This window comes from Electrophorus electricus, chromosome 2, assembly GCF_041902795.1.
Source record: "Electrophorus electricus isolate QZ-2024a chromosome 2, ASM4190279v1, whole genome shotgun sequence".
NCBI lineage: Eukaryota > Metazoa > Chordata > Actinopteri > Gymnotiformes > Gymnotidae > Electrophorus > Electrophorus electricus.
Genome location: NC_137498.1, coordinates 10,619,661 through 10,687,500, shown reverse-complemented (window position 1 = coordinate 10,687,500; position 67,840 = coordinate 10,619,661). Strand labels below are relative to the sequence as shown.

Below are 67,840 nucleotides of genomic sequence, written 5' to 3'. Positions count from 1 at the left end.
GTAAGTGAGCTCCCATTCCCGACCCATCATGATTTCTCATGGAGCGTTTTGCGGCTCGGGTGGCTGCGGTGGAAAGGAGGGTGCTCGCGTGGGAGTGCCCCGAGCGCAAGGGGCGGGTCCCTCTGTGCGGCGTGGGCCCAGTGATTGGCTCTTGAAGCTGTCGCTCTGATGAGGCGCTCTCTCTCTCTCTGTCTCTCTTTGTGTCTGTCTCTCTTCTTCACACACACACACACACACACACCTGCTGTCATTTCCATAATCCAGGGTGGATGTGTAAAATGGCCTGTTTACCTTCGTGGCCCATGGGAAGAGGTTTGGCCCTGGTTGTTTCATCCTGGTCTCACGCTTGTCTCACTGGCTCTTTCTTGTTTGTTACGTTCCTGGTGGGTCCAGCCGGAGCGCGGACCCAGACCGAGATCTTTTTGCAAGGGATTCTCGCAAGCGTGAGAGCACGCGTCCTTGTCCGTACGCGAGTACGCACACAATTCTACTGGAAACGGCATACCCGCAAAATGCACGGACAGCTGGGTCGACCAGCGCCGGCCGGTCCGAAGGCCGAGGTGTGATTGGATCACTCTAGAAAGGGGAGGTCTAATGCAGCAGCAGGCTGGGACCGAGAGCCAATGGCTGGTTGTTGTCGGAGCAGGGCACAAGGAGAGGCCCCGCCCACCCTTAGAACAGAGAAAAGGGACCTGTACACGTTTATTAGGTAATGCAAGGGGGCGGGGCCGAGGGGCAGAGCCCTGCTGTTTGTCTTTTAAATTCTGATTTTCTTTTCTTTGCTTTCTTCAGCAAAGTCCTTCAGCAAAGATCTGAGCCCAGACAATAAATTCCCAGTCGCCGTTGAAATATTTGCAGCAAATGATCTGCTAATAGAGTAACCCTCAGTCACGACGTCTGCCCTGTGCCCTTATATACACAAATAAATAAAACTAACGTCCTGTCATGTGACTGGAGCCGTGGTCTGATGGGGGAATCTGGATCTTGGCTTTAACTGGAGTGATATGTGTTCCTGTATGAATGAAACCAGAGGTCCTGACCCTCAGACACTTACAGTTTAAATAAATTGAAAGGGATTTCAAAGTGGCAGTACAGTCGATAATTGGACCTCTATTGAATTAAGCAGGATCGGAGAGGCAGAGGAGGGTGGGATTCCTTAAACACGCACGCACACGCACGCACAGCCGAGTGTGTTTAATTATCGAGTGACTCGGAGTCAATGAGAGGCCCTCTTTGGAAGCCTGTTAGATGTCTTTGTGAGGTTCACTTTCCTTCTCACCCGCAGGGATAAGGGGAAAGAGGGAGAGAGGGATGGAGGGGTGACGAACGGAGAGAGAAATGGCAGCCTCGCCGATAAGATGCATCAGAGGGCTCTAAATTACAGCCGCTAATGGCCAGTTGAGGGAGGGAGAGAGAAAGAGAGCCTAAACTAATTCTACAGTCATAGCTATGGGGCAGGTGTACCTATAGACTGGTAACTCAGTACACAGTCTAAACTCATTTTAGTGCTTCACCTCTATAAAGGTGTAATGTGTCATTTTAAGCAGGTAAAAATAGAAACCACACTCATCTGGCTTTTGCTCTTTATTTTTAAAACAGAAATAAATTCTCACAGTGAAGTAATGGCTACAGTCAATAATAAAACACTTGACATAAAATGATATGCACATTTATATAACGATGGAGGCTAGGCAGGACGCACAAACGAGCCGACAATAGTTACGTTTATTAACGCCAGACAACAGACAACATAGCACATTGTATTAGCCTATCACCGACAACATCCACTACTAAACAGGAGACTTGTATACACGCACAGTAATGACACAAAATGAGAAGCAGGTGTGAAACACGGGGAGGACGTGGCCATATGAACAAACATGCACACACACACACAGAGACGTCTGGGAGGAGGGGCCGTACCGTGAAAATTTACACATCATTTTTTATTTCATTAAAGCAAAAAGCACTACTACTAAATAAATTACATGCAGAAAAGCTAATAATTCACAGAAGTATTCAAATCACCTTTCAGCAGATTAACCCCTAATGAGGCATTTACAGTGATGAAACAAATAAAATACTTGATATTTACTGGCTACCAGCCATGTTTTTGTATGATTGTTTTTTTTTTCCATTTGCTTGATTGCATTTGTGTGTGTGTGTGTGTGTGTGTGTTTAATTTGAATTTAATTTGATGCTGGCATATTCTGTGTAATCTGCATTATCCATTGGAGTGGACGCTGGTTTGCTTTTCTGACTGTGTACTACAGTGAAGTAAGTGACATCATCCTGTGGGAATAACACATTAACAACTGTTAACACACACACAAACGCACACACACAGACGTTTACAAAACACACACGTTTCTGCAGGCTGCACATTGGATAGCACAAGGGCGAAACACAACACTAAGAGAAACACATGGGAAATGATCTCCAGTGAGAGTGAACAGTACAGAAACAGAGTTCAGCTGGGTACTGCTCACTCACCAGGAAATCTCTCTCTCCTCATATCACACCTGACTGAAGGGGATGGGGGAGTGTAAAGGTGTTATCTTAAATGGAGAGAATATAAAGACACCGCACTCACCGTTAAATCTCTATCAAGCACAGTGATACTGTCATCATTAGACTGAACCCACAACTTTTGACTGTTCCAGACCTTCTGTGTTAAGCCATGTTTAGAGCAGTACTTTAACCAGATGTTACTCAAATGCACCACCATGTTGTAATGAATGCCATTAGGGTTGCAAGCAGTCAGCACTGAGGTAGTAGATGGCAATTTTAAATTTAGATTAAAACTGCAGCTATGAACATAAGATTTATTTGAGCCGTTAACACACGTAATACATAAAACTCTCTCTGAACAAGCTTCTCTCACTTCTCCATTCTGAGAGTGTAGTGATCACTGCAGAAAATCACTCCAGATGAAGCATCTGGGTCAAAGCATTTAGGTGGTGTCATTTAGCTTTTTATCTGAAATCAAAATCAGCAAAACCTACCCAAAACTAGCAAGGCCTCCTTTTGGGTCTACATAAGTTTATAGAGGGTGCCTGTGGTGGTTCAGTCTGCACTCTGGCACGGAACGTGGAGATGGAGAACGTCACTGCTTACACAGGAGTCTCGGTCCTGCTGCCCTGCTCCTGCACTGACCCGCACGCCAGACCTGAGAGGTTACACTGTGCCAGGCACAATTCAGCCAGAAGCACGTGGAGTGTAATGCTCAGTGAGAGTGCCAGCTTGTCCTCTGGCTTCCATCCCCAATCCAACGGCCAGACCGAGAGAGTTAACCAGGACCTGGAAAGCACTCTTCACTATCTGGCCTCTTCCTGCACATCCCCTTGGTCTGAGCACCTATTTTGGGCAGAGTTCACCCACAACACCCTGTGGCACTCCTCCTTAGACATGTCACCATTCGAGTGCCAGTACGGTTATGCTCTGCCCATGTTTGCCGACCAGGAGGCTGACATGGGTGTCCGGTCTGCTGAGCAGACGGTCAGGCGCTACTGCTTGGCCTGGTAGAGGGCATGCAGGGCTCGCTTATCTGCTACAGCTGCTCAAAATCGTTATGCCGACTTATCGGCTGGGACAGCAGGTTTGGCTATCCGCCAAGGACCTGCCTTTGTGTGGTTATACCTGCAAACTCACCCCTCGCTACATCGGGCCATTCAAGGTTCTTCGCCGCGTAAACCCTGTTTCTTATCACCTTGCCCTTCCCCCACCCCACTTTCCACATATCTCACCTTAGGCCTGTATTGTGTTCGGTGGGCTCCTCCGACCCGTCGGGTCCGCGCATGGTGGACGGTGCACTGGCGTACACAGTCAAGCATCTCTTGGATGTCCGACAGGTTCATGGTGGAGTCCAGTATTTGGTGGACTGGGAGGGATACGGGCCCGAGGAGCGGTCCTGGGTCCCCTCCTGTCACATCCTGGACCGTGAACTCATTTAGGCTTTTCGGCAGGATCGTGCGGCTGGCCTTGGGACATCAGGAGCTGCCCCTTCCGGGGGGAATACTGTAAGGGTTGGGACCAGCCCGAGGCCTCCTCCGGCCACCAGAGGGAGGCCTTGAGTCAACCACACTACTAATCAGGCTTGATGCCCAACAGCTGGGCTAGACCTTATATAAGCCCAGTGACCCAGTCACTCAGTGCTGGGTCTTTGCTAAGGTTTTGAGCAAAGCTCCTAGCTGATAACTTCAGGTATTGATGACTGTGAGCCCCTGTGCTACACCTCATTTCTTCCCTGCAAGGGTGTCTGTGTTTTTACACATCCCCTCCCCTCTCCAGTTTTCCCCTCTCTAGTCTGTCTCTCTCCCAAGGTTCTTCTTAGCCATTAAAGTTCGTCCCTGTTTTCTGGTTTTGTTTGGGAAGTTTTAGTTTGGTTTTCCTCAGTGCATCGGCATTGCCATTTCTTCCCGCCATGTCCTTTGTTCTCCCTTTTTCCACGCTCGATGTGGTGTTTAGTTTTTTTTTCCTTTTGTTTTACCTGATCCAAGATCTAACTCTTCTGCACAGGGACTCACCCTTGTTAGAGTGTGGTTGCTCACCCAGTAGGCTAGTGGTGTCATCACTTAGCTGTCCTGGGTTAGATCTCATGTTACAGATACATTCTTGAACTGCTTTACAGATGATCTTTCCTAGAAAGGGCCATACTCATAGATACTTTATAAATGCTTCCCAGCATTCATACCTGATTCTACACTAGATCCTACTTTTCAAAGCCCTATTAATATGATCAGTTAATTATTCATGTTGTGTTTACAGCTTGTTTGTGTTTATTTTTGATGAGGTGTGATGTTTGGTTGTTAGATTGTAGATTGTTTTGTATTGTTTTTTCATGGTGCTTTTATTACCCAGTTTGATTTGTTAAACTACCCTTCAGGAATTTCTGCTCAAGCTTACCGTGGCCTGCACAGTGTTGTATTCCCAAAGCTTGAGGAGCTGAAGACAGACCTGGTAGCTGTGAAAGAAACACACCACCTAAAGGTGGCAGGTTATGGTGAGACTGATGAAGACATTGAAGACCCATATGAGGATGTTGCCACGGATGCCTCAACAGATGATGAATTCTAGACTCCATCCTGTCCACTGCACTTACCACATTTATTTGAAATCTGTATGCCTATATAATACATGTAATGATGTTTTTTATCCTTGTCTCTTTGTAGCTAGGTTGTTTGGTTGGGTGTTCTTTATAGGCTATAAGAAAATTTTTAAAATGTATGCTAACCTTTTTTCTTTTCGGCAGTAAGTAACCTTTGTGAAGATGCGATCAAAACATTGTGTTATAAAACACATTTTGGAATAGCCCCTGTAAAACCACATGCAGGTTATATTGGGGCTACAATTCTGCACTTTTAAAAAATCTATATTTAAAAAATAATATGCAAGAAAGTGTTTGCATAACTGCATAGCCTTAGTACTGAAACACCAGACTAAAGATAAGCTGTTTTGTTGAACATTGTATTGTGATCAATAAGCCTAATTTTCAGTTACAATTATATAATTTCTTAAGAATGTATTATTGTTGTTGTTGCTTAGGTTGCATTTTGATCCTTAATGAGTGTTCAAATGACTTTGGATTATAACGAACACAGAGCGAGTGAATTGTACCTACATGGAAGGATTACTAATTAATGAATATATAGTTTACATGTATATGTTATATTTACTTTATTTATTGAGATTTTTTAATCTGAGCCAGATAACAAAATGATAGCATAAAGAGGGGGAAATGATTTTAAAATGTGATTTCTGATATGAGACTATAATGTCATTTCAGCTGCACTTCTGTCATTGTTCTAAACAGCCACTGAACAGAATTTAGCCCTCCATTATGTCATAATGTGTGTCATTCTATTTCTGACCCCAGATCAGTTTATTGAGTGGATTTGCCGATGACGATCATTTTAGACAAAACATCAACAGAGACTACAAACAATTCTTCACGCATAAGAGGTACTGAGAAGCGAAAACAAAACGTAAGTAGAATTTAATTTTATCTACAAAGGCAGATACTAAATATTTGATAACGGAATCGTATTATAAACAAGTAGCCAATATGCGAATTTAAAATGAGAACACACATTTTAATGATAGAGAACTTTTGACTGAACGGAGAACTAATTAGTGGGCTGATAGTGAGCTCCCCGCCCCACTAGTCACGTGGTACGGCCCGCCTCCTGCAGTGGGAGTTCATGGTCTTGTGTGAAACCACGACTATGTAGTCACACACACCTGCAGCGGGTTATTCTGCTAATGTCTGTGTGTGTTTAAACCCCGGTTGGTGTGTGCATCCTTGTCGGTCTGTGTTGTCGCTAATGTTTAGGTACGTGGTGCACTTTATGTTTGTAAGCTGTGTTCAACGTTGCTCATGTTCATCTTGACTGTTTCGTGTGAGCGCCACTGTGTTCGTTATTCGTGTTCTTCTAATAAACGTCTGTCTACGTCAAGCGAGTTTGTTTAATTTAACGGACCGCATAAATATTTTATAAATGCGGAATAAGTGAATAGAGAATGAACTAAATAAATGGGACGTAGCTGAAAATATTCGCGTAACCGAACTCCATTAGATGAAATACGTTGACTGAGACAAGGGAAAGTGACTTCTGCGCTTGTTTTAGAAAAGCCTCTGTAAGACCACGAGTGTGGCCATTATGCACTGTCGGACAACAGACAACCTTTGTTTCACATTTATTAACATTTGTAGAAGAAATTGAGCTACGGGTGGCCATTTGTTCTGTTACATAATAACTGTATATAAAACAAAGTCTACAGGCGTTGATTGCTCATTTCCATATAGAGATATGAAACTGGGATACAAAAGTAATCTTGCGCACAAATGCAGCATGTAAAATAAGTTTTGTTTGTAGAAAATTGTGTTGTAATCAAAGCCTAATATTCATTTCAAATGCAATTATTTCTTAGGAATAAAGCTTTAATTCTTAAAAATTAAAGGTTTTTTTTTGTTGTTTTCCAAAAACACATGCAAACTGTTATGACTTTTTAAAAGAAAGTAAACAGCTTTATTATTGTTCAATACAATAGAGCTTTCTTCTGCCCGTTCTAGATGCCAAGGGACAAGTTCATTAATATCATTACCAGAAGACACAAGAGTCATAGAGACCCTGCTGCCATTGCTGGGTTTAAGCAGCATTACTCAGCCAATCTGGGAGAAAGTGTAAGTGTCTAGATCATTTTATACTATAATTTTAATGATTTATATAGACTGTATCCACAGTTTTATTTATTTAGCCTTCACACTTTCCTGACTTGTACAGATGGTAGTCCAAAATATGCTGTCCATTAATGGAGTTTCCACTGCCCAGGTGGGGTCAATGGATGATTCATTTCCTTTAAAATTCATCACTGATTATTTATCACTTCTCACCCAAGAAACGGGAGGACTGTAAGGAGGTTCGTACCATCCCGAGCAGAACTGCTGAACACTTTATGATCACAGAGTCAACGGGAGATATTTGCTCTTTGGACCACAGCGCCCATGTAGAAGGTGCAGATGTATTTTCTTGCAAAAATCTAGCTTTCCATTAAGAACACACAGTAGGACATGATGTTTGTTCACTTTAAATATGTGCCTGTACTTTATTATGTAATTGCATTTGTATTAATTTTTTTGGGGAAAAAAAACATCTGTAGATGTAAGAGAGGATCTGGGTGGAGTAGCAGAATCTATTACAGAGGCAGTTAAAGTGGAGAACACCCCAGCTGGTGAGTAGCATCAAAGCACCACATTAATAATCAGAGTTTACATACATCCACTCCATGGACACCAGTTTAAAAATTCTACTTTTATTTCAAATATAAAGGCTCAGAATGCAAGAAGTTGAAGAGAGTACGCATCTTCTTCAGACGAACATGGCAGGCTATAAAAAGCACTTTGTCCTGTGCCAGGCGCTCCAACAAAATTAGCCCTACTCTTTAAATGTTCCCAGCTCTTTTTACCAATTTATTTTGTATTTCTTTTTTCCCTTCATTTTCCCCAACCTGTCTTTTCATTTTCTGAAATATTTTTTGACTTTTTCATTTATTTTTGATTAATAAACTTTACTTCATGCAAAGATATAGTCTGTTTGCATTCTGGACCGTTTAATCATATTTTTCATTCTAAGACCAGCCAGGTTATAATTCTAATTCGGCCAAATACATCTTGAATGATTCAACTCACTTTAATAACATTTTTAGATTATCACATATATGTACAGTTTCATGTCACTCAGCATTAAGAGAGAATTTCACACTCACCTTTAGTGAGAGGAAGTACAGTAAAGAGAAAACACAAACTGAGCATGCTTGTCTCTATGGAAACACCATTGACCTCCCAGCACACACTGACAACTCTACACCTAGATCTCCACTACCACTGTGGACACACACTGATTCCAGAACTCTCACAGCATTACTTCAGTACTCCAGACCCTAATGTCCACCCAGCAGAGAGGAACTGGGAACAAATGAACTTGGCCAGAGCTCTTATGTTTCTTTTCAAGTTCACATCACCAGCTTTACGGAGACATACAAAACCACACACAGTGCCATCATGTCCTTTGACCTGTGAGGACTCTGGTTGTTTCTTCTTTTGTAATGTATCCCACAACCCCACACTGACCATGATGCTGCATCTGTGAAAGACACAGGAGACACACATGCTCATTATAAAGCAAAGGGGGTGGAGTCTGATGTAGAGAAGAGAAACAAACAGATATATTATCCCCTCACTCTTATTCTCAAACTCTTCCTTCTAAGTTTATAGTTTTAAAATGCAGTTTATAGAGTTAATCACCTCAAAGCTTGCGTACATACACATTTTTGCATTACTTTTTCATGGCTTGATATATTTTATGTTTGCACTACCTTATGATGTCCTGTGTACTTAATATTTTATTCATTGTATCAAATTTGTTTTATTGGTAAATATACTTTGAACTATTATGCACTGTCACTACAGAATGCTGTCTGCTTTATGTCTCCAGAGTCTATAAGCATGCAAACACACACACACACACACACACACACATTCAAGAATTTCTAGATAGTGAGAGGACCTGCTTTTTGTTTGCTTTTTCAGTTTCCACATCACAATAATTTGTTGTGGACCATTGCTTATGCAGAAAAGTTCTTTAAGATTTTTTGAGAGTAATATGAATTTCTGGATTTACTGAATGAGTCAAAAACAAACAACAAAAACCTGCATTACTCACAATAAGAACCTATTTGAACTTTGATAAACTCTGTTAATCAGCCTTTGAACATAGACATGGTTTGGTAGTACATGAGCAGTCCCTTTTCTCAGTGAAGTACTGACATCTCTCCTCACAGTACACAATATTCCCCAAATTATCAGTAACCAAACCAGTCCTACTCATACTAAACCTGTTTTGTACTAAATTAAATTCAAACTGGACCTGCCATTGAGCCTAGACCCTGGAGCCTAGTCCTAGTTTTAGTCTGTGTTTAAAACATCATCCTTTGTCCCAATTTCACATTAGAATAGACCCAGCAGTCAGAGTTGTGCTGTTTTGATTATTACACTACACTTTACAGAATAAATGTAGTATTTTGTACTATTTCTAGCTAGAAACCACTGATAAGCCTGTCATGGCTTAAGGCAAAAAATACACTAGAAGAAAGTTGAGCTTGTGAGTGTGTGACCACAGCTCAGCTGCAGAGGTGCAGAAGCAGCACGGTTGTCACTTCTGGTCTAAAATGGGCTTTAGACTCTGATCTGGTACCCACTGCCCACTGGTTGGAACTGTGAGAAATGAAACCACAGCAGACGTCAGACATCCTGAGCTCTCAGACCAGAACAGTCTCCTCCTTCTTCTGGGGCGTTCATAAGCTGTTTTGAGACCAAAATGTTTATTAACTTTAAAAACTGCACATATTCACATTAAGATGCTATACACTTGTCGTAGTGAAATGAAATGACCAAACAACACTGAGGGAGGTCATGTTGGGTCTCACCCCCTGAGCTTCTACATCGTGTGTCTATGGCAAAGGACGGAGCCGCTTAACTAAGAATGAGACCGTCCTCACTGACAATGTGAGAATATCTGATAGATCACTGACTGATAAGGAAGAAAGAGGACATACCACATGACAACTTACAAAACCGACCGCATCTCTATATTTGGTGTGTGTGTTGTGTTGAGGTTAGTTTGTCAGAGTTTCATTTGAATACACTTCCTCTCCACTATAAGTGTTCTTGTGAAGTCATTCAGTAGACTGTATTGAAGAGTGTGTATGGTGTGTATCAGCAGTCCTGCTGTAGCTGTGTGTAGTGTGTGTAACCTAAGAATGCAGGTGTGTGTTTATCTGCTCCTTGTGCTCCACGCTGCTGATGGTGAGTGTTACCTTCTCTCTACAGGTGTTGTCATCCTCACACATTCATTTACACAAAGGTATTTATATCTGGGATCAGCAGAGAGCAGCAGCTAACCACTTACCCCAGATTCTGTCTATTGACCAATAAATTTTGCCTCTAGTTTAGAACAAAAGATGTTAAATGCTAACGTTGCTAACAAACACTGGAAGTTAACAGCAACTAAAATATTGTCTTCGTAAATACATGTCCACAAACTTCTCTCAAGCCGGTCAAACAGCATCCAAGTGTTAATAAATATCTCCCAGACTAGTCGGTGTGTCGTATAACTCACTGTGAACTAGACAAGTGAAGAAACACGTCACCGGGAAGTGACCTGGATGAGGTTTGAGGACATGTAGCTCGCTATCTGACTTATTTACAAATCCTATTAGCTATCATTGCTGTTGGCTTCCAGTGTTTGTTAGCAATGTTAGCAGCTTTTGTTCTAAAGGAGCAAAATACGGACTCCAAACATGTCTTGTCCACCCGGGTTAAGAGAGAATAAAGTAAATTTGTTTCTTCGCCGACTTGTCCTGTTAAGTGGCACTGAAATCTGTGCTGTTGAATGATATGTCCAATATAGAGAATTGTGTTTAATGTATTGAAAAAATGTGTTTTAGAAATACAAAATGAGTGTAAAGGAAAGGTGCTTTTGGTTTAGTATAACAGGTCAGGAGATGGGCTACATGAGTTAGTGGTTTCAATTATTGTGTCACATGTCCCAGTTTTTGTCTTGCAAAAAACTGTAATATCACAAAGACAGTCCAGTTTCCCAGCAAGCACCTCTTCCTCCTAGCAAACTTGGAGCACTGTTTATCAGTTTAACAATACGTAACTAACACTGTCTCTCTCTTTCTTTCTCTCTCTCTCTCTCTCTCTCTTTCTCTCTCTTTCGCTCTCTCAATCACACACACACACACACACACACACACACACACACACACACACACACACACACACACACACAAAACATGCACAGCTGTTGCAGGATGGCCAGATCCACATCTGAAGGACTTGGAGAAAGACAATTTTACACACACAGTAAATGTACATTCAAAGTGATACTTGTAGCTGCAAAAACACCCCCTCCCACGGCCTGCCCTGCTCTCTCTCTCTCTCTCACACACACACACTCTCTCTCTCTCTCTCTCTCTCTCTCTCTCTTTCTCTCTCTTCTTGTTGGGTGTTTGGGCTTCAAGTTCTCCTATGTTGTTCCTCTTATCTTAGAGGCTTACAAAAATTTGCAAATAAAAAATGAACAAATAAGAAAAAACTAAAACCATAGAGACAGTACAGTTTGCCAGTATGCACCTCTTCCTTCTCACATATGTATTGCTAAACTTGGTGCACTTTAGCAATACATAACACACACACACACACACACACACACACACACACACACACACACAGACATGCATATGCGCATGCTTCCTTTTTGGGTTCGTGATCTTGAAATTCTGCTGTGCTGTTCCTCAGAGTGGTGTGTGAGCAAAATGTTTACTTCTTTCACACACCCACGAAGATTGTCAAACAGTCTCCAAATCCTCATCAGTGACAGTCATCCAGCTTTGAACTTCATGGTTTAATCAGTCAAACACTAACTGACTCTGGCAGCATAAATTCACTCCAGTGACTCCAGTTTAAAGACTTTTCTTATTTAGTCCCAAGTTATTCTGATGCCACCATAGTCATAGCTACCAGTTTACAGATGTGAGAATTCCCAGTATGCACCTCTTCCTCCTGACATATGTATTGCTAATCTGGTTGCACTGGGTGCTATGTGTGAAATGTGCTCACTTGTTTATTTCTGTTTGTGTTATTTATTCCTCATTTGTACATCAATTGGCCAGGAGGCTTAGACAGCCCATGCTGGGGGTTTTGTCTTTTTACAGTTTTAATTTTATTTTGTTGTTGTTGTTGTTGTTACAGTGCAGTGCACACTAGCCTACAGCCTCAGTTAGTTACTTTATAGATATCCACCATCATCAAACAGCTTTTGGCAGCTTTAACAACAAAAAGAACAAAGTAACTAAGAGAAAAGGTGAGAATGTTTCTACTTCCTGTGATAACTGTTGGGTTGTGATGACATTGTACTGTTTACATCCAAAGTGGTCTTTACTTTGGTGACTCCTTTAGTGGTTCTGTTTCACAACTTCTCTTAAGTAGTTTTTTCTTAATAGTATGAAAGCTACAACATAGACTGCTGCATTCCACCTGTACTTTATGAATAATATGAATATCAGACCATCCTCATGTTTACCTGATTAAATGATCAATGTTTATTTTGATCAGCATGTAGTCTAGAGCTCTTCCTGTCTGATCTGTCTAATATTTGCTAAGCTACACATTCAGTTTGGTCCTCTGATCATTAAGTGCAGGAGTGAAATGATGTGACCAAACAGTGCTGAGGGGGATCACTGTGTAGCACTACTTCTTACTGCAGGATAACTTTACTGAGGATGGGGACTGAACACTGGGAAGCTCAGGAGGAAGTTATGACACTAGAAAGACACTGTTTCACTGTTAGATTTAGTCTGTATGTGAGAGAGAAAGAAGTGGAGGAATAATTTATTTTGCACTTGAACACACTTCCTCTCTACTGTGGATATTAGTGGGTGGTGAATTTCAGTGGAGTTTTACTGAGAGAGTTGTAGAGTTCCAGGTCATAGTTGTGTGGTGATTCCCACAGACAGACTGTAGTCTGGGCTGCAGTTTTCAGAGTGTTCAGTACACTGTAGTTTTGTAGAGTGTATAAGATCTGTAGCAGCGTTACTGCTGTCGCTGTATGTAGTGTGTTGTGGAATGCAGGTGTGTTTTTATCTGCAGATGTGTTTTTACTTCCTTTTTGGTAATGATGTGCATACGAAGTCCTGTGAAGCGTTTGAGGTTCTTCCTTATTGTACTGCTGAAGGATTCGAAGCTTTGGAGCATTGAAAGCTGGTGACAAAACAGCGACTCCTGGCGGTTTTCAGAAATTATAGCAGCCATAGATTCAAAACTGCACAATACAACACTCCACCGCCTTCATATTTCATTTAAAAAAATGATCAGTAATGATGTTTAGTAATTAAATTCTGCAATAATTAGTTTAGAATCATTGTTTCCCTTTTTATGTGAAAACATAATACAAAACTATACTGGGAGACAACAGGTTGACATTATGAAACATTTACTTTTGGCTTCTATAATTTGCACATTTCCAATTTTTTAGTAAAATGATAAAGCTTCCAAGTTATAGGATAGTGCCAAACTTATGAAACAGTCTCAAGCTCATCCTGTGTATCTGTGATGTTTGAAGCTTCAAACATGATTAGTCACATGTTATTAGTAACTTTAGTGGTAATAGTAACTTTAGTGGGAGGGGAGGGGAGGAGAAGGAAGGAGGGAGGGAGTGGAGAGGTAGAGTGAGTGAGAGGGAGGGAGGGAATGAGGGAGATAGAGAGTGTTTGAGAGAGGGATGGAGGGAGCGGGAGTGAGGGAGGCAGAGAGGGAGGGGAGGGAGAGAGACAATCTATAATCAATATAATCAGACATTTAAATCATATAACTTGATGGTCATGCATCCATCATACCAGCATATATTGGGAAATCTCTTAGTGATTTCCAGTACCATCATCAGTTGGCTGGTACCATCAGTACCATCAGGTGACTGGACCTGGAGCAATTAAGTATGTCATATATAATAATTAAGTATGTCATATATAATAATAATAACGGAGTATGTCATATTAAATATTAATTAGGCCTTTATCTCGTGTGTTTCTGCAGGCTGCAGTTTGGCAGAGAATCAGAAGACAGACGTCATCACTGCATACACAGGAGACTCAGTACTGCTGCCCTGCTCCTGTACTGACCCACACGCCAAACCTGAGAGTTTCACCTGGAAGAAACACAACACAAGCAGAGACGCATGGGATGTGATCTCCAGTGCGAGTGAACAGTACAGAAACAGAGTTCAGCTGGGTACTGTTCCCTCTCCAGGAAATCTCTCTCTACTCATATCACACCTGACTGAAGAGGATGAGGGAGACTACAGCTGTTATCTTACAAACCAGCAATATAAATACATCAGACTCACCATTAAAGGTAAAACACTGTTTTTGATCCAAATCCAACTGCAAATGATAAATCCAGCTTTAAGGTTTTCTTATGTATCCACACTAGCAAAGTCTTGGTTGTCTGAGTTACTTGTAGACTTTCTGCTGTCATATTTGTTGTTGTGCTGTCATCTGTGCACATTACCAGTAACGTTTAGTTCAGTGATGGTCAAATACTCCTTTAATTGTAACAAATATCTTGGGCAGTTCAAGTAAAAATGTCTCAGGTTTTTAACACACATGCTTCTTTGTTTTGGTTTTTCTGTTCCGACCCCTCGTTTGGTTTTCCTGTCACTGTTTTCATCTTTGTCTAGTTTGCATTCGTTAATCTTTGTATAAATATCCCTTGTTTTAGCGTCTTGGTTGTGGGTCTTTGAATGTGCTTTCTCTCGTCCTCCCGTGAGTTTATTGTTGTTTGGTAACGTTATTAGCCTGCTCGTTATTCAAGTGTTTACTGTTTAACTTCCTTCTTGGTAATGATGTGCAGACGAAGTCCTGTGAAGCATTTTAGGTTCTTCCTTATTTTACTGCTGAAGGATTCGAAGCTTGGGAGCATTGAAAGCTGGTGACAAAACAGTGACACCTGGTAGTTCTCAGAAATTATAGCTGCTTTAGATTCAAAACTGCACAGCATTATAAATAATACAACACTCCACCGCCTTCATATGTCATTAAAAAAAAATGGATGATCAGTAATGATGTTTAGTAATTAAATTCTGCAATAATTTGTTTAAAATCATTGTTTCCCTTTTTATGTGAAAACTTGATACAAAACTATACTGCTTTCTCAGGGCTTTACCATTCTCTTAGCCTAGCTTTGGGTTTAACCTACTAAATGTGCGGTGCAGAGATTGGATCCTTTATGTAACCCACCTATTCTGTCTACATTGCATTCTGGCAGTGTTAAAATCACAATGCAAGAGGCAGTATTGGATCCTTTACTGTAATAAACATAAGTAGCCTAATGAAAAAATTACATATGTGATCATGAATGATCAAACATTAGAAACAGAATGCTAAAATAACAAATTGATTTTATCCAATGCTACTTATAATTATGACTGAGTATAACTTGAGCAATTTAAGGTTAAGGGCCTTGTTCAGGGGCCCAACAGTGGCAACTTGGTAGTTCAAGAATGTGATCAGTAGCATGTGTTGTATGTGGCACTTGGTTTCATATTAAGATTTCTAGTGCTTCCACACTGATGCTCTATCACAGAGTTATACATATATTGTTTGATCTTTCTGTGACTGGTAGAATGGTGTGGCATTAGAGATCAAACTACATTTTATTAGTAACAACATAAAACACCTTATTTATAGACCAGGCCAGAACACTTTCAATTGAGTGTCATGACAATCATTGTCAAAGCGTTCATTTATCACAGTCATATGGGAGTTTTCATTTCAGCCTCTCCAGCCAGTGTCAAGAACAGAAAGGTACTACGTGGTTTGAGGTGTTCACATCTGCTCAGTTTTCCTAGTAACCTCATGTCCCGCAACCGCCCTCAGTCCGTGATTGCAACTCCCGTCTTCCCCGGCACAACCTCACCAGATCCTCATCACCAGTTTACTAGTGCCACCTGTGTCTCATCTTTGCTATGCTATTTATTCTCTCTGGTTCCATTCACTCCCTGCAAAGTATTATCGCTGGTCTATCAGCATGTACTGAGCAATTCCCTGGTGTGTGTATATCTGGCCATTACCCTCGCCTGTTTCACTTTACAATTGTTGCTTATTCCGCTACAAATAAAACTCGGCTGTCCACAAGCGTCTGGCCTGTTCTAAGATGTCACCCCTCACTTGGTAAGCAACAACTAATTGTAACGCGGGAGGGGTGGAGAGTGAACACTCGTGTGAAGTGACGACGCCATAACGAACCAAACTGATTGAATAGAATGAATAATAAGTTTAATAATCAACAAAGACTAACAACACATTATAGAATGAAGAACAAACAGGCTAACAGAAGAATAATAATATGAGAACAGGATGAGGGCGAGAAATGAGCAACAAGGGAATACAACATTAAGGGAAGACTAACGGAGAACAACAATAATAAAACATAACAGTGAGCATAAAGACAGACAAACGGGAACAACACAGAACTGGGCTACATAAGATGAACAAACGGTATTGGTCATCAGACCCGATTTTTCTCTGGGGGTATTGGGGTGGCTATAGTGGCCATCCTCATTCTCAGCCGACTCTGTCTGCTGGGGGGTCCCGTTATGTTATTTTAACTGGAAACATATTTAAAACTTAGGTAAAAAAACAAAACAAAACAAACAAAAAAACAACCTATAGCCCTTGAATGAAGTGTTATGTCAACTAATCAACTGATAGTATTGTGTTATGAAGAGAAGACTGTATGACAGCTGTCTGTCAGAATCAGCCTTTATAAAAGTGTATTTAGGTTTGTGTTAGCTGTTATGAAGGACTTATGAAGACCACTCTTAACAAACATGTTAGTAAATTTGAAATGTAGATTCTGATCAAATATTAAAAAATTGTTAAATTGGTACTTAATATCAAACAAAGCTCAAATTGTTACCTAAATGGAGCAACCAATTTGCTCAGTTACACCTTATAACTATCATTGTTATAAGGATAGTGAATGTCATTAGAACAATGCTAAAAATCATATAATATTAGAGTAAATATTTATTAATTTAACAAGCAAATGTGGTGGAGTATGACAGTAGGGTGTGTTTCTACAGGTTGAGTATTAAATCAGTATTAAATTGAGCAATTAAAAAAACAACAGGGAGACAAAACACATCACTGCACACACAGGAGACTCAGTACTGCTACCCTAGTACTGCTAGTACTAAAGCAGTACACCATCTTATGCTAACAAACACATCTCCCTCTCCAGGAATCTCAACAACAGAATTTACATCAAGATTTGATGGCAAAACAAGTGCAAAGGCTCCAGCTGACGCTTCCACTACTGACAGTGCAAAGACTCTGACTGACGGTAACATGCATTTACTGCATATCAACATGGTCTCCTAATATCTTAAAAAGCAATTAAAATGCATGCTGTGTAAAAACACAAACACTAACACGCACACAAATACACATAACATTTGTATAACGTTTGCCTTCAGATGTCCAAAACCCTGCTGGTGATCTATCATATATCCTCATGACTACTGTTGTGGGAGCTGTCCTCCTCCTGCTGCTGGGTCTCGTGGGGGTCTTGTGCTGGAGATACAAAGGTACACACACACACACACACACACACACACACACACGCATGCATGCATACAAGTTGTGGGTCACACTGTCTGGTTTTCTAATGTAGTCCAGAGACATGGACAAACGAGGCTAAGAAAGGGGCAAACAGAAGAGAAGAGAGAGCAGGAGACACAGGTGAATGCTCACATACCATCCACTGTAACATAAGAAAAACAACCTCCACATCATTACTGGCACATGTCCTTCAAGGTCAAATCTTCCATGGTGTGTGTGTGTATGTGTGTATGTGTGTGTGTGTGTGTTTGTTTACAGGATTGTTTTGCTGTGCTTTGTTCACATGTTCAAGTGAGTGCTACTTTGTATCTGAGGGGGGTTCAGATGATACAATACAATTAGTACAATATAGTTAAAATAAAGGATCACATATATCACATACAGCACTTTTTTATGGTTTTAAATTTTTTTTAAAGGAAAACCATCTTTGGGAAACACAAGTTGTGAAGTTCAGGTTTTGTTGAAGCAGTAACAAATACCTGAGCAGAGGGTTTTATACAGATAGTGTGTGGCGTTCCCTAGTTGTGTGGGGTCCATGGTGAGTTTCTGATACAAAGCAGCTCCTGATACACTGATGAACGTTTTTGATTATGGCTGTTGTGATCTCTAGTTTGAAATCAGTGGAGATGGTGGTGTCTAGGAAGCTCAGACTCCACATCACTTACTGTACTGAGTTACAAAGGGAGATGAAATAATAGCAGTCCAACATGACTAATCATATCAATCACTGTTTTTGGTAGAAATTATATTACTACATGGTAAATAATTTACCAGTAGGTGTGTAATTGAATAATTAATTGAAATGGGTGTGTTCAAAATAATAACTGTGGAGTTCAATTAGTGAGGTCATTCCTTCTGTGAAAAAACAGATGTCAATCAGGTGGCCTTTATTTAAAGATGAAGCCAACACATGTACATGCATTTCTCTCTGAAAATCTGAAAAAAATGGGTCGTTCCAGACATTGTTCAGAAGAACAGCATACTTTGACTAAAACTTTGATTGGAGAGGGGAAAACATGTAAAGAAGTGAAAATGATATAAAGAAAATGATAGGCTGCTCAGCTAAAATGATCCCCAATGCTTTAAAATAGAAAACAAAACCAGAGAGATGTGGAAGAAAATGGAAGAATACCATTTGAATGGATTGAAGAATAACCAGTATGGCAAAGACTCAGCCAATGATCAGCTCCAGGGTGATCAAAGACAGTCTGAAGTTACCTGTGAGTACTGTGACAATTAGAAGACGCCTGTGTGAAGCTAATCTATCAGCAAGAAGCCCCCGCAAAGTCCCACTGTTAAAAAGAAGACATGTGCTGAAGAGGTTACAATTTGCCAAAGAACACATGGACTGGCCTAAAGAGAAATGAAGAAACGTTTTGTGGACTGATGAAAGTAAGATTGTTCTTTTTGGATCCAAGAGCCGCAGACAGTTTGTCAGATGACCCGCAAACACTGAATTCAAGCCACAGTACACTCTGAAGACAGTGAAGCATGGTGGTGCACGCATCATGATATGGGGATGTTTCTCTTATTATGGTGTCGGGCCTATTTATCGCATACCAGGGATCATGGATCAGTTTGCATATCTCAAAATACTTGAAGAGGTCATGTTGCCTTATGCTGAAGAGGAAATGCCCTTGAAATGGATGTTTCAACAAGACAACGACCCAAAACACACCAGTAAGCGAGCAGCATCTTGGTTCCAGACCAACAAAATTAAAGTTACAGAGTGGCCAGCCCAATCCCCGGACTTTAATCCGATAGAAAACTTGAGGGGGACATAAAAAATTCTGTTTCTGAGGCAAAACCAAGAAATGGAGAGGAACTGTGGAAAGTTGTCAAAGCATCCTGGGCTGGAATACCTGTTTACAGCAGCCAGAAGTTGGTCGACTCCATGCAACACAGATGTGAAGCAGTTCTCAGAAACAGTAGTTATACAACTAAATATTAGTTTAGTGATGCACAACAACGCTAAATCCTAAAGATTTTTCAGTTTATACAGTAAATATTTGAGTTTGTGAAGAAAAAATGGTAAATGATTACACATGACATCCACTTATTTATTTGAATCGAAGAAGTCAGATGTTGCAACTGACCCCGACCTTGGGGAAGGTCTCAGCCCAGATCAGGGACGGTTGCAGCATGTTACATATACATTATTTTTACGTTTGCTCTTTGTCTCATCTTAACTGATCCCTTGGCTGCAGGCTTCTCTCTTTTTTTAGGAAGTGGGAATAAGATTGGTGTGAGAGATGGTGAAGTCCAGGTCCAATGGCCCTGACTATATATGAGACTCTTCCCAGAATACTGAAGGGAACTCCTCAAAAATACTGAAGGCCTTCTCCTCACTTTTGGTGTAGCCTACTGAAAACAAAGTGAACACAATGTCTGCTTTTATATGATTTATTCACTTATTCACGTTATGCCACCCCCCGCACGCAGGTATAAGAAAATACAAATATTTTGTTTGTTGTGACAGCCCAAGTGCCACAAGGCAAGGAGCAGGAAGCACAGACGTCTCTTGACGAAGACATGCATTTATTAAATGACCATTAACGCCAACCTGAGCACAAACAAAGACCGACAACCACTCCAGTAACAGATGGGTTTAAATACGTTCATAAATGATGCATGTACAAAGGGGCAGGTGTGCTGGACTGAACTAACAGCACTTAGGGAGTCATTTTGGGTCTCTCCCACTGGGCCGCCACATCTCTGTGACAATGGACTGAGCCAATGATGACATTCTCACTTATAATGTGAGACTGTTAAGGAAGAAAGAGGAAACACCAAATGACTTTTAAAAACTTATAAAACCCTACTGCCTCCCTATATTTGTTGTGTGTGTTGGGGATAGAAGTTTGTCAAAGCTTCATTTGAATACACTTCATCTCCACTATAACTGTAGTTGTCAGAACATTCAGTAGACTGTATTGAAGAGTGTGTACAGTGTGTATCAGCAGTCCTGCTGTAGCCATGTGTAGTGTGTGTGTGGAACTCAGTAAGAATGCAGGTGTGTGTTTATCTGCTCCTTGCTGCTGATGGTAAGTGTGACTTTCCCTCTACTTCTGTAGATCATCAAATATCTACACAGTAGCTACTTTGTTAAGAAACACTGAAAACATCTAGTAGGAGTCCAGTTAGAGACGACATCTCATATATTTCTGATAACGTATAACACTCCATGTTATCTGAATATATAAGGTAGAATTTGAACACTTACGATTTGCTTTTTAGACTGCCATCAGTCGTAAATCTTGAAATCAATGTATTATTGCGGTGCAGTTAAATCTCATGCATATCAGCTGCAGCACTCAGGCTAGAGTATAATAGAGCAAAGTAAGCAATCGTTATACTGTGATGGAGTAAATCTTACTCTCAACAATCCCTCTACTAGTTAAAGGAAGTAACAGTATAGTGTAACTTACAAGTATGTAAAAGATAATTAGGCTTTCTGCATATAATAATGTGCTTAAAGCAAGTCACTGCGTGCTTGAGATAGTTAAGCCATGTCAAAAAGAAAATCAATGTTGAATTTTTAATTTGAAACACACATGTGCTGAAGACATTGATAGTGAAGGACTTCAACTGGTGTAGCTGAAGGCTGTACACTGGAACATCACAGGATCACAGAGATCACTGTATACGCAGGAGAACCAGTACTGCTGCCCTGTTCCTGCACTGATATACACACCAGACCTGAGAGCTTCACCTGGTATAAATACAACACAAACAGAAAAACATGGGAAGTGATCTCCAGTGAGAGTGAACAGTACACAGAGTTCATACTTATAACTGACCACACTTTTCTATTCTTGCAGAGGCTCCATATAAACCTGTAACTCTTACTCCAGTGGACACTGACACATCAAGTCCAACAGTTTCAACTAAACCTACTACAACAATGACATCTCCAAATGGTTATGTTATTAATTTCATCAACTGCTACTGATGGTAAGATTAATTTGTTTAATAGTATTCTCCAATCAACACCATAAAATGATTCCCCACTAAATACTACTACTATTAACAATAATAATAGTAAGTGACATCAACAATTAATTTCTTAATGCAGTTCACTTCATATAGGATACTGTAAGGGTTGGCACCAGGCCAAGGCCCCTCCGGCCACCAGAGGGAGGCCTCAAGTCAACCACACCACTAATCAGGTTTAACACCCAACAGCTGGGTTAGACCTAATAAAAGCCCCGTGACCCAGCCATTCAGTGCTGGGTGTTTGTTAAATATTTGAGCCAAGCTCCTAGCTGGTAACTTCAGGTATTGTGGTCTGTGAGCCTTCCTGCTACACCTCACTTCTTATCTGTGAGGGTGTTTGTGTTTTTATACCTCCCCTCTCCAGTTTTCCATCTCTAGTCTGTCTCTCTCCCAAGGCTTCCCTTAGCCATTCAAATTCTTCCCTGTTTTCTGGTCTTGTTTGGGAAATTTTAGTTTGGTTTTCCTCAGTGCATCGGGGTTGCCATTTCTTCCCGTTCTTCCTTTTTCCATGCTTGGCATGGTGTTTAGTTTTTTTCATTTTGTTTTACTTGATCCAAGATCTAACTGTTTTGCACAGGGGCCCACCCTTGTTAGAGTGTGGTTGCTCACCCAGTAGGCTATTGGTGTTATCACTTAGCTGATCTGGGTTCAAGCCTGCCTTACATATTGTGGGGTTTCATAAATTAAATGAATGCTAAGCTTACACTAATGGAGAATAATGTGCAGAATGGAATAGGACTAATGCTTGAATTAATAAAATAATTACTGTATGTCCAGACATAAAAGGAAATGCCGTAGATGTGCATATGTGTGATTACACAAGAAGACATGTGTAGGAGATGGTCAAACAGAGGTGACGGCTGAGATGGAAAAACACAAAAGCAGAAGTGGTGCAAAGCCAGAAAAACTATAAGTCTGTCTGCTGCAAAGTTATGCTTTAGATCTCACTCGCAATGCGTTGTGAAGTGACATCTCCAGAGCTCTGCATTAATAAAAGGCCACAGGGTAACGCACTGGTTCCCTTCTCTTCTTTCCTGCATCAACGGACACGACAATATACGTTCTTGAACTGTTTTACAGATGATCTTTCCTACAAAGGGCCATACTCATAGATACTTTGTTTCCCAGCATTCATACGTGACTCTACACTGGATCCTACTTTTCAAAGCCCTATTAATATGATCAGTTAATTATTCATGTTGTGTTTATGACCTGATTATATATAATCTTGCATTCAGAATGTGATTGTGTTTATTTTTGATAGGGTGTGATGTTTGGTTGTTAGATTGTAGATTGTGTTGTGGTGATTTTTAATGGTGCTTTTATTACACAGTTTGATTTTTTTTTTTTAAACTACCCTTCAGGAATTTCTGCTCAAGCTTACTGTGGCCTGCACAGTGTTGTATTCCCAAAGCTTGAGGAGCTGAAGACAGACCTGGTAGCTGTGAAAGAAACACACCACCTAATGGTGGCAGGTTATGGTGAAACTGATGAAGACACTGAAGAGCCATATGAGGATGTCACCACAGATGCTTCAACAGATGATGAATTCTAGACTCCATCCTGTCCACTGCATTTACCACATTAATTTCAAATCTGTATGCCTATATAATACATGTAATGACGTTTTTATCCTTGTCTCTTTGTAGCTAGGTTGTTTGGTTGGGTGTTCTTTATAGGCTATAAGAAAATTAAAAAATGTATGCTAACCTTATTTCTTTTCAGCAGTAATTAACCTTTGTGAAGATGTGATCAAAACATTGTGTTATAAAGCACATATTGGAATAACCCCTGTAAAACCATGTGCAGGTTATTTTGGGGCTACAATCCTGCACTTTTAAAAAATATATTTTAAAAAAAAATGAACCATTTGAATCAGTAATGAACGGAGCATTTAATTCTGTTTGTCTAGTTGCTCAATTTCATAATATAAGCATATATTATGCAAGAAAGTGCTTGCATAACTGCGTAGCCTTGGTACTGAAACACCAGAGTAAAGATAAGCCGTTTTGTTGAACATTGTATTGTGATCAATAAGCCTAATTTTCAGTTAAAATTGTATAATTTCTTAAGAATTTATTATTATAGTTGTTGTTTAGGTTGCATTTTGATCCTTAATGAGTGTTCAAATGACTTTGGATTATAACGAATACAGAGTGAGTGAATTGTACCTATGTGGAATGATTACTAATTAATTAATATATAGTTTACATGTATAGGTTATATTTACTTTATTTATTTAGATTTTTTAATCTGAGCCTGATGACAAAATGATAGCATAAAGAGGGGGAAATGATTTTAAAATGTGATAGTGTGATTTCTGATATGAGACTATAATGTCATTTCAGCTGCACTTCTGTCATTGTTCTAAACAGCCACTGAACAGAATTTAGCCCTCCATTATGTCATAATGTGTGTCATTCTATTTCTGACCCCAGATCAGTTTATTGAGTGGATTTGCCGATGACGATCATTTTAGACAAAACATCAACAGAGACTACAAACAATTCTTCACGCGTAAGAGGTACTGAGAAACGAAAACAAAACTTAAGTAGAATTTAATTTTATCTACAAAGGCAGATACTAAATATTTGATAACGGAATCGTATTATAAACAAGTAGCCAATATGCGAATTTAAAATGAGAACACACATTTTAATGATGGAGAACTTTTGACTGAACGGAGAGCTAATTAGCGAGCTGATAGTGAGCTCCCAGCCCCACTAGTCACGTGGTACGGCCCGCCGCCTGCAGTGGGAGTTCATGGTCTTGTGTGAAACCACGACTATGTAGTCACACGCCTGCACCGGGTTATTCTCCTAATGTCTGTGTGTGTTTAAACCCCGGTTGGTGTGTGCATCCCTGTCGGTCTGTGTTCGCTAATGTTCACGTACGTGGTGCACTTTATGTTTGTAAGCTATGTTCAATGCTGCACATGTTCATTTTGCCTGTTTCTTGTGAGCGCCACTGTGTTCTTTATTCGTGTTCGTCTAATAAACGTCTGTCTACGTCAAGCGAGTTTGTGGGACCTGCGGCACTCGGGCCATCACAGCTGTTTAATTTCACGGACCGCACAAATATTTTCAAATGCGGAATAAGTGAGTAGAGAATGAACTAACAAAAGGAAACCTTGATAAATAAAAGGGGACGTAGCTGAAAATATTCGGGTAACCGAACTCCATTAGATGAAATACGTTGACTGAGACAAGGGAAAGTGACTTATGGGCTTGTTTTAGAAAAGCCTCTGCAAGACCACGAGTGTGGCCATTATGCACTGTCGCACAACAGACAACCTTTATTTCACATTTATTAACATTTGTAGAAGAAATTGAGCTACGGGTGGCCATTTGTTCTGTTACATAATAACTGTATATAAATATATAAAGTCTACAGGCTTTGATTTCTCATTTCCATATAGAGATATGAAACTGGGGTACAAAGGTAATCCCGTGCACAAATGCATGTAAAATAAGCCTTGTTTTATAGAAAATTGTGTTGTAATCAAAGCCTAATTTTCAGTTCAAATTCAATTACTTCTTAGGAATAAATCTTTAATTTTAATTTTTTTTTTTTTAGTTGTCAAAAAACACATACAAACTGTTCACTTTTTAAAAGAAATAAAATGGCTTTATTATCGTTCAATACCATAGAGCTTTCTTCTGTCCTTTCTAGATGCCAAGGGACAACTTCATACTAATATCATTACCAGAAGATACAAGAGTCATAAAGACCCTGCTACCATTGCTGGGTTTAAGCAGCATTACTCGGCCAAACTGGGAGAAAGTGTAAGTGTCTACATCATTTTATACTATAATTTTAATGATTTATATAGACTGTATCCACAGTTTTATTTATTTAGCCTTCACACTTTCCTGACTTATACAGATGGTAGTCCAAAATATGCTGTCCATTAGTGGAGTTTCCACTGCCCAGGGGTGGTCAATGGATGATTCATTTCCTTTACAATTCATCACTGATTATTTCTCATTTCTCACCCAAGAAATGGGAGGACTGTAAGGAGGTTCGTACCATCCGGAGCAGAACTGCTGAACACTTTATGATCACAGAGTCAAAGGAAGAGATTTGCTCTTTGGACCACAGCGCCCATGTAGAAGGTGCAGATGTACTTTCTTGCATAAATCTAGCTTTTCATTAAGAACACACAGTAGGACATGATGTTTGTTCACTTTAAATATGTGCCTGTACTTTATTATGTAATTCCATTTGTATTGATTTTTGGGAAAAATAAACATTTGTAGATGTAAGAGAGGATCTGGGTGGAGTAGCGGAATCTATTACAGAGGCAGTCAAAGTGGAGAATACCCCAGCTGGTGAGTAGCATCAAAGCACCACATCAATAATCAGAGTTTACATACATCCACTCCATGCACACCAGTTTTAAAATTCTACTTTTATTTCAAATATAAAGGCTCAGAATGCAAGAAGTTGAAGAGAGTACGCATCTTCTTCAGACGAGCATGGCAGGCTATAAAAAGCACCTTGTCCTGTGCCAAGCGCTCCAACAAAATTAGCCCTACTCTTTAACTTTTCCCAGGTCTTTTTACCAATTTATTTTGTATTTCTTTTTTCCCTTCATTTTCCCCAACCTGTCTTTTCATCTTCTGAAATAACATCTTTTGACTTTTTGATTTATTTTTGATTAATAAACTTTACTTCATGCAAAGATTTTGTCTGTTTGCATTCTGGACCTTTTAATCATATTTTTCATTCTAAGACCAACCAGGTTATAATTCTAATTCAGCCAAATAAATCTTGAATGATTCAACTCACTTTAATAACATTTTTAGATTATCACATATATGTACAGTTTCATGTCACTCAGCATTAAGAGAGAATTTCACACTCACCTTTAGTGAGAGGAAGTACAGTAAAGAGAAAACATAAACTGAGCATCTCAGTTTATGTAATTCCTTATCTCAATGGAAACACCATTGACCTCCCAGCACACACTGACAACTGTGTTCAAGAGTAGGGGTTGGGTGTCTGATAGAGGGCTAGGGTGAGCTCTTAGAGCTAAATGGCCCTCCAAACTGAGGGTTTCAGAGTCTCACTTCAAATTGTGCATTAGGAGAAATTTCTCAGAATCCCTTGTGAATCATTGAAAAAATGGATGCAGAAGACAGGGGTAGATTTCAACCACTAGCCTTTTTAACTCAGTCCCAAGGAGCAAGATGACACTTGAAAACAAGGAGTAGGAGGAAAAATGAGAGGGGATTGGGCCTTGCTAAAAATCTAAGCACTAAATCTAAGAATACAATGGTTTAAAACATATTACTTTTAATATGCATGGTTTTACCTAATCCTAGAGATATATAATAAAGTTAAGATATCTGTTACAGGACAAGGAGGTTTTCAGATCCAGTACAGACATTAAGTCATATAAGATCAAATAAATTTGAAAAAAGAACAAACATTTTTACTCTATAATGCACCATCTTAAAAAAAAATGAGACCCCCTCTAAAATCCTCAATGTCAGACCTAGCTACCATACACTGTACATTCTTTAAATTGAGAACAGCATTTTGAAGTCTGATTTCTGACTCAGTTACTGTTCAAATGGACAAATTAACACAAATTACATCAAATATGGCCCATCCAGTTACTGGCTTAGACACAGCGTTAGTGTAATTCTTATTACTTTATCTGACACCAAATCAAAGGTGATAAATCTGATTTTGAACCCTGACAGACTCAGAGGGGCCTGGATGTTGCACCAACTGCTGTGATCAGATCATCATAGTGAATCAACATACAAGACAATGCACTGGGAAATAACTCAAAACTGATTTATAAGTGAATCACAGGACTGTTAGAGAGTTTGGAGCTTAATGTACGTCTGTCACATTGCTATGTCTGTTTTAGAATTACATAGTTCCATATGACTTAAGTAATATTTGTATGAAACACTGATATATATGACCAACATACCTAATGTTATAACTGCCCCTGATTTGTGTGCTACAGACTGCCATGATTGGTTTGTCAAAACAAATGAAGACTCATTCAAATATCACTCAACAACTTTATTTCCATTCAGATGCCTGGGTTTGTGTACATCTGTATTCACTGTGCCATCAGAAATAATCCAACAGTCTGTTACTTTTTCTCATATCTGGTGTAAGGGAACTGGACTAAGTCTGAAAGGAGCATTTAATTTTAAGTTTAATTATAGCTAAATGAAGTCCCTTCTATATGTAGCTCACTAAAATAGCACAACATTTAGCCTTTCATTGCTCTGAGATAATACAGAGACGTGACTATATTTGTTGCTAATTGATATGAGAGATATCAGTAGCACTCCCATCGTACTGCTGACTAGACTGTGTGGGAGACGTCTACCACTACACAGTGGGGTTGGTTATCTTTCCCATGAACAGGATACTCCTGATGTTCTTCTCCACAATGAAGACTAGGAACGGTCTGCTGACTTCTGTTTTGAAAGGCAACACTGACATGAGCACGATTTCAACAGTTGTGGCAGCTGCAGCCTGAGTGCCCTGCTCATCCACGCTGAGGACGGCCTTGTGTAGGACCTGTGGGGAAGGACCAATCTGGACAGTCATTGAATGACACTTTAAAGTATGTAAGCAGTAGATGCATTAACTTCTGAACAGTCCTTGATGGAAAGCAGTTGGAATTTGGCTGTGGCATCTCACCAGTGTGTTGACTGAATGTAAAATCATTGTGCAGTGTAAAGCGTCTTTGGGTACTGAGAAAGGCGCTGTATAAATGTTACTTCATATCGTATCATATCAAGAGAGGCAAACCTAAAAATTCAATTTTTTATTTGAAGCTGAGAGTGCAGTCTAAATTCTACTGGATATTTAAGATGGGCAGTCTCTGCCAAGATCCCACCAAATTTCCCATAACGGAAGAGAATGATCACATCATTGTTCTTTCCAAAACAAACAGACATCAGAAAGCCATTGATTTTTTTGCCCCAAAGACCCCCCAGACGTCTACTGAGAAGGTTTTAAACAATATTTCCCAAACTTATAATGTGACACTCTAGACATGACAGCAAATCTCTTAAAGGGTTTACCACATACCTTGGAAACTGCCAATTTGGCCCCTTTACTGATTCCAGAGAAGTCTGCGCTGTCTGAGAATGCATCAACCATTCCCATCTCCTTCAGTGTGTCCCCAAGACAGGAGGAAGCAGACACTCAGAACTTGGGCATATACAAGTCCAAAGTGCTGGAGAACAGAGATGATCAGTCAGGAAAACACACTCTTACATGGAATAGCATAAGCAAAAATATTTATTTAATACTTTTTTGCCATTGGTGACCTTGTCAGGGAGTAAAGGTTCTACTCTGTGGTAGTACTTAACATGTTTAAGTGAAATTCTATTTTTAAAAGCATTTCATGATACATTACGTTTCGTGGACTTTTTCCTTCCAGTACTTGAGGTGATCCTTGCTGATGTGTTTCTCCACCTCCTCCATTTTTCCCTGGTCAGGCAGGACGATCATCATGGACACGTTTCCATTATATGGCAGCATGATAATGGACGTAAAGTTGCCCTGGTCATAGTAGAAGTCATATTTGCCATTTCTGTTCATCATATCCACAGGCACTGTGGTGTTCTCATCCACATGAAAGTCACCTTTGCTGGTGTGCTCCACTTTAAAAGCCTCTTGCCATTTACCTGACAGAGTGAAATACAAAACTGGTTAGTGCAGTTCAGGTGAAATACATGAAAAATTATTTAATCTCTAGTGGGTTCTGCTTGTCTACTCTTACCTTTGAAATACATATAGTTGATGAGCATCATCACAGTGGCAGCATCCAGACTCTTGACCATATCAGTGATCATGTCCTTGGTCTTTTTGGCAATTAACTTGTTGATCTCTTGCACAGCGACTTCAGGTGTGGAAAAGTCCACACTGAAGGCTTCACCTTTGTAGAAGTGCTGGATATCTTTCAGAAACTTGTCTTCAGGCTTGAAGCCTTTTTGTACAGCTGCAGCTCCTCCTATCTCCAACAGTAGGGCATCCTGGCTGTGGTCCAGCATGTGGAGAAGGTGCTCATAGCCTTCATTGACCTGATCAGCTGTGAGAGCACTGTAGTCCAGAGTGCTGAAGATTTGTGAGTGGGTATTGCTCTTGGCCCCCAGGGCCAGCATGGATAGAGCCATGGAGATACTCAGAGGAGAGAAGAAGATATTCTTGCCCTGGGTGTCAGGATGGCTGGCCAGCTTCTTGTAGAGGGAGAAGGCAAAGTCTGCGTTGTGGGGTGAGAGTTTGTGGCAGGGTTTGTCTTCTCCATTCTGGTGGGGGTGGGCTGCATCCTTGCCATGATGGAGATGTTGATGGTGATCTGTTGAATGGTCTTGATCATGATCCTGCTCCTTGATGCCTACAGTCCAGTCCACTGACAGTATGAGGACAACCATCAAACAGCACTGGACCTTTCCCCACATTTTAACACCTGCAGAAGCACTGCACAGATTTGAAATGTATCATATGCAGGTTCATTTAAACACAACTGTTACATTAGAAAATAGTCAACACATGGATTTTCATAAGAGAGGTATATACGTGATAGCCTGCATGGAGACTACTTCTGAGTCTAGTCTTTAATTCAGTTTTTACATTTTTAAAGATGTAATAGATCACTGTTGAAGTGTTTGCCATTTAGTTGAAACAAGATCTGAGGAAAAAATTATTTGTATCTCCAGAATATCAGTCATCTTACAGTACATTTACTTACCATCCACGTCCTGTCAGCAGTAAACTATTGGGATTGAGTTCATACATTTTATAGCCTGTTTCGTGTAATCTGAGGTCAGTCCTTTAAACATTAACCACTGAGGGGCTGTTTCAAATAGAGCAGGAACATTGCACAGCATTCATCCTTTAGTTAACATTACTGATGCCAAAACCCTGTACGCTGGCATTGTTAGCTCTGGTATTGATTTCTGTGAGGCTGTGTAGTCTCATTCCAAACTCAGCTGCTGCGGTCTTCGAATACACTAACTGATCTGTGTACATAAGTGCAATTCTTTTTATCAGCTATACAGGATGGCAGTCTTTTTTCATATTAGCTAACATGTACTTAGTACTTTCAGAGCTCTTTTTATTCTCGGTACCACTGACCTCTCTGAGAACCTTCACACAACTTGAACGATTCCTCGCCATCGCAGCCAGTTTTGGAAGCTTTTGAAAGTGCACATTTAGCCACACAGCATGTTTCAATCTCAGGTGTATGCATTTTTATTTTATTTATTTACCTCATATTTCAATTTAAGCTTGTATCATTAGCCCTGCTGTCATCATTTACCATCAGGGTCATCTGCAAGCTCCATCTCTGAGCCTTTATGTGGTTGAAATGCACAGAGTTAGCCACAGTGCTAGCAATAATATCTGACTAAATTAGCTTAGCATTTCTCATCATGACGATTGAGCAGATTGTGAAACATTTTATGTTTCCCTTTAAAAGTGGTGAAAAAAAAACTTATTTGAATCTATATTAGGACATTCCCCTGATTATACGTTCAGATTTTCTGTTTTATTAACTCCAAACATCTTTCACTGGTTAATGCTGGTTATTGTTTTTCTTCTTGAATAAAGAGCATAGATCTTGCTGCATTTCTAGAATCATACAAGGCAGATGCATCATGCACCAAACCCTCCACTGAGTCACCAATGTAAAGAGAAAGATCGCAACTCTACGGATCCACCTCGTTTGACACGAGGAATTCCTGATACGCCCAACGTAACTTAGCGTGTAAAACATACAGAAGGTTAGAGTGAAAATAGTAAGACATCTTAAATGACATCACATTAATATTAATCCAGATGGGGTGTAAAGGGAGATATGTTTTACAAGGGGTTGGTTGTCCGCATGTATTTTTTTTTTTCACTGGGAGATTTGCATCTCCTCACATCCCTCTTCAAATCAAGCCCAGAATATAGTTCTGGCTTTCAAAATATGACTAAACACATGCCAACCCATTATGTTTTACTGCCTCCTCAACCAGAGCAGTCTAGATCCAGGGCTGTTAAAATATATTGTGGATTTAATTTTAAAATTGAGAACAGCATTGTACACGCAGTGAAGTTTCATTTTCATTTCAGTTCCAACTCACATAGAATTAAACCCTTTATATGTTTTATTTAGCACATAATTCTATTGATAAGGATATGAGGCTTGTCTCTTCAGTGCCTGACATGCCAGTATTACTGAGATTTCTTATGATCATGTTCTTAGCTAACCTACATACAAAGAGTCAAATGTTCAAATGTTGTGTCCAGTGTTCAGTTGATCCCAAAATTAGCTAAAGAGTATTTGTACTTTTTCTGCTATCTTAAAAAGATCAGGCAAGCAGACCTAAGCTTGTGAGATTTTTTTTTTATTGACTTTGGTTTGGCACAAGTTCAGGACAAGTTCAATAACCTGTTTTGTGAAACCTGATTTGGTCTGAGAGTTGGCACCCGACTATTGTGGACCGTCCTTCATGGTCAGCCAGCATGCTTGAAGAGCAAACAAACTGGAAGCTTGTGTCATTACATTTGTCTCCTTGCCATGTCTGTTTTGTATATTTTCCAGTTCCACAGGATTCAGTGATACATGTGTATGAAATGATTGATTAAGAATTTGAGCAGTAATGCTAATGTTACATGTGACTCTAATTTACATATTACAGACTGTAATAATTATCAAATCATCATTTATTCAGTGGAACACAGTATTAACTGTGGTGAAAACAGCTGCAGGATTGTCTTGCTCATCAATATCGAGGATCTCCCAGTAGAGCTGAGGAGTGCCTGGTGGAGCTGATGCCTACCTGTTGGAGTTAAATTCTGCCTGGTGGAGTTATGGTGTACCTGGTGAAGATGAGGTCTGCCTGGTGGAGGTCCACCTGATGGAGATGAGGTACATATGGTGGATTTGAGGTGTGCCTTAATACTACTTAATTGAAGTGTCACAGCATGTTTATATTTCCCCCTAGGATAATGTAAGAGAGATTATAAACATTAACTTCCTGTCACACACTTCACCATTTAGTTAACTGTTGGAAAATCTACTTACATTGTAAAACATTCCTTGATGACACTAAGTAGGAATTTTTTTTTCCATCATGAAGGTTCACACTGTGAACTGTTTGTAATTTTTTAGAATTCACAACCACAACCCACAGGAACATTTCCCCAGGACAATTTTAGCTTCAACAGTTTTCTGGGGAAGGATCAATCTGGCAATCTTGTAACAGATACAGTTGTACTGCGCCTTTAAGAGGGAGCTTTATGGTTATGTAGATTGAGTAACTGAGAGAGTGTGTGTGTGTGTGTGTGTGTGTGTGTGAGGGGAGAACCGTCACCTTTCTGTTCGTCTTCTCAACACTCCTTTTTCTTTGGTAACGCTGTACGGTGCTTTTTACTGTTTCCTTTATGTATAAGTACAATGATGGCTTGAAGTGGTCCAGGAGAGAATAAAAGTCTTTCAGATTGCCCACAACTGTGTGTGTATGTCACTCCATGTTTACTGCACGCATCGCGGTTACCCCATAGCACCTGTTCCTCACTCCAGGTAAGAAGCGTTACACTGTTTTCATTAATAAGCCTTTGAAGTACTTTGGGTGTCGTAGCGAAATGAACTGACCAAACAGCAGTGAGGGAGGTTATGTTGGGTCTCACCCCCTGAGCTTCTACATCGTGTGTCTATGACAAAGGACAGAGCCACTTAACTAAGAATGAGACCGTCCTCACTGACAATGTGAGAATATCTGATAGATCACTGACTGATAAGGAAGAAAGAGGACGTACCACATGACAACTTACAAAACCGACTGCATCTCTATATTTGGTATGTGTTGTGTTAAGGTTAGTTAGTCAGTTTCAGTTAGTTAGTTTCATTTGAATACACTTCCTCTCCACTATAAGTGTACTTGTGAAGTCATTCAGTAGACTGTATTGAAGAGTGTGTACGGTGTGGATCAGCAGTCCTGCTGTAGCTGTGTGTAGTGTGTGTAACTCAGTAAGAATGCAGGTGTGTGTTTATCTGCTCCTTGTGCTCCACTCTGCTGATGATGAGTGTTACCTTCTCTCTACAGGTGTTGTCATCCTCATACATTCATTTACACAAAGGTATTTATATCTGGGATCAGCAGAGAGTAGCAGCTCACCACTTACCCCAGATTCGGTCTATCGACCAAGAAATGTTTGAAGCCCAAATTTTGCCTCTTTAGTTTAGAACAAAAGTTGTTAAATGCTAACATTGCTAACAAACACTGGAGGTCAACAGCAACTTAAATATAGCCTTGGTAAATACAAGCCCACAAACCAATCTCAAGCCAGTCAAACTGCATCCAAGTGTTAATAAATGTCTCCCAGACTAGTCGGTGTGTCGTATAACTCACTGTGAACTAGACAAGTGAAGAAACACGTCACCGGGAAGCGACCTGGATGAGGTTTGAGGACATGTAGCTCGATATCTGACTTATTTATAAATCCTATTAGCTATCGTTGCTGTTGGCTTCCAGTGTTTGTTAGCAATGTTAGCAGCTTTTTTGTTCTAAAGGAGCGAAATATGGACCCCAAACATGTCTTGTCCATCCAGGTTAAGGGAAAATAAAGTAAATTTGCTTCTTTGCCGATTTGTCCCGTTAAGTGGCACTGAAATCTGCGCTGTGGTTCAGTCTGGTAGACAGGAACCGGTGCTAATTACTTGCTAATTGCTAATTAGTTACTTAAGATCAGCATAAGGTAGGAATTGTAGGGACTTTAGTAAGACTGACAAAATTGAGAAACAAGAAGAGTACAAGAGTTTTGTGACTCTTACAAGAATCATTTTGCACTATAAATCTGTATATTTATAAAAACAACTTGTTTTTTATTATGGCGTGGTATGTGAAATGTGCTCACTTGTTTATTCCTGTGTGTGTTATTTATTCTTCACTTGTTCAGTCTGTGTATGATGCAGCTCTTGTCCACTACCCACTTCTGTATCCAGCTGCCTGTTACAGAGGTCACACCTCATTGTGGTTGACTGCATATGTGATGCAGTCCTTTACATGTGGTGTATGGTGTATGTGTTTGGTGCTTCTGTGTGTTTTCCCGAGTGTGGGTGGGTTTGGGGGAGAGACTACAGAGGATTCTGATCTCATGAATTTTGACATGCCCATCATATCCCTTACTGAGCTAGCAGTAAAAAAAGACAGTACTACTCTATATTACCATGGAGACCAGAGGAGGGACAGAGCTCACTACTTGCGGGTTAAAGAGCTGGACTGGTACTGAATCCATTTCAATCAGGAGGTCTCAGCTATCAAGACTTCCTAGGTGGGTTTCAGCCAGACAGCGGTCTCCCACTGTGAAGACAGTGTTTTGTTTTGTTTTGGTTTTTTTTGTTTGTTTGTTTTTACTGTTTAGTGTAGTGTAGTGACTCAGATTAGGCTGGATCCCTTCTCAGCTTTTCTGAAACACAATCCATGCTTAACTATTTGGTCAACCAAAGTAGCCCAGATCTCATTAGTGATGGTTGCTCTTCTTCATCCTCATCCTCTCTCTCCACTATTGGCCTCTATTTATATCCAACAAAGATATCGAGCCTGTGGCCTGTTTATAGTGCTCAGGCTGCAGTGTTGGTGGCCCAAGTGTTGATGGGTGCGGAGCAGGACGTGCAGACCCCCTCGTCTGTGAAAGACGTTTATTAACATAAAACATGGTACAACAACAGTGGCACTCTCATACAGCGGTGAAATAAGTATTGAACACGTCACCAATTTTCTAAGTAAATATATTTCTAAAGGTGCTATTGACATGAAATTCTCACCAGATGCCGGTAACAACCCATCCAATCCACACATGCAAAGAAATCAAACCATAGATGTCCATAAATTGTGTAATAATGAGAAATGACACAGGGAAAAAGTATGGAACCTACTTGAAACGCAAAGTCTGCATTGTGGGGTGAGAGTTTGTGGCAGGGTTTGTCTTCTCCATCCTGGTGGGGGTGGGCTGCATCGTTGCCATGATGGAGATGTTGATGGTGATCTGAATAGTCATGATCATGATCCTGGTCCTTGATGCCTACAGTCCAGTCCACTCACAGTATGAGGACAACCATCAAACAGCACTGGACATTTTAACACCTGCAGAATCACAGCACGGATTTAAAATGTAACACACACAGGTTCATTTAAGCACAACTATTACATTAGAAAATAGTCAATGTATGGATTTTCATAACAAAGAGAGGTGTATACATCACAGCTTGTATGGTTACTTCTTCTGGGTCTAGTCTTTAATTCAGTTTTTACATTTTTTAAAGATGTAATAGATCACTGTTGAAGTGTTTGTCATTTAGTTCAAACAAAATCTGAGGAAAACAATTATTTGTATCTCCAGAATATCAGTCATATTACAGTACATGTACTTACTATACACGTCCTGTCAGCAGTAGACTGTTGGGATTCAGTTCATTCATTTTATACCCTGTTTGGTGTAATCTGAGGTCAGTCCTTTAAACATTAACCACTGAGGGGCCGTTTCAAATAGAGCAGGAACATTGCAAGGATTTTATCCTTTAATTAACATTACTGATGCCAAAACACTGTACTCTGGCCTTGTTAGCTCTGGTATTGATTCCCGTGAGGTTATGTAAGCTATGTGAGCTATGTAACTGATCTGAGTATATAAATGCTGTTCTATTTATCTGACATATTCTATAAAATAGTTATGTCTTATTTTCATATTAGCTTTGAACTTCTACTTAGTACTTTCCGAGCTCTTTGTATGTCAGTGCCACTGACCTGTCTGAGAACCTTCACATGGCTTGAACGATTCCTTGAATAAAGTGCATAGATCTTGTTGCATTTCTAGAATCATGCAAGGCAGATGCATGACGCACCAAGCCCTCCACTGAGTCACCAATGTAAAGAGAAAGCTCGAGACTCTACGAATCCACCTCGTTTGACACGAGGAATTCCTGCTATGCCCAACGTAACTTAGCGTGTAAATCACACATAAGGTTAGAGTGACAATAGTAAGACATCTTAAGTGACATCACATTAATATTAATCCAGATGGCGTGGAAAGGGAGATATCTTTTACAAGGGGTTGGTTGTCGGCATGTATTTTTTTTACTGCATCTCCTCACATCCCTCCTCTAATCAAGCCCTTAATACAGTTCTGGATTTCAAAATATGACTAAACGTGTGTAACGCAAGGAAGGTGGAGGGCGAACACACGTGCGTAGTACCATCGTCTCTGACATGCGAGTGAGTGGAATCAAAAACAGGAGAAAAGAAACTATAGACAGAACAGTGAAAAGGAACAAGTTTAATAAACACCAGGAGAACACAATACAGGACAAAACCAAGGAACAAACAAAAGAAGAACAGGCTAATCAGGGTGAGGATGAACACTACGTAAATTAGGGAAATAAATATTTAAGGAAAGACAAACGGGAAAACAACGAAACATAAAACTAAGACAAGCGAGGGAAGAAGAAACAAGGAAGGGGAGCACACAGAAGCAGCTACTTTAGCGAGACTAAAGATAAGAGACAAACACAGATAACAGAACTAAAAGAAAAACCACACAAAACTATCGTATATGAAAATGGTAAAGAAACCTAAACATAAACGAAGCAAAGGGAGAACACCTGACGCGAATAGAAAAAGCAACGTAGACGAGAGAACAGTGAGAAAGTACAACGGACGAGGGAACAGAATAAAACAGAGAGAGAGAGAGAGAGAGAGAGAGAGAGAGAGAGAGAGAGAGAGAGAGAGAGAGAGAGAGAGAGAGAGAGGGGATAGTGGGAAAACAAGTAAGTGGTTAGGTAGCCATGGAAACGGGCTGCCCTCCGGTCCGTGAGCATGACATGCCAACCCATTATGTTTTACTGCCCCTCAAAGAAAGCAATCTAGATCTGGAGCTGTTGAAGTATATTGTTAATTTTATTCTAAAAGGGAGAACAGCATTGTGCACGCAGTGAATTTTGATTTTCAGTTCAGTTCCAGCTCACATGGAATTAAACCCCTTATATGTTTTATTTAGCACATGATTCTATTGGTAAAGTTATGAAGCTTGTCTCTGCAGTGCCTGGCATGCCAGTATTACTGAGATTCCTTATGATCATGTTCTTAGCTAACCTACATACAAAGAGTCAAATGTTCAAATGTTGTGTCCAGTGTTCATTTGATCCCAAAGTTAGCTGAAGAGTATTTGTACTTTTTCTGCTATTCTAACAAGATAAGGAAAGCAGACTTAAGCTTGTGAGATTTTTTATTGACTTAGTAGATTTGGTTTGGCACAAGTTCAGGACATGAGCTGAATAAACTGTTTTGTGAACTCTGATAGAATAAGAGGTCTGAGAGTTGGTACCAACTTCTGTGGAAAGTCCTTCATGGTCAGCCAGCATGCATGAAGAGCAAACAAACTGGAAGCTTGTGTCATTACATTTGTCTCCTTGCCATGTCTGTTTTGTATATTTTCCAGTTCCGAAGGATTCAGTGAGACATGTATGAAATGATTGATTAAGAATTTGAGCAGGAATGCTAATGTTACATGTGACTCTAATTTACATATTACAGACCTCCCAGTGGAGCTGATGAGTGACTGATGGAGCTGATGTCTACCTGGTGGAGTTAAATTCTGCCTGGTGGAGTTATGGTGTACCTGGTGAAGATGAGGTCTGCCTGGTGGAGGTCCACCTGATGGAGATGAGGTACACATGGTGGATTTGAGGTGTGCCTTAATACTACTTAATTGAAGCACACACAAATTGTCACAGCATGTTTATATTTCCCCCTAAGATAATGTAAGAGAAATGATAAACATTAACTTCCTGTCACACACTTCACCTTTTAGTTAACTGTTGGAAAATCTACTTATATTGTAAAACATTCCTTGATGACACTAAGCAGTAAGTAGGAATCTTTTTTTTTCTTTCCCATCCTGAAGGTACTAAGGAGATTAATCACACTATTTGTCTTTTTTTTTTTTTCCCTAATTCACAGCCCCAATCCACAGGAAAATTTCCCCAGTACAATTTTAGCTTCAACTGTTTTTTTGGGGAAGGATCAATCTGGCATTCTCTTGATTTTTGTTTAAGGTAACATTAGCTAATGTTACTCCCAGAGTGTCCTTTTTAGCAAGAGGAACCATATGAATCAAAATAATGATAACTCAGGACATCATATGACATCATACACATCATAACTGATAATGTAACATCAAACTAATGATATCATCACATAATGTAAAGGCAACCTGGTGAATTTTATGTAGAATGTAACATATAGAATAAGTACTCTGAATTGTGTTAATTGTGTAACATTGACTTAAACTTTTTGAGATGTTGAGAGAGACACCTTGAGAGAAATGTTAGCACTGAATATATGTTTAGCACACAATCTTTAGTAAATCCTTCATACAAAACTGGAAACTGAACAGCAACCTCAACAAAAAAAGAACTAAGATTTACTAAATGGCTCCGTTTGTGTTTGTCTATGGTGCTGAAACTAACTCTGTAATTTCAGCACCATGGGCAGCAGGCAGGCTGTCTAGGACTTCAGAACTATCTCAGAAGTGCTTTGCTTTACTTTACCTTTGTGCACAGGGGACTCAGGCTCTCTTACAGAGTAACTATAAGGAGAGTTAGCCCTCTGAGTGAGCCCATGGTCACACACACTTTCTTTAGTTCCTCTACACGCTTGTGGTTTCCCTGACCCCCCTGCTGTTCCTGAAGTACTCCTTTCCTGGACGACAGCCAACTCACTCTTTCCATCACATTTGACAGCTGTAATCACGCACATGGTTCCTGTTATTCAGCTCTTGTGTTCTGTCCTCTCAGAGCAAGAGACACACTAAAGTTTAGCAATTATAAAACTCAGACAGATGGATAAAGGGTTCAGGAAAGTGAGAACAGGTTTGTGCTGTGTCAACACTGGGCACAGTGGACTTAAATAAAACGTTGAAATATCTTCTGCCCGAGCTGTGACTGATTTCCAGAGCTGCACCACAACCATGAATACAGATGCATGCGTTCTTTCACAGGTGAAGAATGTACAAAAAAGGGAGGAAGTGCCAGTTTCTGTCTGAAGAGTCAGACAAAGCAAACAAAGAGAAACTAAGAATGGGCACAGAAGACAATGAAAGAAACTCAACGTAACAATAACTGTTACAGCACTTAAAAAAGGGGGTTTAAAAGGAAAGAAAGAAAGACATAACGACACAGGTGGCACAGTGACTGAGACGGAGCACACGCGACCTGTGCATGGCATGGCACAACAGCAAAACACAAAGATCCTTTAAACAAAAGACACAATGTAAACAAAAGCCACATGGTAGCTGCCACCGTAGCCAGACGGAGGGCACCGTTACAGTCTCCCCCACCAAAGACACGCCTCCCAGTGGTCATGGACACAGACTCGGAAGGTGGAGCAGAGAAACACGGCCACACCAGTTTGTTTCAAGTGCTAATAAAATTTCACTAGTCCAGTTGATACATGTACATATTTAAGAGTCAGGTAACATGTAAGATATGATCAGGTGTTGTCCTGTTTACCAATTATGAATTATGACAATTAATTTTATTTCACAATTCCCTTTGGATTCATATATAAAACATTAAATCAGATGCATTTGTTTTTGTCTACAAACTCACAGACCCTGTGTCCCAAGTTGTCTCTCTGTTTCTAGTAAAGTGGGTTGTGAGTATATAAAAGTATGTGTGTTATTTAGAAACCATGCTGTAGCATTGTAGCATTAGATATGATCTGAAAACGTATTGTAAAAGTTGATAAATTTGATAAAGACTTGGTTATTAGGCTACCAATTTATCAATTTATCATTCTGGCAGTTATTTTTATCAGGTGGATTTTACAGTTTATATATATATATATATATATATATATATATATATATATATATATATATATATATATATATATATATATATATATATATACACACAGATATCTATGCACTAAGACAAATAAGCAAATAATCATAGTTAGTAATCATTACCTGGTGACAGTAAATGTTACTTCTTTAACCAAATAAATCTTGGCGGTAACAGTACAGTACAATTTACATTAGTGCAATAGATCATTATGCCTTTGTAGGAATAGGCACTGTATTTACTCATAATCAAGAGAATAGAGTCAAAATGTAGGATAATCAGCTGAGTTCTTATGAGTTTACATGTAAAAAAAAAAAATTCAAACCAACAATTTACAATCTAGTAAAAACTGCAATCTAACATTTTACCACTAGGTGGACCCATGCTACAATTTTATGTAAATCATATGGCAACACTGGGATTATAACATTACAAATTTCTTATCAAGACTTATAATTTATTTGTAAAAAGTCAAATTTTCTATAAGACTGATGTTTTTTATTGACTTACATAATTCATACCTTTAGCCTGTACGTTATTGCATGGACCAGGAAAAGGCTTTTGATATGCAGAAGCTGAAAGCAACAGTACATTTGTGGTGTGAGTAGAGTTCACAAATCTAGTGGTGGAGTGACATTCTTACAGAGTGAAGACCAGTTTTTGTCCAACAAACACGTTACTCCTGCAAACAAATTCCATATCAAATTTGAAACTGAACCACACTACTCGAGATGAACATGTGCAATTAAAATCCACCCTGACTTATGTTTCATGCACTGCACTGTGTATAAAAATAATGTTCTGAAATTAAATACTCCTTTAAACATCTGTTCAAACATTTTTAAAAGTCTCAGGTAGCCAGTTCTGTGGCTGCTGTAATTCCACCTGCTGTTGTAACAGACACAGTTGTGTGTAATGTCACGAGAGTGAGGGGGGCGACCGTCACCTTTCTGCTCATCTTCTCAACACTCCTTTTTCTTTGTTAACGCTGTACGGTGCTTTGTACTGTTTCCTTTACGTATAAATACAGTGATGGTAGCCGTGTGACCTGGCTTGATGTGGTCCAGGAGAGAATAAAAGTCTTTCAGATTGTCCACACCAGTGTGTGTGTCACTCCATGTTAACTCCACGCATCGCGGTTACCCCGTAGCACCTTTTCCTCATTCCAAGTAAGAAGCGTTACACTGTTTTCATTAATAAGCCTCTGAAGTACTTTGGGGGTCGTAGTGAATTGAAATGACCAAACAGCAGTGAGGGAGGTTATGTTGGATCTCACCCCCTGAGCTTCTACATCATGTCTCTATGACAAAGGACGGAGTCACTTAACTAAGAATGAGACCGTCCTCACTGACAATGTGAGAATATCTGATAGATCACTGAATGATAAGGAAGAAAGAGGACGTACCACATGACAACTTACAAAACCTACCGTATCTCTATATTTGGTGTGTGTGTGTGTGGTGGTTAGTTTGTCAGAGTTTCATCTGAATACACTTCTTCTCCACTATAAGTGTTCTTGTGAAGTCATTCAGTAGACTGTATTGAAGAGTGTGTATGGTGTGTATCAGCAGTCCTGCTGTAGCTGTGTGCAGTGTGTGTAACTCAGTAAGAATGCAGGTGTGTGTTTATCTGCTCCTTGTGCTCCACGCTGCTGATGGTGAGTGTTACCTTCTCACTACAGGTGTTGTCATGGACCCAGACTCGGGAGGTGGAGCAGGGAAACACGGCCACACCAGCACAGTTCACTGAACAGTGCATGACCACACCATCCTGTGGGAGGGATGCAGCAGAGCCCAGGCACGGGAACACAGCGCCACCTAGAGCCTGGGGCATGTTAAACACCACATCACCCAGGGGCAGAGCATGGTAAACATCGCTCCACCAGAGCGTAGGGCACAATAAACACAATGCCATGTAGGCCCAGGGCACAGTAAGTCCTCAAGATGACACTGTTTCTCATGGTGAGACCAAGGTTTCTGTCCTATAGTGTAGTGGACAGCATACAATCTACATAGTGCAGCTTTCACTTTATTTGGAGAATTCAGTCCATGATTGTAGACATTTAGTTAATAATCTATAGACTGTCAACTTGTTTATTTTAGCTTTCACTTTAATTGGACATTCCAGTCTATGGCTGTATATGTTTAGTCGATAGTCTATATAACATCAGTTTGTTTGACCAACAAACACGTTACTCCTGCAAACAAATTCCACATCAAATTTGAAACTGAATCACACTACTCAAACTGAACACGTGCAATTAAAATACACTCTGACTTATGTTTCATGCACTGTGGGTAAAAAACAAACAAACAATGCTCTGAAATTAAATGCTCCTTTAAACACTTTTCACACTTTTTTTTTTAAAGTCTCAGGTAGCCAGTTCTGTGGCTGCCGTAATTCCACCTGCTGTTGTAACAGACACAGTTGTACAATTTTTTTTTTCCAATTTTTTAGTAAAAAGATACATTATAGGACAGTGCCAAACTTATGAAACACTCTCACCCTCATCCTGTGGTTCGGTGACGTTTGAAGCTTCAAGCATCATTAGTCACGTGTTATTAGTAACTTTAGTGCTAACATTAGTGGTAACAGTAACTGATACAATCTTCCGGACACTGTGTGATACAAGCTTCGATGTCTTAGTATCAAACGTTCCATCACAGTTTTATTGCTTCTGCACAGTTCCTGTATCGTTGTTCTCCTTTTTTGGTGTTCTGTTTAGTCAGTGTTTAGTTTGCATCATTTTGTTACTTCTGACGTTATGTCTACCTGTTTTGGAAATGAAGAACTTTTGTTTACACATGTGCGTCTGCCCAGAGAACAGAGACTGTGTCAGCAAAAAAAAATCTGAGACGGTCCACCCCAACTTTAAGTGTCTGTCTAACACTGACAAACTGCCCATCCTACTGGGCGAAAAGAAGAAAAGCAGCGCTTTAGCTGGGTGATGCATATCTGCCTCCCATAAGATGAGGGACAGTGATTAACCCACCCAAACACACACACACACATACACACACACACACACACAGACTATATTACCCAGTTTATAAAAGTTACCTAACTATTTATCATTATTAACTATTTATTATTATTAACTATTTGTTATTATTAAGTATTTATTATCAACTTTTTATTATTATTAACTATTTATTATTTTTCATCCTTATTATTTATTTATTTTCCTTTCTTTTCACTTCTTCGCTTTTACTTCTTCTAATTATTATTATTTCAGACCAATTATTGTTTCTCTTCAAGTTCTTTTATAACAGAATTCTTAATTTCCATGATTGCAAAGGTTGTAATGTTGTGTAATGTTCATGTTGTAATACCGCTTTGGCAATACTATAGTTGTATATGGTCATGCCAATAAAGCTTACTGAACTGAAATGAGAGAGAGAGAGAGAAAGAGAGACAGAGAGACTCGACCCAGGAGCCCCTAATTCATTCACTCTCAGAAAATGACTGAAGGACACACTGCACCTACAGAGCCCTGCAGCTTCAGACGTAGCCAACGTATCACCACCGCTGACACACAGAGAACTGAACACGTCTGCTTGGCCAAATTGTACATACATCAGTTCTGTAGTACAAAATCTAAACTTGTTAAATACATAACAGCCCTGAACCCTCATTACTTATAACTGATCACACTTTTCTAATCTTGCAGAGGCTCCATATAAACCTGTAAATCCTCCTCCAGTGGACACTGATACAACAAGTCCAACAGCTTCAACTAAACCTACTACTACAATGACATCTCCAACAGGTTAGAAGACATTCAGTACATCATCTACCAAGGGAGGTAACACACATTGGTTTAACGAGTGTGGGGCAGGATGCACGCATGAGTTATCTTTGATGTGGTTTTTAATGAAAATGAAAGCACACGTGAACATACCCACCCCAACGTGCAGCTCCTGAAGTGCGTACCAGCTGACAAGCGAACCCGAGGCCAGTGTAACATGGCAGGGTCTGGGCTGGGGACAGAAACCTTGACAGGGACATCTGGAAAAAGAGAAAAAAAGTCTGTTGGGTGAGGGGTGGAAACAGAACCCTGTGCTGCAACCAGAAACCTGACAGCAGGCTGGACAGGAAACTGACACCAGGACTCAGGGACAGGAGAGGACAGGATTCCAGGCTGGACAGTGGGATGGACTGGAGGTCATCTGAGAGGAGGTGCAGGAACCTCTACAGGATTAGAATGGGAGATGGGCTGGACAGGGGCGGGACAACAGGAACTGGAACCACAACTGTAATTGGGACAGTTACACAGACAGTAATGGGGACAGACAAAGACAGACACTGGCATTGGTAGGGTAACAATGAAAGGTCATGACAGTCCCAGTACAACAGAGACGTGACAGGAGGTGGCCAAGCCACACACATAAAAACACATGCACCCGCATCCATGCACATTCATACAAACAAAAACATACACACACACACAGCTGCTTCAGGATGGCCAGACCCACATTTGAAGGACCTGGAGAAAAACATCATTTTACACACACCCTAAATGTACCTAGTGATACCCCCCCCCCCTCATGGTTTTGTGGGCTTTAGGTTCTCCTGTGATCCAGCTATAAACTTCATATTTTAATCAGTCAGTCACTGACTCTGGCAGCATGGATGTGGGTGATGTTGATGACATCAAGCAGGTCAGTAGAACAGACCCTCCCACATGACCCTTTTGGTTCGCCCAGTTAATGTGCAGTCTGTGAAAAACACCTGATGGAAACAGTTCAAAATTCCCAGGATGAGGGCCTCTGCCATCCTTTTTGAGTATCAAACAGGCCTTGACATCCATAGTAACCCACAGTAACATGCACACTCTTTAGAAATATAGTCTACTGAATGTTCTACACTTACAGTGGAGAGGAAGTGTATTCAAATGAAATTTTGACAAACTTCTAACCCCAACAGACACACCAAATATTTTTACTACCCTGTTTGGTCAGTTCATTTCACTATCAGTTCAAAGGGATTTTTTCTTCTTATTAATGAAAATAGCAGGTGGAATTAAAGCAGCTAAAGAATTGGCTACCTGAGACTTTTAAAAAGCGTTGAACAGATGTTAAGGAGCATTTTAATTTCAGAGCATTCTTATTACCCTCAAAGCAGTTTGTTAAGCATCTGGATGGTCAACCCTCAGTGAGGAGTCCGGTTTCATCTTTGTGAACCTCAGGTGCCTGGAGAGAAGTCCTGAGCTGCACACAGGACACTGGAACCATTTGTCAGAGGATATTTGAAGAGTACCAACAATGGTGTGCTGATTAGCATTGAAAAGTCATGGAAATACCTACCTGTTCATTGAACGGTTGTGGCATTCTCCAGTGTTGTTAATTGAGATGATGTTGGTTAAGTAACGGGTGGCTTGCAACGGCAGTTCACGGCTACCAGAGCGAAGCCACAAGCCGGGAGCTAATCAAGGTTGGTTAGCCTGATCTCCTTCAGGTGGCATCACCCTACATATCAGCTTCACAAAAGCCCCTCTTAAAAAAGTCTTGTTGTGACACACATGTGTTACGTCTGTCAGGGTGCCTCACCCCTGATCAACCTGACAGTCACAGGTTACATGTTGAAATTGTGATTGGTGGGTTGTGCGAGTTGTGGATGCAGTCAAAACCACACCGGGGCACTTGGTGTATTGCATTGCTCCTCCATGTTTTCCTCAGTGTCAGTTAGGAGTTGGTTTATGGGGCAGAGTTGGTGGCTCTTAATGAGGGCACAACCTGATCAGAGTGTGCCAAACAGCTAGCAGGAGGTTGGCTCAAATGGTTTTCCCATCAAAACTTTGAAAGGGGACACTTTTGTGGTTGCACTAGGAATCATATGCATTTCACAAAGAACTGCAGCTAGCAGATTTTTGATCATGTAGTCTGTGATTTCCACTATGGCTGATGACTGATGGTAATAGCAGATGTGAAACTTTGATGCTCAGATATTTACAGAGCTGATGAGTCATGCAAAACATCAAAGCACTGAAACAGGCAATGAGAGTCAGCGTTCAGGATCGTAGATAAAAACAGATGTATTTATTGACACCAGTATGGTTTACAACAAAGAAGTTGCCTCCACCACCACCAAAATAGAGTGTCACCCTCCAAGGATGCCATTTTTTATTTTCTTATGCCTCAGTGAAATGTCGTCTCTCCAGTCTGAGCTCTCCATTACCTTTTCACACTTATCTGCACCATCTTTGCATTGGCAAAAGCACCATTGTGTGTTAATATCTGCTTTGGTCATTATTTACATTCCAGCATTCAGCCCATATGTGTCATATCGCCCGATTCCTCATCACACTATAACACTCAGCAGGCTGTTCGTCACCCAACCCAGGACTCCACCAATTATGAACTTCACGTCAGATCGTCATCACCGGAATATTGAACTCCCCTGTGTACTTGATTATTTAAGCCTGTCTCGAACATTAGGACACTGTGAAATATTGCATCTAGAGTCCTATGCATACCAAACGCTCTTGTGGATTGTTTTTCTGTATACCGAACATTGACTTAATGTTTCCCGTTTCTGATTTTTGCCTGCCCCTTTTGGAGTGTGATGCCTGGATTATTTGATGGTCTTTATGGTTTTTTGACACAGACTGTTTTCCCTACTTTTGAGTTAGTAATTTTTTTGTGACTGTTTCCATTACCTGTTACTTGTTTATCCGTGAGCGTCTGATTTTGCCTGGTCCGCATAAAACAGAATACTTCGCCTCCATGCAGACCGCAGCCTCAGATGCTTTGAAGGAAGCTTTGACCAACCAGGGTCAACTAATCCACCAACAGCACCAGTTGCTTGAGGGTTTCACACAGTCAATGGATACTATAGGCAAGCAACAAGCAGACCAACAAATTCAAATGTTGGAACTAGGACAAAGTCTCAGAGAACTTACATCCCAGCTACAAATGATGACTACTCCTTCTTAGTTCAGTCCCACGCCTGCACCTACTACCGCCATGAGCAGTATCCAACCAACCCTCCCTGTGAGTAAACCCAAAAATTATGGCTCCCCAGACAAGTGGTTTCATGTTGCAATGTTCATTGTATTTCAATATCCTTCCAATCAAGATAAAATTTTCTTCATTACCTCTCGTCTAACTGACAAAGCTCTTACCTGGCGGACTACCATCTGGGCTAATGTATAACTGGCATCTTATGACAATTTTATTGAGCAATTCAAGGCTGTGTTCGATCACCCACATGAGGAAAAAGCCTGTGGGGAGATACTTACCAAATTACACCAAGGCAATCATTCTGTGGCCAACTACGGATGAGAATTCCGTACAGTTGCTGCTGGCAGTGGATGGAATGAGGCGGCGTTGATCGTCACTTTCTGTAACGGTCTCAGTGAAGAGGTTTTACATGAAATGGCTTGCTGGGATGAAAAGTTGGCTTATACCTCTTTCTATACATCTGGATCATTTCATCCAAGAACAAAAACCATGTAGAACTAGTAGTTCTCGCCATACCTATCCCCCTCCCAGTTATAGACCAGAGCTCATACGAGAGCAGACAGCGGAACCAATGCAATGTGACTCCAAGATGGTCTCTGTTTTTACTGCGGCTACTTAGAACATGTTATCAGGGATTGTAGTCTTCGACCTAATCGAGCATCACTGAGCCATAGATGCATCAGGCAACCCACGTCAGAAAACAAGATAGAGATCTTGCCACCAAGAAAGATGATCGTTAAGTCATTTTTTAAAACTGTTTATGTTGGGCCTCCTGCACCATCTTCTGTGTTTGCAGCCTTAGTTGATTCAGGAGCTGAGGGAAACTTCATACACACACGTTGTACGGGAATTGGGACATCCCAGTGGAGCTATTACCCAAGCCTCTTCGCCTGGCGGCTCTGAACGGAACACCAGTAGGAGCCGGTTCCATTACACTCTGCACTACATCCATAAAACTTACCACAAACGTACACCACTCAGAGATCATATAAGGGTTGGCACCAGGCCGAGGCCCCCTCCGGCCACCAGAGGGAGGCCCCGAGTCAGACACGCTACTAATCAGGCTTGATGCCCAACAGCTGTGGAGAGATCTATATAAGCCCAGTAATTCAGTGCTGGGTGTTTGCTAAAGTTTTGAGCCAAGCTCCTAGCCTGTAACTATGGGTATCGATGTCTGTGAGCCCTTGTGCTACACTGCTCTTCTACTGTGGGTGTCTGTGTTTTTACACGTCCCCTCCCTTCTGCAGTTTTCCCCTCTCGAGTCTGTCTCTCTCCCGAGGCTCCCCTTAGCCACTAAAGTACTGCCCTGTTTTCTGTTTTTGTTTGGGAAGTTTCAGAGTTTGGTTTTCCCCAGTGCATCGGGGCTGCCATTCTTCCTGTGGCATCCTTTGTTTTCCCTTTTTCCACACTCAGCTCCCAACTTGCAACTGATTTTGGGGTACCCCTGGCTTCAGCGACATAATCCTCATGTAGACTGACTGAGCTGGTCAGTGCTGTCTTGGGGTTTGACATGTTTTGTTATCTTCCATTGCTTTGAAGTGCAATATAAGGGGAGGATACTTTATGTCTGCTGTAGTCTTGCGGGAGCTTGTTTGCCTCGCAACAAAGTGGTTTGCTTCCCCACCATTGGGTTTTTACTTTTCTTGTTTTCTGTTCTAAGATCTAACTGTTTTGCATATGGGTCCACCTTCATTAAAGTGTGGTAGCTCACCCAGCCAAGTGTTGGGGGCATTAGTTATCTGTCCTGGATTTGAGCGCCACTACAGAGTATCTACTTTCTTGTCATAGAAGATGCCTCATTTCCAGTCATGTTAGGTCTACCTTGGCTAGAAGAACATGACGCAATTATATCATAGTCACGTAAGGAACTCACTCAGTGGTCATCTCAATGCCTAAGAAATTGTTTGATATTACCAGTTCTCCAGTTATATACCACCACTGTTGAGAGCCCTGCTGATACACAAGCCTTTTCCCTCACTCCGGAATACCAGGGTCTCTCTTTGGTCTTTAGTAAGAAAAAAGCAACCCTGTTACCTCCCCATCTTCCCTACGACTGTGCTATTGAGCTCCTGGAGGTAGCCGTGTTTCCCAAGGCTCGTATTTATCCTCTCTCCCAAGAAGAAGAGAGGATCAAGGAGGAATATATAGATGAAGCATTAAGTCAAGGTTTTATTCAGAAATCCACTTCCCATATGGTATCAGGATTTTTCTTTGTAAAAAAGAAGGACGGAGGTCTTCGTCCCTGTATTGACTACCAAAATCACATTTCCAAGAAATATTCATACCCGTTACCTCTCATTCCTGTCACTCTGGAACTACTACAAGTAGACAAGATCTTCACCAAATTAGACCTCTGTAGTGCATTTAATTTGATAAGGATCAAGAAAGGTGATGAATGGAAAACCACCTTTTATTGTACTTTCACAAGGACAAGATAAGTCCAAGTTACATCCAGTAGCTTATTGTTCCCGTAAGTTATCACCAGTGGAACGTAATTACTGAATAGGAGAACCTGAACTGTTGTCCATTAAACTGGCCTTAGAAGAATGAAGGTGTTGGTTAGATGGGCGACTCATCCCTTTCTTGTTATCACTGACCACAGGAATCTGGAATACATGCGTACAGCTAAACAACTCGAGATTTGATTTTAAGATTGTGTACCATCCCGGGACCCGGAATACTAAAGCTGATACCTTATTCTGTGTTTTCTTGGAGGAGACAGGAGATGGAAACCATCCTTCCTAGCTGGATACACCTGTCATCTATACAATGGGAAATAGATGATGAAACAGAACAGGCCATGCAAGACACAGTCATTCCAAAGGTGTGTCCGTCAGGGAAACAGTATGTTCCTATCTCGTGCCGTGACCGCCTGTTGACGTGGGCTCATTCCTCGCTGGTTTCAGGGCATGCTGAGAAGACATGTACTCCACAGCTTCTGGCTAACTGGTACTGGTGGGAGACCATGACGGGCGATGTTCATAAATATGTTTCTTCATGTTCAGTTTGCAGTCAGAGTATAACACCTAAGACCCTACCCACAGGAAAGCTCATGCCACTTCCCATACCAGACAGACCTTGGTCTCACATTGCTTTAGATTTCCTTACAGACCTCCCATGTTCTGAAGGTAACACTACGGTCCTCACTGTAGTTGAAAAAGTATGGAAGGAGACACACCTGTGTATTGAACAGAACCAAAGATATAAGGAGGTGGTGGACAGACATGGGAGGGAGACCCTGCTGTACCAACCTGGTGACAGAGTGTGGCTCTCTACACATGACTTCCACAAGCCAGGGTCATGTCGCAAGCTGGGTCCCAAATTTATAGGTCTGAATTAAATTACAAAGCACATGAATGAAGTCACATATCAACTCAACTTACCTGCTCACTTTTGTGTTTCAAGGTCGTTTCATTTGGTCCTTCTGAAGCCTGTGATTCCAGGGCCCTTGGATGAGGTCTCTCCCGAGGCCACTCCTCCACAGCTCTGAATGTGCCCCGATCTATGAAGTGCGCCATATTCTGGACTCTAGGAGGCAGGGTGGTTCGATGCAGTACTTGGTCGACTTGTCACCATCTCTCTGCTAAGGAAGAAAAAAACGTGAGACTGAGAACTTCTCATAGCTCTGATTGTATAATGTGTGCGTGTAGTTATTGATGTGTATACATGTATTTGTGTGTGTGTGTGTGTGTATTGGTGTATGTAAAAAACTATTTTCATACAGTAGGATGAGTCCCAGCAGCAGAAGGAGAACAGGATTGAGGATAGAGTAGTACTGCCTGTGAGAGGCATTTTGGGAAATATTGCCACTTGTATTGTATTGCATTCAGTGTGTTATGCAGTGGTAGTTCAGTGGTTAAAGTAATCAGAAGGTTGCCCATTCAAACCCCACTGCTACCAAGTTGCCACTGTTGGGCCTCTGAGCAAGACCCTTAATTCTCAATGGATCTAATTGTATTTGGTCATAATTGTAAGTTGCTTCGGAAAAAAAGTGCTTTATGAATGTTATATATTGTGTTTCTTATTTCTGTTTTTTGCCCATCTTGTATTTGTCTGCCTGAATATTTTGTCTCTCTAGATTTCGACCTGGACTGTAGTTCCTCTCTGTGATGCTCCCTGGCTCTGTTTATCCCATAGTACTGGTTCTGTCCCTTGCCTGTGTTTTGACTGTGTTGGATTATCCTTTTCTGATTAAAACCACATTTCATTTTATCCTCGAGCATCTGACTTTCTCTGAAACATCACAGTGTCACTGGAGTGAATGTGACATTGTTCCTCAGAATCCCTCCTGAGTCAGTTAGTGATTTATTGATTATACTATGAAGTTCAGAGCTGAATCACAGCAGAAACTAAAGCCCATGAATCTCCAAAAGTATCATGGTCTTGTGTATGTGTGTGTGTGTGTGTGTGTGTGTGTGTGTGTGTGCACATTTCACATATTGCACCCAGTGCACCCACATTAGCAATACATATATGAGGAGGCCCAACAGTGGCAACTTGGTAGCAGTGGGGTTTGAATGGGCAACCTTCTGATTACTTTAACCACTGAACTACCACTGCATAACACACTGAATGCAATACAATACAAAAGTATCATGGTCTTGTGTATGTGTGTGTGTGTGTGTGTGTGTGTGTGTGTGTGTGTGTGTGTGCACATTTCACACATTGCACCCAGTGCACCCACATTAGCAATACATATATGAGGAGGAAGAGATGCATCCTGGGAACTGTCACATCTGTAAACCAGTAGCTGTTGCCACAGTGATAGTGTGTGCACGGGAGCATGCATGTATTTGTGAGTGTGGGAGCATGTGTGTGTATTTTGGGGTGGGCGGTGGTGTATCACTTTAGCAGATTTTTATCACTTTGAACGTACATTTAGGGTGTGTATAATGATGTCTTTCTCCAGGTCCTTCAAATGTGGGTCTGGCCATATTGCAGCAGTTGTGTGTGTGCGTGTGTGTGTGTGTGTGTGTGTGTGTGTGTGCATGTGTGTCAATTTCCCCCCAGCTAGACACATTACAAATTCAGTAATGCTAAACTAATTATAATTGTAATATAAGTTCATTTTAACAAGAGTTACAAGTTTGTAGTAAGAATGATCCAAGGATTACTAATAACCGCCTGAGAAATAAATATATCTGAAGAAGATTCCAAGTTCCACTTCACCAGAAGCACTTTGATTGTAAGATATCCATCACATCCCAGTTTAGATATCACTGTGTGGTACAACGGGACAAAAGCAACAAACACATCTGGGTGATGCTGTTGAATTTGCATGTTCATGTGTTTTTGCCCACAGACTCTACAACACTAACACACTGTCCTCGTCCACCACTCAGGTCACTGAGAAACTTTCCCACACAGGTGATTTGAAAGAAACAGGTCATAGTATTAATGATTCAGTAAATGTCGCTAATGTGCTTGAGTTAAATCCAGCCTAGCATGTTGCTAGCTTTTTTTGGTGTCGAATTTGCGAGTGTGAAATTTGATTCCACATTACATTCATCAGCCTTCACATTTAGACTACCACATACTCTCCATATGACTGCATACACAGAACTGTAATGTGTATGTGGTGATTTGGGATGAATACATGTACCATTACACTCCTAATATTTATATTTTAGTATAACTATATAGTTAATATGTCCACAGCAAAATATATTCACTTTGCAGAACCTTTTCAATGCTGCTCTACTGGCCTAAGCAACCACCTTCCATGACCAGCCTACATATGAACCCTTTCACACCAAACACTGAACCAGAGTTGCCTGTTTGGGATACAAGATGATTTTCACATTTGGTGTTTTTTCTTGAATCTGAGTGAGTCTGTTTCCATGTCACTGATCTGGTTTCATATTGTGTACAAATTTGCAGAACCATCTGCTCTACTTTGGTGTTCAGCCCTCCTGATCAAGCTTGTCTGTCCAGTGCACTGAATTTGTACACCAGTAATGTGTACATGTGAACCAAACCACAGCTCAGAATGGTTTCCACTCTAAGGTCCTAAAGAGAAAGTAACAGACAGTGGCGTCCAACTGCTGTCAGTGAACTGCACTCTACACACATTCTGCTGTCAAACTGCACCACGCACACCTTCATGATGTATGTGGTTATCTGTGGGTGTAAACAGAAACCACAACTCTCTGTCCTGCTTTGGCTCTTTATTTATGAAACAACAATAGACTCTCACAATGGAAGTGATGCGTACAGCCAACGCTTTGGCATTTGACCTTAAAAGACATGATTAATAACAGAAAAAATATGCTGCTATTTAAAGGTCAAATATCAAAAAATCCTAGAGATACACACATAAAATGCAGAAAAATGATTCCTTAGGAAAAATAGCATAATGTAGTAATAAAATGCAATACATTTTTTTACAGAATCATAGAGCAAAATGATGGTTGTTGGAGTTAGAATTTAGTTCTAGATTGACAATATTTAAATTGACATTTACAGCATTTAACATTTTGATTTAGCAGTTAGCCTCTTTTCTCAAGTGTACCAAAAACAAACAAAAAACCCCACAAGTCCTCTAGTTCTATATTTTGTCAGTCTTAGTCTTGTCCCTACAATTTCTACTTTATGCTAGTATCTAATTAGCAATTAGCAAATAATTAGCACTGCTTCCTATTTTCTGGACTGAACCACAGTGCAGATTTCAGTGCCACTTAACGGAACAGGTCAGCAAAGAAGCAAATTTATTTTATTTTCCCTTAACCCAGGTGGACAAGACATGTTTGGAGTCTAAACTGAAGGAGCACATTTTGGTCATTTAATTTAGAACAAAAGCTGCTAAATGTTGCTAACAGACCATGCTTTTACTCAATAAATGTACACAATGTCATTTTAGACATTTCTTAGACATTTTAATATTACTTTATTCATGTATTTCACTACTTTGGTGAACCTGTTTCAATCACCAAACAGGTCCACACGAGTAAAGGTATTTTTTCATATGAGATGAAAAATTTCCATATTCCATAATATTACTTTATACAGTGATCTATGTCAAATTCTACCTCATTAGGAAGATAGCTGAGATTGTTCTGAACACTGTGATATCAAACATGTAAGTACCTTTAAGGTGAATTTAAGAATATATTCAGAAACGGACATTGCTCTGAGCCATCAGATGGTTAAATGATGGTGTTACACCAAAATCTGTGACCAACAAATTCTGTCACTGTACAACCTGGAGCACACAGATCACCATTTCTGACAGCTGTGACCGCACTGTACCGTCATAATAAATGAGTTAAACACCAATCCAAATGTTTTTTAGGTGTTGTGATGGCTGGGTGCTGCTGCTCTCTGCTTATCCCAGATATAAATACCTTTGTGTAAATTAATATATGAGGATGACAACACCTGTAGAGAGAAGGTAACACTCACCATCAGCAGCGTGGAGCACAAGGAGCAGATAAACACACACCTGCGTTCTTACTGAGTTACATACACACACACACACAGCTACAGCAGGACTACTGCTACACACCATACACACACTCTTCAAAACTACAGACTAATGAATGACCTGACATTTACACTTACAGTGGAAAGGAAGTGTATTCAAATGAAGACATTATGATGACTCTCTAACTCCAACACACAAACACACAAACTTGTTCAGGTCAGTGGGTACAGCTGATCAGATGTGTGTGGCAGGTCTGTTAAACAGGTGTGTAGGTCTGTAGCTGGTCTGTTGATTTCTCTTGGTTTTCTTCTCTACTGCAGACTAGCTGTTCCATCTCCACCAGCAGTGTTATAGTGAACTCTGCTCATTTCTGACACTGAAGTAGGTCACATGAACAAGAACAATTCAGTTCATTCAGGAACTGACTCTGCACATGGTAAAATGGATGTTAATAGACACAATGAGAAAACAATCTGATTATAACAGCTTGCTAATGAAATTTTTACCTTTGTTTCTCTTGGTGTAATAAACCACAGCCACGATAATGTGGAGGAAGATCACAGTGACCAAAGCAAAGGGGATGTAGGGCAGAGTCTGAGGAGAGACTGTAACAACACAACAAACACTGACCCCAGTCTTACACAGCAGCAGAATACATTTATTTAGCACAGCTGTGAACTGTTTCCTCTTTCAAACATTGTAAATGTCATTGACTATTATTATTAGTTTAGTTCATCATGTGCTTTTGTTTGTTTGTTTAAGATGTATTCCCAAACTCTTTGTGTTGGCTCTATGACCCTGCAACGTGACTATGACTCTGATTATGGATTTGCCCTTAATATATTTCGCTCTTCTCAGCTCATGCATCCGCCTCGTGATCGCTCCACGTTACACACTGTATGGATAGTGTCATAGTCAGGACACATGACTCTTAAGAAAAATGCCATTTTCAGGTAAAATATGTCTTTGGCAACTGGGAGCACATATAGTACTAGGTGAAATGAGTCAAAAACAGGTCATTTCTGTTATTGTGGGTGTAGCCTAGTTTTATGCTGGGAATTTGTCAGGATGCATCATAGTCAGGACGCAGGATTTTTGACTCATGCAAATTTATGAAAAATACAAATTTGAAGTTAAATATGGGTATTTGGACACCTGGGAGGTTATAAGTCAAAAACAGTGGATTTCTGTCATTTTGCAATAAAAGTAAAACATTTTACATCAAAATTATATTTTTCATAAATGTTGACATGTCCTGACTATGACAATATCAAAGTGCCAGTGCAAAACAGTATTTTCCCAACCACTGTAGTTTGAGGTTTCAGTTCACATGGTTCCTACTTACTGTTTGTGGATGGTCATAGTTAGGACACATGACTATTTAATCAAAATGTCAATGAGGTAAAATAGATAAAATAGTTATTTGGACAACTGAACACATCTAATACTAAACAATGAATCAAAAACATGACATTTCTGTCACTTTGGGTGTATAAGATGTAGTGTGGCTGGGAAATAATTTTACACTGGCAGTTTATTGACACTGTCATGGTCCAACTATACACTTTAGAAACAACATGAAAGACAAAATGAGGGTCAGTGACATTATGGATGGTTTCCAGAAGATTAAGTCATAATTTAAATCCCAGTCAAGTATTTTTAAAGTACAAGAGCACTTTAACCACAAATACACCCCTATAAAAATGGATGAAATGTATATTTACCCTGGACTTGTTTTAGCTGTCCTTTTGCAAACAAACACCTACCAAGCCACATCAGTGAGAAAACACTACTCCAGTGATCTGTAGCATTCATCCTATCTCCAGTATAATAGCCTTTGATAGTCTAAGAGTGCTCTATAGGTGTAACAGGTGCTACAGGTATAATGTAACACTAGTTTGCTAAAGTTCAGTTTATTTGTGAGATTATCAATACAATAAGAATATGGAGTGAATCTGATGTATAATTCTTCATATAATTCTTTATGTATACAATCGTAATCTCCCTCATCTTCCTCAGTCAGGTGTGATATGAGTAAAGAGAGATTTCCTGGAGAGTGAACAGTACCCAGCTGAACTCTGTTTCTGTACTGTTCACTCTCACTGGAGATCACATGTTTTACTGTTTGGGCTGTATTTCTTCCAGGTGAAATGTGCAGGTTTGGCATGTAGGTCTGTGCAGCTCTAGGGTAGCAGTACTGAGTCTCCTGTGTGTGCAGTGATGTGTTTTGTCTCCCTGTTGTTTTCCAATACTCAACCAGAAGAAACACACCCGACTGTCAGACTCCACCACATTTGCTTGTTAAATTAATAAATATTTACTCTAATATTATATGATTTTTAGCATTGTTCTAATGACATTCACTATTCTTATAACAATGATAGTTATAAGGTATAACTGAGCAATTTGGTTGCTCCATTTAGGTAACAATTTGAGCTTTGTTTGTTTGTTATTAAGTACCAATGTAACAACTTTTAAATATTTGATCAAAATCTACATTTCAAATTTACTAACACGTTTCATAACAGTGATCTTCATAAGTCCTTCATAACAGCTAACACAAACCTAAATACACTTTTATAAAGGCTGATTCTGACAGACAGCTGTCATACAGTCTTCTCTTCATAACAAGATACTGTCAGTTGATTAGTTGACATAAAACTTTATTCAAGGACTATAGGTTGTTGTTGTTGTCTTTTATTTACATAAGTTTTAAATATGTTTCCAGTTAAAATAACATAACGGGACTCCCCAGCAGACAGTTGGCTGAGAATGAGTACGGCCACTATAGCCACCCCAATACCCCCAGAGGAAAATCAGGGCTGATGAACAATACTGCCACGGCGTCAGACCGTGGAGGCAGAATGGGTTGAAATATCATATAACTTTATAACTGCTGACTTTGTGTATTTCAGGCATGTCCAGCATTAGTGTCACATCCACAAACCTGAGCATTTCCCGTTGTCATGGCAACCTAATCACTTCAGGGTTTTCATTCGTCTCCATGGTTCTCTGTCTCCTCCCCTTTCACGCCAGCTGTTCCTAGTTTGTCCCTGATTGTAGTGTTATAAAACCCCTGTCCCAAGGTATCTTGTTTTTCGGCCATTGTCATAGAGTGTTTTTCATGGTTTCTGGTCAGTTCTCGTTTGGTCGCTATGATTGCATTTATAGTTCGATCTCTCTTGTTCTCCGTGTTTACTCCGAGCTGCTGCATGTTGCTTTCCTTGTTTAGTTCTGTATCTTCGTCGTCAATATTATGTAGCCCGGTTCTGTGTTGTTCCCCTTTGTCTGTCTTTATGCTCACTGTTATGTTTCATTATTGTTGTTCTTTCCTTAATGTTTTATTCCCTTGTTGCTCATTTCTCGCCCTCACCCTGTTCTCATATTATTCTTCTGTTAGCCTGTTTGTTCTTCATTCTATTCTGTTGTTAGTCTGTGTTGATTATTAAATTTATTAATTTCTTCTATTCAATCAGTTTGGTTCGTTATGGCGTCGTCACTTGGCACGTGTGTTCCTTCTCCACCCCTCCCGCGTTACAATTAGTTGTTGCTGACCAAGTGAGGGGTGACATCTTAGAACAGGCCAGACGCTTGCGGACAGCCGAGACTTATTTGTAGCGGAATAAGCAACAATTGTAAAGCGAAAACGACGAGGCTAATAGCCAGATATACACACGCCAGGGAATTGCTCAGTACACGCGATAGGACAGCGATAATACTTGGCAGGGAATGAACGGAACCAGAGAGAATAAATAGTGTAGCAAAGATGAGACACAGGTGACACATTTTGTCATAACACATGCTAGATTTCTCATAACACATGCTAAATTGTAATTACAGGCATAATTTGGAATCAGATCATTTCTTGAAAGTTTTATGTGCATTAAACCTTTGCCTGCACGTCTGCCATTAGTTGTAGGTAAGTGGGACAGGGGTAAATAATTACAGTAACAGAAGCTCCAAATATGTCACTTGTAATGTCAAACTGACATCAACATTGACTAAATCAACTTTTATGACTGTTTGTTTATGCCCATTTGCAACTTGTCATAGCAAAGCATTACCACTTATTTTAGATGTTTTAAATCTAACATCTAAAATAAGAACACATTAGTGATTTTGATCCAGCAGATCCACCTACATTAATGATCTGCATACTGCAGTTTTCAGAACGATAATGTAAAGCGGAGGCAGACAGGGCTCCGGGAGAAGAATGATACAGGAACTGTGCAGAAACAATAAAATTGTGATGGAACGTTTGATACTAAGACATCGAAGCTTGTATCACACAGTGTACTGAAGCTTGTATCAGTTACTATTACCACTAATATTACCACTAAAGTTACTAATAAAACATGAATAATGATGTTTGAAGCGTCAAACATGGTCGAATGATGGTCAAAGCTTCAGATGTCACTGAAGCACAGGATGAGGGTGAGACTGTTTCATGAGTTTGGCACTGTCCTATAATGTATCTTTTTAATAAAAAATTGGAAATGTGCAAATTATGGAAGCTAAAAGGGAGAGTAAATGTTTCATAATGTCACCCCGTTGTCTCCCAGTATAGTTTTGTATCAAGTTTTCACATAAAAAGGGAAACAATGACTTTAAACAAATTATTGCAGAATTTAAATTATGAAACATCATTACTGATCATCAATTTTTTTTAATGACATAGGAAGGCGGCGGAGTGTTGTAATAGTTTCTAATGCTGCGCAGTTTTGAATATATGGCTGCTATAATTTCTGAAAACCACCAGGTCGGTGTTTGGTCACCAGCTTGCAATGCTCCCAAGCTTCGAATCCTTCAGCAGTACAATAAGGAAGAACCTCAAACACTTCACAGGACTTCGTCTGCACATCATTACCAAAAAGGAAGTTAAACAGTAAACACTTGAATAACGATTAGGCAATAAACTCACGGGAGGACGAGAGAGCACACATTCAAAGACCTACAAGCAAGACGATAAAACAAGGGATATTTATACATAGAGTAACGAATGCAAACTAGACAAAGATGAAAACAGTGACAGGAAAACCAAACGAGGGGTCGAAACAGAAAAACCAAAACAAAGAAGCATGTGTGTTAAAAACCTGAGACATTCTTACTTGAACTGCCCAAGACATTTGTTACAATTAAAGGAGTATTTGACCATCACTGAACTAAACGTTACTGGTAATGCGCACAGATGACAGCACAACAACAAATATGACAGCAGAAAGTCTACAAGTAACTCAGAAACCAAGACTTTGCTAGTGTGGATACATAAGAAAACCTTAAAGCTGGATTTATCATTTGCAGTTGGATTTGGATCAAAAACAGTGTTTTACCTTTAACGGTGAGTCTGATGTCTTTATATTTCTGGTTTGTAAGAGAACACCTGTAGTCTCCCTTATCCTCCTCAGTCAGGTGTGATATGAGTAGAGAGATTTCCTGGAGAGTGAACAGTACCCAGCTGAACTCTCTTTCTGTACTGTTCACTCTCACTGGTGATCACGTCCCATGTATTTCTGTTTGTGTTGTGTTTCCTCCAGGTAATATTCTCAGGTTTGGCGTGTGGGTCAATACAGGAGCAGGGCAGCAGTACTGAGTCTCCTGTGTATGCAGTGATGTCGTCTGTCTTCTGATTCTCTGACAAACTGCAGCCTGCAGAAACACACAGGATAAAGGCCTAATTATTATTTAATATGACATACTCCGTTATTATTATTATATATGACATACTTAATTATTATTATATATGACATACTCCATTATTATTAAATATGACATACTTAATTATTATATATGACATACTTAATTGCTCCAGGTCCAGTCACCTGATGGTACCAGCCAACTGATGATGGTACTGGAAATCATTAAGAGATTTCCCAATATATGCTGGTATGATGGATGCATGACCATCAAGTTATATGATTTAAATGTCTGATTATATTGATTATAGATTGTCTCTCTCCCTCCCTCCTTCTCTCTGTGTCCCTCTCCCCTCCCCCCCTCTCTCTCTCTCCCCCTCTGCCCACCCTCGCTCCCTCCCTCCCCCCTTCTCTCCTTCTCTCTCCATCCCTCATTCTCTATTTCTTCCTTTCTCTCTCTCTCTCCCTCCCTCCCTCTCTGCCTTCCTCCCCTCCCTCCTTTTCTCTCTCCTTCTTGCCCTCGCTTTCCCTCCCTCCTTCTCTCTTACTCCCTTTCTCTTTCTCCCCCTCTCTCTAGAGCAAATGAGAACAGTAGTAACTAAATAAGGAAACTAAACAAGTCGTGTGTAATATGGGTATATAACTGACTAGAACCTAAACAGGACAGAAGACAAGAGTCATTAACTACAGGCATGAAATACAAATACAAACAGAAGATGTAACTAGAAACAGACAGAAGTAGAACTGCAGATCCTGCTGCTGGATAGATTTTTTGTTTTATGTAGTACAGTAGTTATTGGTACAGACCAGTCGCTATATGCAGTACGGCCCACCGCCTGCAGTTGAAGTGATTTTTTGTTTTGTAACCACGCCCCCATGATGGCACACACCTGCCCCTGGTTTAATGTTGTGTGTGTGTGTGTAGTTAAACCCCTGTTGGTGTGTGCATTAGTGTTGGTCATTGTTTGTGTTGCTAGTCCTACGTGTATTTATGTTAAACGTATATGTTTGTGTTGCCGTCGTTAGTGTTCCTGCAGTGTTACGTGTATTCGTGTTATCCGTTTATGTTGTGTGAGTGCCGTCGTCGTAAGCGTTAAGTATCAATAAATGTCTGTCAAAGTCGAGGGAGTCTGTGCGTCCTGCTCCGCGCCCTGCGGCACTCCAGCTGTTACAGCAATCAAGTGGCACATACAACAAATGCTACAGATTCTTGAAGTGCTGATGTTTGTTCAGTTTTCCACCTGATCTCACTGAGTTTGTCTGTGTGTCTAGTGAGGGGTCTGGTGTTGTCTGTACAGGCAAAGGTCTGAGTAACAGACATGATCCAGTTAGATTCCCATTCTAATTACATTCCCATCATGTATGAAGACTTAAGCGTCGGTCACATCTAACTGCCACCTCGCTCATGTTTTCACATGGGTGGAGCAAAATGAGGGGATTATGGGCGGTCTTGGTATTGTGTAATTTTGGGGAACGTAGTCCTTCAGAAAACAGCTAACACTACTTGTGACATTGTTCTAATAATTAGTATAAGAATAGCAGCTGCTTTTCTTTCAGAAAGAAGCAAGTAAAGCTCTTGCCCCTTCAAGTGAATGAGGTTTTTCACCAGGCAGATTTTTCTCGTGTTCGGTGTGAAAGATTATTTATACTGCAGATTTAGTGTCTGATGCTGCCTTTAAATTTAACCTAAATAAGATGCCTTAGCAGGTAGTATATGTCAGACGGAGAACAGGGACCACACATTTATTCAACAGTCTTGGATCTGGAAGCATATTGGTCAGTATTTCCATAGACATTCCAGAAAATTCTAATCTAAAGCCTCAACCCAAGCAGCTACAAAATTAAGATAAAAAAAGAGCAAATTTACAAGACTTTGTACATAAATGCTTCATGAACTACAAATTCCTTAATGCCCTCATACAGGTAGCTGAGATATGTGTACACTGAGAGAGACTGAGCTACAATGTCAACTGTCATGGCATACTATGTCATTTCAACCAAGAAAATCATAACATATTTATACGTGTACACCAAACTCTCAACTAAGAAGTCTTGTTCTTGTTTGCCACCAACTGTTGTGGTCATCTGTGGTCTCTTGCAGAGATATTGTTATTCATCAATTGTTATTCAGGACAGTAAATCACTCTACCAGCTGTGGGTTCCTCTCGGATGTGCTATGACAGGGATGCTGCTCGTATGTGGTCACTCTTTGATTAGTCAGTGTTGGACAAACTCGGCTGTTGATCAATCAAGATCAGACTAAAGAAATTCTGAACCATATGGAGTTAATGCTGGAGCAGAGCTGAGAGTGGAGCTGGAGCAGAGTTGGTGGACTGAAGACGTATATTTGGAGAAATCTCTCCCTTGGGCTTGTGCTCTCTCTCTCTCCCTCTCTCTCTCTGTCATGCTCTCTCTCAGTCACATTCTCTTTCTGTCTCTCCTTCTCTCTCTTTTTTCTGCCTGGAAGCCCCAGCAGACATGCTCTACTGTTCCTGGCCTGGCCACCCACTTCACCTTCTTTAATGTCCATGTTGTCTTTCTCTCAATCTGGCACTTAGGTAACATTTAGAAAGTATTTTCTGTGCCACATTTCTGTAACTTATTTACAGAGTTTCATTATAATATCTATTTTATTCTAATTGGTTTCATTATAATATCTATTCTATTCTATTGTGTATCTAGTTCTCTTCTGTTATGCTAATTAACTCTTTGCTACATTGAACTCATGAAGCTCGGCTCTCCGTGTTGTATTTGTAATGAGACTGATGGAGTCCAGACACTCGCAGATGATGTTAATCACTTGATAATTTATTAAGAGAGAGGAAATCCAAAGGTGTAGTCAAAATTCTCTACACTGGTAGATTGAGGCGAGTGAAGAGCCAGCTATATTTTTCTATATATTTAGAGTGCTGACACCAGTTTCCTGTAAAGTATCCAATCTCTGCACTGCACGTTTAGTAGGTCAAATCCTATGTTAGGTTGACAGAACCGCTGACAAAGCAGGATGTATTAAGACTGAGGAATTTTAGAAAGGTGGATATGCATATTCTCATAACACATGCTAGACAATGTAGTAGAGCATTCTCTTCTTAATATAAATCATAATTACAGGCATAATTTGGAATCAGATACATTTTGTAGTTGTATGTGCATTAAACCTTTGCCTGCACCTCTGCCTTTGGTTGTAGGTAAGTGGGATAGGGGTAAATAATTACAGTAACAGAAGCTCCAAATATGTCACTTGTAATGTCAAACTGACATCAATACTGACAACTTGTCATAGCAAAGCCTTGCCTCTTATTTTAGATGTTTCAAATCAAAAATCTAAAATAAGAACACACTAGTGATTTTGATCCAGCTGGTCCACCTACATTAATGATCTGCACACTATGCAGTTTTCAGAACGATAATGTAATGCAGAGGCAGACAGGACTTTACGCACATGTGTAAACGAAAGTTCTTCATTTGCAAAACAGGTGGACACAACGGCAAAATTAACCAAATGATGCAAACTAAGCACTGACTAAATGGAACACCAAAAAGGGAGAAAAACAATACAGGAACTGTGCAGAAACAATAAAATAGTTATGTAACATTTAATACTAAGGCATCGAAGCTCGTATCACACTGTGTACCAAAGCTTGTATCAGTTACTATTACCATTAAAGTTAATATTACCATTAATATTACCACTAAAGTTACTAACAACACGTGGAAGCTTCGTCAAAGCTTCAGACGTCACTGAAGCACAGGATGAGGGTGAGACTGTTTCATAAGTTTGGCACTGTCCTATAACTTGGAAGCTTTTTCTTTTTACTAAAAAAAATTGGAAATGTGCTAATTATAGAAGTCAAAAGTGAGAGTAAACATTGCATAACGCCAACCTGTTGTTTTTACATAAAAGGGAAACAATGATTTTACACAGATTATTTCAGAATTTAATTACTAAACATCATTACTGATCATCCATTTTTTTTATGACATATGAAGGCGGTGCAGTGTTGTATTGTTTATAATGCTGCGCAGTTTTGAATCTATGGCTGCTATAATTTCTGAAACCCACCAGGTGTCGCTGTTTTGTCACCAGCTTTCAATGCTCCAAAGCTTCGAATCCTTCAGCAGTACAATAAGGAAGAACCTCAAACGCTTCACAGGACTTCGTCTGCACATCATGACCAAAAAGGAGGTAAAAACACATCTGCAGATAAAAACACACCTGCATTCCACAACACACTACACACAGCTACAGCAGTAACGCTGCTACACATCTTATACACTCCACAAAACTACAGTGTACTGAACACTGAAAACTGCTGCCCAGACTACAGTCTGTCTAGTGAAACCACCACACAACTATGACCTGGAACTCTACAACTCTCTCAGTAGAACTCCACTGAAATTCACCACCCACTAATATCCACAGTAGAGGGGATATTCAAATGTGTGTTCAAATGCAAAATAAATTATTCCTCCACTTCTTTCTCTCCCACATACAGACTAAATATAACAGTGAAACAGTGTCTTTCTAGTGTCATCACTTCCTCCTGAGCTTCCCAGTGTTCAGTCCCCATCCTCAGTAAAGTGATCCTGCAGTAAGAAGTAGTGCTACACAGTGATCCCCCTCAGCACTGTTTGGTCACATCATTTCACTCCTGCACTTAGTGATCAGAGGACCAAACTGAATGTGTAGCTTAGCAAATATTAGACAGATCAGACAGGAAGAGCTCTAGAATTCATGCTGATCAAAATAGAAACAATGATCATTTAATCAGGTAAACATGAGGATGGTCTGATAACATTCATATTATTCATAGAGTACAGGTGGAATGCAGCAGTCTATGATCATGTTGTAGTTTTCATACTATTAGGAAAAAATTCTTAAGAGAAGTTGTGAAATCCACCCACTGACACAGAACCACTAAAGGAGTCACCAAAGTAAAGACCACTTTGGATGTAGACAGTACAATGTCATCACAACCCAACAGTTATCACAGGAAGTAGAAACATTTTCTCTCACATTTTCTCTTTGTTACTTTGTTCTTTTTGTTGTTAAAGCTGTCAAAGGCCATTTAACAACTGTTTGCTAAATGGTGAATATCTGTAAAGTAACTAATTGAGGCTGTAGGCTAGTGTGCACTGCACTGTAACAACAACAACAACAACAACAACAACAAAATAAAATAAAAACTGTACAAAGACAAACCCCCTAAAAGGCAAAAATAGTAACAAATAAATGTCTAAATATAAGAACTGAGAACAGCAATAGAGAGAGTGGGCTTCCCTGCCTAGTACCTCTTTGCACATTTTGTGATGTTATTACATTAGTACTGACTGTGGCCTTAGGTGTGGTGTTAAAGATAAAATGTGAGGAGAAAAACTTCCAGTTTTCTTTATTGAAGGCCTTCTCTGCATAGCAGTTTCTAATATGTGGAGTGAGGTGTGACGTATTTGTCACGGTTGGCCAGGCAGCCAGAGGGAGGGACACACCCACTCCTGCTAGGGATCACACTAAACACCTGCCTCATTCCCAGTCTCCTGCCTACTAATCACCTTCACCTGTTCCTTGTTCATTCTCTCCATTTAAACTCACAGGTCACGAGAGAGTGCAGCACATTAGTGGCCTGTCGGACTGCTCACTCACAACGTGTACATCGCTACAAGGACTACTGGAACAGAGTAGTGTTTGTCGTTAGTAGTGGTATTGTTACATATTGACAATGGAAAATAAAGAGCACTTTGGCGCAACCTTGCCTCTCGCTCCCTCTGAACTGCCAACGTCACAGTATTAGGTTAAGTAGTCTACCCTGTTAATGGCTGAGTGTCTTCTCTGAAAAATCCAGTTTGATCAGGTTGTATCAGTGATGGAATAATATGTTGTAATCTAATGACTAATGCTTTGCTATTTATTTATTTTTTTCATTTTTTATTTCAATGTTTCCAAGAGATGATGATAGTTTTACTTAGAGATGTAGATTTCATTAAAAGGACCAAATAAGGACGGACTTTAGTAAAACGTGTTTAGAGTTGTAGACCAATACCACAGACCAAATATCTTTCATCTCCAAGGCAGCCTGACTGCTGTCCAAGGTGCTGAAACTGCACCCTTCAGCCAAGTTCAGAACCTGTGCTGTACACAGCTGCCCTGTATATGGCTGCCCAGTGGGACCCAGACAGAAACCCCTGGTGCTTCCTCAGCTGTAGCTGTAGCCACTCACCTTCCCATCTCACCAAATACACGATAAGGTCTTTAGAGGGCACATATCCCACATTTATCCTTTATTTTACAATTTTCTTTGGTGTCCTCTTACAATGTTTTTGTGGCGTTATCTTCCAAAAAGAGCCATAATTCAGTTTTACACAGCTATTTTCCAACCTCTCTTTATCCCTTGGAATTAAACAGGCAGTTTCTGTTGCTGTGCCTTTAAGATGGAAGATAAATGAGCTCTGTTCTGATTGGCTGCCATGTATTGTGCTTCATTTAAAAAGCACTAAGAGCTGAAATATGCCTGAGAACTGCAATGTAGGTGTTAGGGGTTAAACTGCTGTAGGCCAGAGGCAGAGATAAGTAAATGAGCTGGTTCTCATGACATCAGAGAAACAGTGATTTCAAAACAGGCTATTTTTACAGATTAGATTTCATATATAGACTGTAAGGAATGGGAGAGTAAACAATGTGTTTTGAAAATGTAACAATATTTACATATTACTTAAATTATTTATTTCAATAAAGTGAGTGACATTCAGTTTTTCATGGTAGGGGCCCAGATATGACTTTGGCAAAACCAATAAGCAGAGTCAGTCTGCACTGTTTGTATTTGGTATCTTTTGTGGTGCTGTGGTTGTCAAGCTGCAGTTCCATCTCTGAATCAGCATCTCACCTACTTCCCCTTCAGTCTTGTTGCCACACTTGTATTCCACATTATGTTTGATTTACTGTTTCTTTTCAAGAACACAGAAGGTAACACATGTGCTACAGTTTACAAACTCGATGCAAATTCATGAACGTTATACAAATTCAGAAAACACTTTTCCAAAATATAGCACACATCATTTTGAATAATGTGATGCAACTTCAGAAAACAGTTCTGTTGTGTTGTGACTGAGTTTGCAGCATTTCTGAAGTTGCTCTGCATTTCGGAACTGTAGCGCACATATTTCCATTCTAATGAATTTGCTTTTTTTATTTTTACATTTTCTGCACAATGGGTCT

General features: G+C 40.1%; 2 long non-coding RNA genes and 1 pseudogene across 2 annotated transcripts; 2 read left to right on the top strand and 1 right to left on the bottom strand.

Moving 5' to 3' along the window:
- Positions 1-7,095: 7,095 nt before the first annotated feature.
- Positions 7,096-7,732, top strand: LOC145647235 (uncharacterized). The gene is made up of 3 exons (XR_014116302.1): positions 7,096-7,183; positions 7,399-7,513; positions 7,660-7,732. It is a non-coding gene; the product is annotated as an uncharacterized LOC145647235 (long non-coding RNA).
- Positions 7,733-25,369: 17,637 nt separating this feature from the next.
- LOC145660199 (uncharacterized) lies at positions 25,370-26,408 on the top strand. The gene is made up of 4 exons (XR_014126384.1): positions 25,370-25,520; positions 25,736-25,850; positions 25,995-26,066; positions 26,165-26,408. It is a non-coding gene; the product is annotated as an uncharacterized LOC145660199 (long non-coding RNA).
- A 1,395-nt stretch (positions 26,409-27,803) lies between these two features.
- Positions 27,804-30,401, bottom strand: LOC145660197 (alpha-1-antitrypsin homolog; annotated as a pseudogene).
- Positions 30,402-67,840: the final 37,439 nt, after the last annotated feature.